Source organism: Macaca nemestrina, chromosome 5 (genome assembly GCF_043159975.1).
Source record: "Macaca nemestrina isolate mMacNem1 chromosome 5, mMacNem.hap1, whole genome shotgun sequence".
Classification (NCBI taxonomy): Eukaryota; Metazoa; Chordata; class Mammalia; order Primates; family Cercopithecidae; genus Macaca; species Macaca nemestrina.
The window spans coordinates 141,557,170-141,618,117 of NC_092129.1; the positions used below are offsets into that span (position 1 = coordinate 141,557,170).

The window sequence follows — 60,948 nt, forward strand, 5'->3', positions numbered from 1 at the left end:
CAGGGTTTTTGTCTGTTTAGGTCACTGCACAGGGCAAGTGTTCAATGCGTATTTGGTAAATGAAGGAGTGAATGAATGTCTCCTTCCCAGAGCTGTCTGGAGCCCACAACACCACGGTGTTCCAGGGCGTGGAGGGCCAGTCCCTACAGGTGTCCTGCCCCTATGACTCCATGAAGCACTGGGGGAGGCGCAAGGCCTGGTGCCGCCAGCTGGACGAGAAGGGCCCATGCCAGCGCGTGGTCAGCACGCACAACTTGTGGCTGCTGTCCTTCCTGAGGAGGCGGAATGGGAGCACAGCCATCACAGATGATACCCTGGGCGGCACTCTCACCATTACACTGCGGAATCTACAACCCCACGATGCGGGCTTCTACCAGTGCCAAAGCCTCCATGGCAGTGAGGCTGACACCCTCAGGAAGGTCCTGGTGGAGGTGCTGGCAGGTGAGTGGGCAGTGGCTGCCTCTCTGGCCTGCCCCTGTTCCAAGCCTCATGTTTTGGGCATCTGTGTGCAGAACCACCCACTGGGCTCTCAGGAATCCTGGGAAAACCCATCGTGTGGGTCTCATCTCCCTACTCAGGGCTACCAAGGATAGTTGTGCAGGTTGCTCACTGCACAAGAGGGCCAAAATCCACTCCCCAGCCCGGACTCCTTTTGCCAGACTGTGTTCCCTGGTGCAGAGCTGCATCACCTGCAAGAAGGGCACCTTTCTCTACTTTGCATTAAGGCACTCTGTGAACTAGCCTGGCCTTGGCCCTGCTTGCCCAAACAGCTTTATCCATCTCCATCCAGTTAGCATGTGAACATGATGGGAGGTCCTTAAGGAGGAGGAGGAGATTAATTTATTCCCTCACCAACCAACCAGTGGTCCTATCTACGTAAGTGAAGCACCAACCTGGTACAGAAAATCACCCCTAGAAAAGTACACTGCTTGTGCTGGGCAATGTGCTTCCCTTCTCTGGGCCTCCATTCTCTCATCTGTAAATGGAGAGGGTGGTGTCTGTCCTGCTGACCCCACAGGGTTCCGGTGAGTTTGTGTTGTGGGGGAGGGCAGTTGCGGGCAGGGTGTGACATGTGCTCCAAGCCTCCTGCTACTGAACTGTCTTGGGATCGCCATTCCAGGTGGGAGTAGGTGGGCCACGGTGTCTCTTTCCATCCCCGAGCTTTGCGCAGGGACCACCCTCCAAGAAGGCTTTCTGCTTGAGTCTTCAGAACACAACTGTGTCCCCAAAGGAGAACAAATCTGGGACTACAGAGGCCGTTTCTGACTCTCCTCTTTTCCAACCCCTTCTCCCAGTATGGCTCTTTAGCATGGAAATGAGGTCAGGAGTAGTATTTGCCTGATGTGGGGAGGTCAGGCGAGACTGCCAGTCCTAGACACAAACCCCACCTCCACCACTTTTCTAAGGATGGCAGGAGGCAGTGAACTCCCTTAGCCAACTCCCAAGAGGGAGACAGAAAAATGAAAGTAACCCATAGCTTGTGTAGATAGCTTGACAGTTTAGATAGGATTTTCAAGTACATCCATGATTGCATTCGCTCTTCTTAGCCCCTGTGCAGAAGGAGGGGGGAGTTGTAGTTACTGAGCTCCAATGAGGTGCTAGACACTGCCCAGAGGTGCCCTCATGGAATCCTGGTAACCCTGCTATTAAGGAAGTATTCCTAACTGCCCACTTTATAAGTGGGGAAATTGAGGCTTATGGAGTGTAATGACTTGATCCACATAGGACCAGTGCCCAGGGGACCTCACCCCACCCATAAAGGTTCCCCCCTGCCTCAAGGAGGAAGGGGCTGGAGGCTCATGGCTCTGCCTCCCATAGACCCCCTGGATCACCGGGATGCTGGAGATCTCTGGGTCCCCGGGGAGTCTGAGAGCTTCGAGGATGCCCATGTGGAGCACAGCATCTCCAGGTACAGCGATGGTTCTTTCCTAAAACCCGTGGGCAGACTTCCACCCTGCAGAGCCCCACAGGGGATGGGGGTTGGGCATCCTGAACTACAAATTACAAGGCAACTAGAGCCTGAAGGGTCCTGGATGTGTCTTATCTAAACACCCCTCCACCAGCTGCTACATGTTAGTTAGTTAGTGTGACTGTGTCAGTTGTTCATTTATTGGAAGACTTCTATAATGGTTTGTAAAGAGCAGCTGCTCTAAGACTCCTGAATGCCAGCTCCCGCCCCTCCACTGGCAGCCCCAGACATCCCCATAATTCAGTAACAATGAAAGTTTTAGTACTTTAGTACAAAGCTAAGACCCCCGATCTCTGCTTCTTTGGTAGGACCAGAACCAGTCTGACTGGTCCATGCCTGTGTACTGGTGTTTAAACGTTGCCCATATAACCACTGAGCACACATGTGTGTACACACACACCCCCATGGCATAGCACTGTATACAGAAGAAAACTGCTCAGTGAGGGAAGGTGGTGTGTTTAAGTGCACTCAGCAGGTTAGTGGCAGAGCATGCCTAGAACTCAAGTCTCTTGACTATGGCCTCTCAAAGCCCCAAAAAGACCCATCCCAGGGATGGTGCTGGGTGGGGAGGTGTGCTGAGGTCCTAGAAGCTCCTGGTTTCTCCCCATTCCCTGAGAGAAGATTCTAATCTGTAGGCCATCTCAAGGCTCCCATCTGCCCTCTTGTCTCTCCAAGGAGCCTCTTGGAAGGAGAAATCCCCTTCCCACCCACTTCCGTCCTTCTCCTCCTGGCCTGCATCTTTCTCATCAAGATTCTAGCAGCCAGCGCCCTCTGGGCTGCAGCCTGGCATGGACAGAAGCCAGGGACACATCCACCTAGTGAACCGGACTGTGGCCATGACCCAGGGCACCAGCTCCAAACTCTGCCAGGTGAGCTTGGAGAGCACAGCCAATCGAAGGTGGACTTGGCAGGGATGGGAGGTGGTGCTGAGAGGGGCCGCATGAGTCCTTGGACTATTGCAGGGCTGAGAGACACGTGAGGAAGACGATGGGAGGAAAAGCCCAGGAGAAGTCCCACCAGGGACCAGCCCAGCCTGCATACGTGCTACTTGGCCACCAGGACTCCTTGTTCTGCTCTGGCAAGAGACTGCTCTGCCTGGACACTGCTTCTCCTGGACTCTGGAAACAGGGAGTGTTTGAGGGAGCGGGGAGGTGGTAAGAACACCTGACAACTACTGAACACTGGACATTTTAAACACTCACAAATAAACCCAAGACTGTCCTATTTAACTGGATAGTTGTGGGCTTCATGAAAGTCTCATTTTCTTCCACAGGGGTAAGAAAATGAATCTGGATGAGAAAAAGATAAGAGATCTTGCTCCTTGAGGCCCAGGACCACAGGATACCACATCCCTCCATTCTCACAGGCTTCAATCGCCCAGTCAGTTTTTTTCTTCTCTCTCCTCCCTTCCCTAGATCTGATTGCCAAGTTCTGCCTCCTCCTCTGGGGTTTCTCTAGCATCCAGTCTTCCTCTGCTCTCCTCCCCCGCATTCACCCTCTCCATCAGCTTCCCCTGGATTATGGGACGTCCCTGCCTCAAGGCCCCCTCCAGCTGACTCTGTTCCTCCCCATCAAGGTCAGCTCCTGGCAGACTCATCCATTCATCTCCTTAGAACTCTGTTTTTATCATGTCACTTCGCCTTTGGAGAAATGACAAGGGCTTCATAATGTACAGCATATCAAACTGGGAACTGATGGTTCAAGCCCCTCATCATATAGAAGGGAAACTGAGGCTCAACAAGGGAAAGGAACTTATCCAAAATCCCCAGCCAAAATCCCCAGTAGAGCCTGGAAATCCAAATTTCACTTGGCATTCAAGGTGGTCTTTCCTCTAACTCACTCCTACTTATTTATTCAACAAGTATTAGTTTGAGCAACTAGTCTGTGGCGAGTGCTATTCTGAACACTGGAAATACAACAGTGGATGAAGCAGGCGAGAGTTGTGCCCGCACAGAGCTCACTTTAGTGGGAGGAGAGGAGACAGACAATGCACACAGTAAATAAGTCAATCTGATCACCTGTTAGAGGCAAAACGTGCTGAAGAAAAAAATTAAAATCAAGCAGGGTTAGGAGTATGGGTGTGCAGGAGGCACAGGGGATGATACTATCTTAAATGCAGCAACCAGAAGGTGAGGAACAGTTGAAGGAGGCCACGAAGTGAACCATGAGGACATCACAAGGAGGAGTATTCGGGGCGAGCGAACAGCCAGGGCAGCTCATGCAACCTCATCTCTCTCTTCAACACACACACCACCCTGGCCAAGACTCTGGGGGAAACTGGGAGGAGACTCCCCTGAGGGTGAGCTGCAGGGGAAAGAAGTGAGTCGGCCACATTCTTAGGCTCTCTGGACTGGGCCCAAGAGAAGTGGATGCCCAGGATCCCCTGTGGCCACCACTCACATGGCTGCTTTGCCACCTAACCTGGGCTTGGGCCCCTAAGGTTTAAATCACCAGGATGGAGCTCCCGGCATGGCCCTCATGTTCCAGCCTCACTTCAACATGTCACTCCCCTGGCTCCAGCTGTGCCCCAACCCTGCCTTGTCCACACCCAATGTAAGCTGCTCCATTGGCTCCCTGCCCTGGAGCCTTAGGATTCTGGTCCAGTCTGTGTTCCCATGGCCTGCCTGGCTCAGGGGCACATTAAACTTCCTTATTGTGTCCTGGGGCAGTGCCCCCTTCCTATAGATCCAGGGCACAGGTAGACACCAAGAATGAGCCGAGCCCAAATTGCACCTTCTCCACCTCCCTCCCACCCCAGTTGTGGGCACTAGTGCTGATGACATGGCCTGGGAGGCTCCCCGCAGCCTGCCTTGTGCTCGAGGGCAGTGGCTGCCATCAGCCCCAGCCCAGAATCAGGCTTTCCTCCTCATGGGAGCTTGGACTTTTCTCTTTCCTTCTCTGCCGTGTCAGAGACATTCCCCTCTGGATTGGAATCACCCAGGATCCCCTGCCTCAGACTCTCTGGGAGCGCTCTGGACTGAAGGGGAGTGAGGCCATTTGGCCTCAAATTTCAACTCTGCCTCCTATTAAGACACCTTAGGCAACCTCCTCAATCCCTCTAAACCTCAGTGCCCTCTCTTGTAGAAATAAACAAACAAAACAACCACTTCCCCTACTTTGCAAGGTTTTTGTGGGGTTGAAAGAAATAACATTTGTGGCCGGACATGGTGGCTCACGCCTGTAATCCCAGCACCTTGGGAGGCTGAGGGGGGTGGATTACTTGAGGCCAGGAATTCAAGACCAGCCTGGCCAACATGGCAAAAACACTGTCTGTACAAAAAAAAGGAAAGAAAAAAATTAGTCGGGCATGGTGGTGCGTGCCTGTAGTCCCAGCTATTTGGGAGGCTGAGGCAGAGAATCGCTTGAACCCAGGAGGCCAAGGTTGCAGTGAGCCAAGATTGTGCCACTGCACTCCAGCCTGGGTAACAGAGTGAGACTCTGTCTCAAAAGAAAAAAGAAAAAGAAAGAAATAATATTGTGAAGGTCCTTGGCCAGGTGACTGGCACATAGTAGGTCCTCAATAAACACTGGTTTCCTCCATCTAATGCCCAGCAACATGATGCCTCTGTGAAGGCCAGGAACTTGCCTGGTCACCTCTGTCCCAGCACCCAGCAGTGGACCATATTCAACACTTAGTCCAGCGTTGAATACAGTTCACCTCTTCATACAACATGCCCGGGTGGCTTGTTAGTATGAAAATAACTTCCCTATAAGGCAATCAGAGAAAGCCTGGTATGCATTGGCAAGACGGATGCAAGCACATCACCAACTAGGGTGACCCGTTCTGGTTTGTTCAGGACTTTTTCAGTTTTTGCACAGAAAGTCCCATGAAACCCCTCAGTCCCAAGCAAAAAGGGGAAGTTGGTCACCCAATCTTCCACTTCTACAAGGCCCAGTTTAACACATTAACTAGTTTTCTTAAGCTCCTGCTCCCAGTTTCCCATTCCTCACTCCCTTGTTCCCAAAGGAAGGAAGGAAAAAGAGGAAAAAAGGAGGTGAGAAGGGAGGAGATGGGAGTGAGGGAGAACGGCCTTTCCAGACCCTTTTCTAGGTCTTACCCTCCAGATTAGAGCAATACTCCCCTCTTAACCATCCCCAGCTGCTGTAGTCTCTTTGACCACTGGTGCTTCCCCTATGTCTGAGGTCAGATAGTTTATTAGGTTTATTACTCACACTTTGTCCCAGTTCCCTGAGCCCATTTCCACAGGGCAACATGAATGAGAGCCAGGAGTCTCCTGTGTAGGCAGTGAGCTTGGATCACAGGAGAGAAACCCCCAAATTATGAGACTTGGATTTTATATAGAGAATTTGGTGTATCTCCCTCTCTGGAAGAAAGAGAGAGAGAGAGAGAGAGGGAGAGAGAGAGAGAGAGAGAGAGAAACCTTTACTGTGGAATGTAAACAGATCTCTGGTGAAGAAGAGGAAGAATGCAAGCAAATCTCTGGATGTTGCACTCAAGGCGTGTTTGCTATTCAATCACCCGCCAACAAAACTTGGCCAGTACCCTTTGCACGGAAGGACTAGAATATGCAGCAATGTGAAAATATTCATGAAGAATTGTCTTCCAACAGAGAAGATAGAGCATTCATGAAACAAAAATAGTATGCCAGAATTTTAAAATGCTCAAAGAACGAGGAATATCTTGTCTTGTAAATTAAAAATATTTTAAAAAATAACATTTTAAAAGACAAAAATAGAAGGATGGAAGAAAAATGAGGACATCTCCTTGAAGGCAGAACAAAAGAGAGAAAAACATGGAAAATGAGAGAGAAAAGATATAAAAATGAAATGAACACACGACGTTCAATAACCAACTAGTTAAGGAGTTGCAGAAAAAGGGAGGGGGAGAAGAAAATGGATATGTAATTATGAAAGAAATAATTCGTTTCCTAGAACCGAAGAATGTGGATCCAGATGGAAGGGGTCTAGAGTGTCCAGGACAATAAATGAAGAAAGACCCAGTCCAGGGTACAGGATCAAGGTGAAACTTCCTGTTTGAGGTTGTACTGCATGCAAGGACAACCTCTTAAAAGCTTGGGTGGTGGGGCAGCACTCCCAAAGAATTGAGAGTGAGAATGGCATTGGGTGAGGTGCAGGGCACTCTACCTTCCTCCGTCACAGCTGTGCACCCTCAGATTCTGTATTAGGAAGATCCTGAAGATCATCTTTCCTCTTTCTCTCTTGTCCTCCAATTGTCACAATCCTCCCATCTCACCCCTTAGCTGGGCCCCAGCCACTGCAGGCTTCTAGCTTTCTTTGGGTCTTCTCATCCTTTCTTGCCCACCCTTACCCTCAGGGCAGTTCCTGAGCACTGAGCCAACCAGGGCTTGGAAGAACTCCCTTTCCCCACTCCTGGAGGTGCCCATCATTTCCTGTCTCCCACCCCATAGTCACTGAGAACCCCACATGACTGTCTGAGGCAGATGTTTCCTGCCCTCAGGGGAATGCTGTGTCAGTCCCCAGGCAAGCCCAGGAGTTGACATTTCTCTGCCCAGCCATGGGCCCCAACCTGCTCTTGCTGCTGCTCCTGGGACTAGAAGGTAAGGTTCAGGAGGAGCTGCAGCTCCGGGCCCCATATGCTCAGCCCCATGCCCAGGAGTAAAGTGTTATTGTGAACGCCACACCCATACCAGCAGCTGGGCTGGGAGGTGCTCCCAGCTCCTGCCCACAATTCCCACCTCCTTTTCTTCCCCAGGTCAGGGCATAGTTGGCAGCCTCCCCGAGGTGCTGCAGGCACCTGTGGGAAGCTCCATTCTGGTGCAGTGCCACTACAGGCTCCAGGATGTCAAGGCTCAGAAGGTGTGGTGCCGGTTCTCGCCGGAGGGGTGCCAGCCCCTGGTGTCCTCAGCTGTGGATCGCAGAGCTCCAGCGGGCAGGCGTACGTTTCTCACAGACCTGGGTGGGGGTCTGCTGCAGGTGGAAATGGTTACCCTGCAGGAGGAGGATGCTGGCGAGTATGGCTGCATGGTGGATGGGGCCAGGGGGCCCCAGATTTTGCATAGAGTCTCTCTGAACATACTGCCCCCAGGTGAGTTATCCTAGGCCAGCTACCACCCCTTGGACCTACCCTCCCCACCCCCACCTATTGCCAGGGCTCTTGGGTTCTTGAGGAGTGGGGGCCCCTGGGGAGGAGGATTCGGAGGAGATATCCTCTTGACAGCTCTGCAGGGAGCGGAAACCAAACTGGGTGGGAAGTCTGAGATAAATCAGCTGAAAACCATCCCCTTCCCCCTTCCACACTAGTGTGCTTCCCAACAGGAAGGCGTGTCCTTCCCACCCCAGGGACTTGGCCTCTTCTTCCAGTATTTTCAACATACTTGATGCTAATTTATTTTTTAGTTAGAAATATTTTAAACAATGTTGAATCTGAGTATATAAAACCAGAATTAATTTTTGTAGCTTTCAGTGTTTTATTCCTGTAATAGTGGGCTTGGCGGCTTAAGAATTATGGAATGCATACCTTATTTAATTTTATAAGTCTTCACAGGGCATCTAGTATGTCTCACCTACAAGTGGGTACATTCAGTACCTGAACTACTTCAACTCCTTTCGTTTTAAAAATGGAAAAAGTGTCATTCATATTTTAAGCCAATATTCTTGACCCTATTTTCGGTATTAAAGACACTGTTTTTGCAGGTTTCATTCCCACAGCCCATAACTTTTCTAGTATACAAGCATTTATTAAAAGAAAATTTTAAAATATTAAAAAGTTGGGTTTTTTTTAAAGAAAGATAGGATGTTCTAAAAATAAAGTTCTGGAGGGAAAATGGTCAGCTACCTCAAGCACAGACAGCCACTCCTTTTCTTTTATGGAACTGGCCATTTTTTCACCTTTAGGTCTTCCTTTTCTCAAGGATTTTATGCCCAATCCCCAAATAAAATTAAGTAGAGCATTTTCCCTTCCCTTGTTTTTTGTTTTGTTTCATTTTGTTTTGTTTGAGACAGGGTCTCACTCTGTTGCCCAGGCTGGACTGCAATGGCAGTATTGGCTCACTGCAACCTTGGACTCCCGGGTTCAAGTGATTCTTGTGTCTCAGCCTCCCGAGTAGCTGGGACTACAGGTGCCCGCCACCATGCCCAGCTAATTTTTGTATTTTTAGTGGAGACGGGGTTTTATCATGTTGGCCAGGCTGGTCTTGAACTCCTGACCTCAAGTGATCTGCCCGCCTTGGCCTCCCAAAGTGCTGGGATTACAGGCATGAGCCACCGCCCCAGCCCCTTCCCTTGTTTTTTTCCCTCTAAATAAGAGGGTAGACTATGTTGTCATTAGAATCCTTCTCATCTCAAGCCCGTGGTTATTGTCTTATATTATAAATATATTGTTAATCCTTGTCATTCTTTGCCCTCCTCATTCCTTGACACTTTGAGTTACTAAATTCAGGTTCTAACTCCCTAAAAGGCAAATTGTGACAAGAGGAGACTCCCTGGGAGGAGGGTCAGGGAGGCAGGGAGCTGGGCCCCCAACCTGCTGCTATGGGGCAGGTGCTGTGGAGAATGATGTTCAGGCAGGCAGGTGGCACATAGCATCCAGAGATGATGTGGCTTGCAGCTCAGGCGAGCATTTAGCTTCAGAGAAGGTGGTCAAAGGCAGCCTAATAGGCACCAGGAGGGCAGGACATGTGCCACAGCAGCCCCAGTTCCTGGTGTGGCATAAGAAGGGGAGTAGGAATGGTAAATCTCTCAAGAACAAGGCAAGGCCCCATTCCAGTCGGTCTGAAAGGACTGGCCACGTTCCTAAGACAAGTCTCCAGGCCCAGAGAAACCAACCCCAAGTCCTACAGCCAGAAGTCAAGCACATCCTATGGGTGACAGAAGCCTTGTCCTCAAACTGAGTCTCAGGATCCCAGCAAGCCTCTCAGCAAGGGTCAGTTGGTTAGTGTTGCATCACATGAGGACCCACCCAGATTTCCTTCAGTCCTGAGGGCAGAGCTTGGGCTGGGGTTGCAGGGTTGCAGGTATGTGAGGAGGCCCCATTTAAGACCCATGAGAGCCAGGAGCTATGTCACCCTGAGGATGAGAACTGGAGAAACCTATTCGGGTGGGAAGGAGAGGTGGGTACAGATCATCCAGTAGGTGTTTTTACACAGACTGAACAGCTTGATAAGGCCAGAAGGGTGAGGGGTAGAGCAAGTAAAAGGGAAGAAATGCAGCGGGAGGATGGGGGGAACTGGTGGTACAGGGAAAAGTGGGTGTAGTCACAACCAGGTAAAGACATAAAAAGCCAGTGCCATTTCCTGACCTGTGGAATGACAGGCCCCTAAAGAACATCCCATCCTCCCCTTTCTGTGTTTCTTCCTGGGGTCCTCTCCTTCCTTGGCTCCACTCCTCCAGTCCCTCATAACTCAACAGGATATTGAAGCCTGCCCACATGGGCATGCACTCATTAAATGTTTCCTTCTGACTCCGTTCCTGGCCTGACAGAGGATGAAGAAGAGATCCATAAGATTGGCAGTCTGGCTGAGAACGCATTCTCAGACCCTGCAGGCAGTGCCAACCCTTTGGAACCCAGCCAGGATGAGAAGAGGTACTGACAAGATTGGATTTGGGAGGCCAGGAAAAGGGTGGTAGTGGAGACAATGACTTGTTTAGAGCTCCCAACTAAATCGAAGGGGAAAACCTATGATTCTTCCCACCTCTGGGGAACTTCTGGACAGACGACAGACAGATACATACTTCTCTGTCCTGGTTCAGCAATGGTCCCTTCATGTTGGTGAATCTTCAGCCAGGACACCTTAATGAGTCCCTCTTCTGCCCTGCCTCAGTCAGCCCTCCTCATTCTATTCCATCTCCCTCTCCCAATCGAGAACGTAACCCTTCTGTCGCTGCTCCAGGGCTCCTGGCCAGCAGCTCCCCACAGGCTTCAGGTCTAAGCCTACCTATCCCTTTCTGTTCCTCAGCATCCCCTTGATCTGGGGTGCTGTGCTCCTGGTAGGCCTGCTGGTGGCAGCGGTGGTGCTGTTTGCTGTGATGGCCAAGAGGAAAAAAGGTAGGTGGCTATCTTCCTATCTCAGCCTGGCCCTACCATTCCTGTATCAACCAGTTGTGTAGATAAGGCCAGGAGTCTAGGTCCAATCCCCCTACAAATGGATTTACCTGGGCTTAAGTCTCAAGGCCCCCATATCCTAGAATTTCCAGGGCTGAGGAATGGAGGGGAGGGAAGGAGATTCAACGGGAGCAGCCTGCAGAAAGACAGGAATTAGAAACGGTGGGGCAATGCAATGGGAGGAAAGGCATTGGAGAAGGTGGGGAAAGGGTTTCGGGAGGTAGGCTGAGTGCTGAGGTGAGTTGAAGGGAGCTCTGGAAACCATAAGTGGGTGAGGAGATTTCCAGCAGGCTGGGGAGATGGAAGGGGTAAAGATTTGGTGGTGGGAGTGGGGAAGGTGAGTCTGCAGTAGTGAAGAGGTTTCAGAGGCTTCTGAAGGAAGGGAGTGAGGGAAGGGCTCTGAGCTAGCCCCGGAAGCAGACTATGCTGCTGTTGTCTGTTCTGCCAGGGAACAGGCTTGGTGTCAGTGGCCGATTCCTGAGCAGCAGAGTTTCAGGCATGGTAAGAAGCCTCTGCAGGCCCGCAGCCAAATTCCCCAGACTTTCTATTCATCACACTCACTGAGAGGTCCTAGGATGATGGGGTGGAGAAAGGACTGGGACCTAGCTGGGGTCGAAACCCTCTTCGTAAATGCTGTAAACTTGACACTAATGGTCTCCCTTGGCATCCCACCCTCCCAGACTTGGGGAGAAACTTGGGGCTGGAAAATCTTCACAATGAAGCCCTCTTGCCCACTGACATACTCAGGATTCAAGAGATAGATCTAGTGTGGTCCTGGGCTTCCCACCAAAGGGAGATCTGGGGCAGAGGGAGGCATTCCTGATTTGCCTGCTTTTGTTTCAGAATCCCTCCTCAGTGGTCCACCATGTCAGTGACTCTGGACTGGCTGCTGAATTGCCTTTGGATGTACCACACGTTAGACTTGACTCACCACCTTCATTTGACAATACTACCTACACCAGCCTACCTCTTGATCCCCCATCAGGAAAACCATCACTCCCAGCTCCATCCTCATTGCCCCCTCTACCTCCTAAGGTCCTGGTCTGCTCCAAGCCTGTGACATATGCCACAGTCATCTTCCCGGGAGGGAACAAGGGTGGAGGGGCCTCTTGTGGGCCAGCCCAGAATCCACCTAACAATCAGACTCCATCCAGCTAAACTCATCACACTGTAAACTCATGAGGACCATCCCTAGGGGTTCTATGCATCCATCCAGCCAGCTCATGCCCTAGGATCCTTAGGATATCTGAGCAACCAGGGACTTTAAGATCTAATCCAATGTCCTAACTTTACTGTCAGGGAAAGTGATGCTCAGATATGACTGAGATGTCTTGGGGAAGACCTCCCTGTACCCCACTCCCCCACTGGTTCTTCTGCCATTACACACTGGGCTAAATAAATCCTAATAATGATGTGCAAACTCTTAATGGCTGAATGGGAAAGGAAACTGCCCAAGTTTGACTAATTGCTTGGCCTGTGAACGGAAAAGACTCTGGTCTGAATTTTGTGCTGTATGATCTCCTGTCTCTCGTCAGTGGGGAAATGGTTTCCTTCCCTGGTCAGAACACTACAATGCAGTTTGATTCAAGGGATGCTGAAAAGTCTTCCTCAAAAGTATTTTTTGCTTCTCTCATGATGCCTCCAAGTACAGATTCATTTGCGTGAGTCAAGGAAGTTCTTCTCCTTTCTGCTCTGCACCTTGTGAATATGTGACATGATGCGACACCATATGATGGGGTGGGGGTGGTGATAGGTTAATGATAGTTAAAAGAGACCCAGGACAAATGGTGTATGAGAAATGGGACGGAAAGGAAACAGGAGCAAGGACAGAAATGGAAATAGACACCAAGTCTGTTCCTTGGCAGGACACAGGATTTTCAAGCACTAGAAGACTTTTACAGACATCAGTCTTACCAGAGCTGGCTGTCTCTTAACTAGGTGGTCATCTAGTAACACTGTTTCCCTTGGTCTAAACTCTGGAGCCTGGGAAGGGCCCCATGGAGAAATGAACTGAGGGGAGGGAAAAGGGAATGGTAAAGGAATGGCCATGGTCAAGTGTGAATGAAAGCTAGTTCAGGCTAGGGGTGAAAGAGCCTTTAAGGACTTGCCAGAATTTCTTCTGAAACTGTTCAATTTGAAAATATAGTCATCCCTCCATATCCATGGGTTCTGTATCCACAGATTTAAGTGTGGATCAAAAATACTGAAAAAAAAAATTAGATATTTCTTTAAATATTAGAAAAAAATGGTTATGTCTGTACTTAACATGTACAGACTTTTTCCTTGTCATTATTCCCTATACAATACAGTATAACAACTATTTACATAATATTTATATTGTATTAGGTATTTTAAGTAATCTAGAGATGATTTAAAGTATATGAGGAGATGTGTGGTTATATGCAAATACTACACCATTTTATATAAGGGACTTGAGCATCCACGGATTTTGGTATCTACAGGGGTCCTAGAACTAATCCCCCCCAGATACTGAGGGGTGTATGTATTTGCCCATATTGGGATGAAATGCTCAGTAACCCAGTCTTGTTACAATCACAAATAGCTAGGCATAAAGAGGTTTTTGCCATCTGGAGGGGCCCTAAGCTTGGCCTAAGCACCTCAGGAAGAAGGACAAGTGGTGTGCCCTGGGCTCCAATTTGCCCACCAATCAACTAATGACTAGGGACTGCCTGCTGGGGAGTGGACAGGTGGCAGAAAAAAGGGCAGAATAAAGACTAAAAAGAACCCTCTGGAAAAACTCACCATGGTCTGAATATATTTAGAACTTTTTAGAAGATGTCAGAAGTAAAAAGTGTATTTTTACTTTTGAGTATAAAGGAAAATACTAAGAAAAATAACAATCAATTGAGTGGTAAGGAAGAGGAAATATAAAAATTCCATCATTGATCATGATAGGAAGTCTATGAATACCAACCAAAGTCATAGTTATAAAAGTAACTTCTAAGATGAAAATACTGCCATGCTAAATTTTATAAGAAGAAACACATGCAATATAAAGCAAAGCAAATGCAGGCAACATGGTGAGATGACCTCCTCATATCAGAACCTTTGGAATTCAGTTAAAGAAGTACTCAGAGGAAAATTCACACTCTTAACAATTAAGCATCTTACTCAAAAAGTTAATTTTATCTTATTTATTTATTTATTTATTTATTTATTTATTTATTTATTTTTGACACGGAGTCTTGCTCTGTTGCCCAGGCTGGAGTGCAGTGGCCGGATCTCAGCTCACCGCAAGCTCCGCCTCCCGGGTTCACGCCATTCTCCTGCCTCAGCCTCCCGAGTAGCTGGGACTACAGGTGCCCACCACCTCGCCTGGCTCATTTTTTGTATATTTTTAGTGGAGACAGGGCTTCACCGTGTTAGCCAGGATGGTCTCGATCTCCTGACCTCGTGATCCGCCCATTTCGGCCGCCCAAAGTGCTGGGATTACAGGCTTAGGCCACCGAAGTTAATTTTAAAAGAGAAAAATGATATAACTAATACATAAAAGAACAGATTCTTTAAAATAAAATGAAAGAGACACTGTTAGGCAACTTAAGACTGAAATAAAAAATGACAAAGGAGAAATAACACAAAGACAATGAAAAATATAATGAGAGTATTTTGTGTCGAAGCTGGGAGTATTGATGGAATGGGAATGATGACAAAGGGACCTGAAATAACTTTTTTGGTTGAAATGTTCTCTATCATGATTGTGCTAGTGATTACATAGGTATATATATTTGTCAAAAACCTATCGCTAAAATGGGTACATTTTCCTAAATGTAAATACTATTTTGATAAAATTGGCCTAAAAAATAGTTGAAAGACTGTTGAGGAATAGTTAAAATAATTTTAGAGAGAAAAGAGCCCTTTCAAGAATGAACCAAACTCAGAAGCCATAAAAGAACTCATACATTAAAACTGATACATGCCAGAGTAAGAACCTGTGAAAACTCTCTCCTCCAAAAAGCAAGAAGAAGGCCGGGCGTGGTGGCTCATGCCTGTAATCCCAGCACGTTGGGAGGCTGGGACAGGTGGGTCACCTGAGGTCAGGAGCTTGAGACCAGCCTGGCCAATATGGTGAAACCCCATCTCTACTAAAAATACAAAGATTTGCCGGGTGTGGTGATACATGCCTGTAATTCCAGCTATTCAGGAGGCTGAGGCAGGAAAATTGCATGAACCTGGGCAGTGGAGGTTGCAGTGAGCTGAGATTGTGCCATTGCACTCCAGCCTGGGTGACAGAGCAAGACTCTGTCAAAAAAAACCAAAAAAACAAAAAAACAACAACAAAAAAAACAGCAACAAGAAACAAGAAAACTGGCAAATATATTCAGAATCAACTTTTTCAGAACTCTGGAAATTAACCAAAGACTTGCATCAATAGAGGGAATGTTTACTTAGGAAAAATGTCTTTCTCCCCATCTATTTGATTTAAAAGAGAACTTCATAGATTAACAATTATAAAGCTAAAGTTAAAATTATCTATTTAACACAACATTTAACACAACAGAAGGCAGTTGATGAAGAGAGGCAAAAAGACATAAGACAAATAGAAAACAAATAAAATGGCAGGCATAAATCTAACTTTATAGTAATTACATTAAATGTAAATGGATTAAACATTCTAAAAGGCAGAAATTGGCAGAATGCATTAAAAATACATGATCCAACTACATGCTGCCTATAGGAGAAAAACTTTAGATTAAAAAACACAAGCTGGTTGAAAGTGAAAGAATGTAAAAACATATACCATGAAAACTAGCTAAAGAGAGCTGGAATGATTATACAAATATCAGGCAAAATATAGAGTTAAGACTTAAAATTGTTACTAGAGATAAAAAGGACATCATAATGACAAGAAGGTCAATCCATCAAGAAGATACTACAATTATAAATATATATGCACCTAACTATAGGGTTTCAAAAAATGTGAGGCAAAAACTGACAATTAAAGGAAGAAATAGGAAAGTAAAGAGTAATAGTTGGAGACTTCAATATCTCACTTTAAAAAATGGATAGAACAAGTAGACAGAAAATCAGCAAGGAAACAGTAGACATGAACAACTCTATAAATCAACTAGACCTAACAGACAGTTATAAAACACTCTACCCAACAGCAGTAGAATACATATTCCTCTCAAGTGTACACGCAGCATTCTCTAGGATACACTATATATTAGACCATAAACAAGTATCCATAAATTTAAAAGGACTGAAATTAGACAAAGTATGTTCTCTTACCATAATGGAAAAAAATTAGAAATTAGTAACAGAGGTAAATTTTGAAAATGCATAAATACATAGAAATTAAACAACATACTTCTAAATGACAGCTGTGTTAAAGAAGAAATCACAAGGGAAATTAGAAACACTTTGAGATAAAAATATAAACACAATATACCAAAACTTATGGGATGTAGCAAAATCAGTGCTTAGAATGAAACTTATAGCTTTAATCACCTACATTAAAGAAGAAGATCTCAAAACAGCAACCTAATCTTTTACTTGAAGCAACTAGACTGAAGAGTAAGCTAAAATCAAAGCAAGCAGAAGGAAGAAAATAATAAAAATTAGAACAGAAATGAATGAAATGAAATAGAGAGCAGAAAAATAATAGAGAAAAATCAACACCACCAAGAGTTGGTTCTTTGAAAAGATCAACAAAATTGATAAACCTTTTTAAGCTACACTAGCCAAGAAAAAAAAAAAAGACTCAAATCACTAAAATACAGAATGAAATTGGAGGGACAACTACTGGCATTAAGATATGAAAAAGGATTATAAAGGAATACTATGAGCAATTGTATATCAACAAGTTAAGATAACCTAGGTGAAATGAACAAATTCCTAGGAAGACACAAATTACTGAAACTGACTCAAGAAGAAATAAAAAATTGAATAGATCTATAACAAGTAAAGAGGTTAAATTAGTAATAAAAAAAAAAAAAACTCACAACAAGAAGCCCAGGCCCAGATGGCTTCACTGGTGAATGCTACTAAATATTTAAAGAATTTAAAAACCTACCCTTTACAAATTATTCTAAAAAATAAATGAGAAGGGAATTCTTCCTAACTCATTCTATGAGGCCAGTATTACCTTAATCCAAAAAACAGAAAAAGAAATCACAAGAAAAAACAAAAACAAAAACACTACAGACCAACATCCTTTATCAATGGAGATGTAAAAATCTTCAACAAAATACTAGCAAATAGAATATAGTAACAGATAAAAAGCATTATACACCATGACAAAGTGGGATTTATCCCAGGAATGCAAAGTTGATTTCACATATAAAAATCAGTCAATGTGATATTATACCATATCAATAGAACAAAGGACAAAAACCACATGGTCACCTCAACAGATGCCAAAAAAACATTTGACAAAATCTGACACCATATCATGTCAAAAATACTCAACAAATAGGAATAGAAGGGAATTTCCTCAAGATGATAAAGGCCATCTATCAAAAGCATACAGCACACTTAAAGGTGAAAGACTGAAATCTTTCCCCCAAGATTGGGAACAAGACAGGAATATTCACTCTTTGCCACGTTTATTCAACATTGTACTAAAGGTTCTAAGAAAGAGAAATTAGAAAGGAAAAAGAAATAAAAGGATTCCAGACTAGAAAGAAAGAAAAGCATCTATTTTTAAATGACATGATCTTGCATATGTAAAATCCTAAGGAATCTAAAAAAAAAATTTAGAGCTAGTAAGTTCAGCAAAGTTCCAGGATGCAAAATCAATACACATTATCTAACTTGTCTGAGAAAAAAAGAAAACTATATATACACAAAAATCAGTTGTATTTCTATATATACTTGCAATGAACAATTCAAACATGAAATTTAGAAAACAATTCCATTTATAATAGTATCAAGAAGAATATGATATTTAGGCATAAATGTAACAAAAGAAGTCTAACATTTATACATTAAAATGACAAAATATTATTGAAATAAATTAAAGAAGACCTAAATATATGGAAAAGATATCCCAGTTTCATGGATCAGAGGACTTAGTATTGTTAAGATGGCAATTCTTCCCAAATTAATTATAGATTTGATGCAATCCCTATCAAAATTACAGTTGTCCTTTTGGCAGAAATCGATAAGCCAATCCTAAAATTCACATGTAAACACAAAGGACCCAGAATAGCCAAAACAATTTTGCAGAAGAAGAGTACAGTTGAAGGATTCACACTTCCTGATTGTAAAACTTACTATAAAGCTACAATAATCAAGACTGTATGGTACTAGCATAAGGATAGACATATAGACCAACAGAATAAATGGAGAGGCCAGAAATAAACCCATTCACTTAAGATCAACTGATTTTCAACAAGGGCGTCAAGACAATTAAATAAGTGAAAGAATATTTTGTTTAAAAACAAATGGTGCTAGGACAACTGGATAGCCACATGCAAAAGCATGATTTTGTAACATGACCTCACATGATATACAAAAAGTATCTCAAAATAAATTGAAGACCTACATGTAAAAGCCAAAATAAAAAGTCGATTTTTCTCTCCTGGAAGAAAACATGAGTAAATCTTTGTGACCTCAGATTAGTTGATAGTTTCTTAGATATGACACTTAAAGCACAAAGATCCAAACTAAAAAATAGATACATTGACTTCATCAAAATTAAAAACTTACATTTTGCAAAATGATTTCGTCATGAAAGTGGAAAGACAACTTACAGAATTGGAGAAAATATTTGCAAGTCAAACCCAATAAGGGTCCAGTATGCAGAATATATTTTTAAAACTTGTAATATGCAGCAATAAAAAGCAAAAACTCCAATTAAAAAATGGGCATATAATTTGAATAGACATTCTCCAAGAAGATATACTAGTGTCCAGTAAGCTCATGAAAAGATGCTCAACATCATTAGTTACTAAGGAAATATAAATCAACATCATAAGATACCACTTCATACCCACTAGGATAGCTATAATAAAAAAGACAAACAAAAGCAAGTGTTGGCTAGGCTATGGAAATTGCTGGTGAAAATGTAAAATGGTACAGAGGCTTTGGAGAACAGTTTGACAGTTCCTCAAAAAGTTAAACACAGAATTTCTGTATGACCTGGAAATTCCTGGAAATGCCAAGATAGGTATATACTCAAGAGAATTGAAAGCCTATGTTCACACGAAAACTTGTACATGAATGTTTACCATAGCATTATTTGTAACAATAGTTAAAAACTGGAAACAACCTAAGTGTCCACCAAATGATGAACAGATAAATAAAATGTGGCATCATGTGCCACAATGTGGTACAATGGAATGTTACCTGGCCATAAAGAGTAACCCTACACCATAAATAAACCATGAAAACATTATGCTAACTGAAAGAAAAAGCCATGTATAATAATTCCATTTATATGAAATGTCCAGAATAGGCCAATCTTTAAAGACAGAAAATATATTAGTGGTTACAAAGATTGGGGAAAGAGGAAATGTGGAGTGACTCCTAATGGGACCAGAGTTCCTTTCTGGGGTGATAAAAATGTTCTGGAATTAGATAGTGGTGATGATTGTACAGTCTTACAAATATACTATAAAGCACTGAATTGTATACCTTAAAAGGGTGAATTTTTTCTCAATAAAAAAAGTGCCAAAAGGGAATGCCAAAAAAAAAAAAAAAAAAAAAAGGATGAAGTACTGCAGGGTGTTATCACCTATCACCACCATTTGTGGGAAAGAAGGTTGCAGTAACTATATACTATTACTTACATGTGCATAGAATAATTTTGCTAGGGTACACAAGGAAGTGGTAACACTGATTATCTCTGGGGAGGGCAACTGGTGTCTGGAAGACATAGATGGGAAAGAGTTTTTCACTGTTATACACTTGTTTCTTTTGAATTTTCTACCACATAAATGTAACATCTACTTTTAAATATAAAAGCTGAACCAATAATAATAGCTACCAGTCACTGAGTGCTTACTATATGCCAGGTGCTTTATAATCATTTAATCTTCACATTGACAGTCTTTTGTCCTATTTTTAGGACAAGAGGATATTTTATCTCCATCTACAGAAAAGGAAACTGAGGCATATAGAAGGATAAATTATATGCCCAAATGAATGCAGCTAATAAGCAGCAGAGTTAGAATTTCAACCGAGCCTATCTGGTTCCAGAGTCCTCGTCTGGATTGCTACTCTGTATTACCTCCCAGAAATTTAAAGGAATGAGGGAGGAGGACAGAAAGTAGGTGAGAAGAAGAAAGGAAGGAGTAAGATGGGAGGAATGCAAGGGGGAAGATGAAGGGAATAGAGGGACAGGAAAAAGAAAGGTAGCAAGAGGGAGAAAAGTGGAAGGAGGAAATGTATAGATTAGATTGCATGATTTAAAGGGTAAGTGCAGGCCTCCCTTTCATAAACGTCTCCCTTCCTGTCCTTAAAGTTCTGATCTTGGCCATTTGAAGAGAATAGTAAAGACTGGGTACAGGAAAGCCTAGTTCCCATGAAAGCCTGCATAGCCTAGCATAATCTCTGGAATCAAATCTGAGTTAGAAGCTCAGCTCTATCATTTTGTGGCTATGTTTGTTGGGGTAAACTCTTTCTAGGCTTCCATTTCTTCATCTGTAATATGGGATAATAATAGTACTTGACTCACAGAATTGATATAGGATTTAAACAATGTATTTCAAGCACAAGTAAGTAAATAACGAATTGCAGCTATCATAACATTAGCAAATTCACTCTATGGACACTAGATGATTGAGTTACAAAGTGTAAGAAATCAATGGGAAGATCATACTCAGTGGAAGAAACACCATCAAATAGATAAAGGCCAAAGATGGCAACTCCAAAGAGAAGAAAAAGGGAGAAAGCTAAAGTTACACATACTTTTGGCAACTTCGCAGTTTTACCTGGGAATGGCCAAATCACACAGCACAAAGGAGAAATGGATTCCCACAACCCTTTGTACCTCTCAAAAGACTCCTTGACTTCTTAGGAGCCCATCACCAAATCTGTGCCAAAAGAGGGCAACACGAAGGCACTCGCACTACCAGCCCTCCTTAAGTAATGGCAATTTCTTTATTAGGGTCATAGTTTTTCATCTGCTAATGGATCTCACCTTACAAAAGATGGAATCAGTTCATCTTAAAGCCTTCCAGGCCTCCTGTCTACTCCTGGTTTTAACTTCTGGTAGAGTTGTGCTAATGACTTTTAAGAGTTAAAAAAAATCTAAGCGGCACGTTTTAGAAAAAAATAGTCTTTTATTTTGATAAACATATAGATAGCAGTAACTATAAAGGCGAGTATACTTAATATGTACACTATATATTTAAAAAGGAGAATCTGGGGCATTTCCTTGTGTTATATACAATAAGAGAATCATGGTCCCTTCAGCTTATTGTTCTTTTAACACATACATCTTGAGTTTCTTCTGCATCCTTGTTCTCCTTGACATCAGCCACTCTGTTAAATCCTGAAAGAAGGAACATAAAGAATGTGATAAATACAAAGAATGTCCTCAGCAATTACAAAGTTAATAGCGGCCCTGGGAAAGAAGGAGATTTGCAGGGCTCTGAGGAAAGGAACTATATTCTTTCCTCTCCTTTTCTTGCCTAATGTTATCATTCACCTTCACAGATATTACATTGTGACTTCTAAGACCTTTTTCTCTCCTTAGTGACCATCCAGTTATTCCAAGGAAACAACCCAATTGCTTTGGCTAAAAGCAAGGAAGAACTTTCTATGCCTAAGGGTTACCAATACTGAAACAAAGAGCTGAGAGAAGCTGAAGAAATTGCTGTTTAACAATAGAAGGGATTCCTATCTGTCCAGGCAGGGCCTAGCATTAGGAAGAGGATTATACTTACCTCTGGAGCAAGGACTAACTCCTTACATCTGTGTGTCCCTTTTTACCTCAGAAGTGCAGCCTTTGACTGCTCATGAGTAAGAATCTGAGACTGTCTTTATGTCTCTCACACAAGGGTTCCAGGAAGAAATGCTTACTCTGTATTCCTAAATTTCTTTTCTAAGAGTTATTTTCCTGCAGAAATTCTCCTTTTGTCCAAATCCTGGTCAAGCAAGTGTCAAAAGGTCTGATGCTGTTAGTCAGGGACATGAATTCTCTCTTTTCACATCTCATTACAGAGGCCTTAAGCTCAGATACCCACTGGTGATAGACAGGGCAGGTCACACATCGAGAGAAGAACTCCTTAAAGTACTGAAAGGAAAGGAAGGTCCATTAGCTCTGGGATTAGTGCATCATTCTCCTAACATGCCACTTCATCAGAACTTACAAAGGTCCTCATTCAGCATATTCACTCATGGCTGAGGGAACAGGGAGGAGTTACTGATGGCAAAATAGGCCTGGAAAACTGGTTTTGGGATACAGAGGAATTGCAATGTGTTTTAGACTCAGAAGGGCTGTAGGGAGATGTGTCAAATTACAGACTGAACCATAGAGTACAGGTCCACTGAGCAAGGCTAAATGTTAATATTTTAATGATACTGGGTAGTAGCTGGCAAAGGTGGAAAGAAACCCAGTCCAGAACTAGATACAATAATATCTGGCAGGATACATAAGGTAGGTGGAAACTTTCTAGGTGGAGAAACAAAGGATTCAAAGAGTAAAGGAAGATAGAACCAGTAAAAGGGAAAACACGGAAGAGATGCAGGTGGTAGAAAGAGCATCACAGGGTAGAACTAAGTGAATTAGGTGTTAGTTGAAGGACAGCTGAGAAACAGGTACCTCAAGGGTTTGGCTGCGAAGCTCTAGAGGAATATGCATGAAGATACCCTCTGGTATTTTCTGTAACATTAGCACATGGCACTCTAGGAATCGGACAAAGCCATGTGCACCAAATAGCGAAGCATTGGTTCTTTTCACCAACTGGCAAGCCTTGGAGAAATAGTGCTCAAACAGGCCCCACTGTGATTCCTGGGCAAACCTGGAGGAAAAGAGTAATAGCTCTCAGCAATATCTGCTGCTTACCAACCATGACTTTTGCTTAAAATCGTCACTTCTTTAAGGCTCTAAGACCTTCTGGACAGTCAGAATTGTGATGCTAGAAAGTGATCAAGGCTACTAACTCACATACAAGGAAACTTAAAAAGAGACCAATTATATTCAGCCTTCCTATGGGTTACTCTAGCAGTTAAGTGTAACCCTAATTGTAACCCTTGACCTACAGGCCAAAACCTGTTAAAGGACAAAAGCCCTTTTAATAAGATGGGAGGGTATGGGAGGTGAATGGTCTTTAAAAGTTGGTTAGAGATGTTCAACAGTCCTGTCAGGTGGGGAGAGACAGCTTAAATGACTTAAATGTCTATCCTTTTCCACAACCCTTGAGTAAGACATTACCACATGGCCAGGGAGGAGTGGACCCCCAGCATGACATTGCTCTGAGAGGTCAGAACACGGCTGTGCTCGTAGATTTGAACGAAACGCAGACACTCACTAAAGGGCCGAAACAGCAATCCTGTGGACAGAGACGGTAACCACGCTAGTATATACTATCAGTGTAGGAACCAGGGTATAGAAGATATGTGATACGGGGAAGGAAACAAGACCCCAAAGGCAGACACCCCTGAATCACAACATGGTTCCCAGACTTTAAGGAGCCAGAGGTCAGGGGCAGAGGCCATGCCTGAGGGACAGGTTCATGACTGCCTGTATTCCAAACCTAGAGCCCCATCTGAGGTCTGAATCCCTCAGGAGTAGCAGAGACCTGTGCAAGATTTACCTTTTCCGTAGAGCAGCAGATCTAAGCAAGCAGAGTAAAAGCAGGCCAGGCCAAGGACATCATAACCCTGAGAAATGAGCGCCCACTGACTCTCCAGTACATGGACACACAGGCCAAATCTGCCGAGAGACAGAGCCACTGGGACCAGCTAGGGAGTGAGGAGGATGGGTAGGAAAGGAAGGGGTCTTACACCTTCAAAGCAGCCTAACATCCTTTAGATCTCTTCATAGCTCTATTTATATAGAGAACATCTATGCCTGGGATCAGACCTATCTCTAGGCAAAGGAGGTGGGAGACTGCCTCTGAGGCAGTTTCCAGGGTCTTCAGCTGCTGCAATTCTCTATCTCCCTGCAGAGTTTTTTTTTTTTTTTTTTTGAATAAAGTTTGTCCATGAGCCCCCAAGTGCTGAGGAATATATAGTAGCTCTGACTCTGCATTTCCACTCCTGATTCTTCCACACTTAAGATAATGTGGCTGGAGTGGCCAAGGGAAGGATATCCCGGGGTGTGGAAATGGAATAGCATCTCCCTCTCCACTCCAAACTTCTCTGGGAAAATATACACACCCCTCTTAGGAAACAAATACAAATGACAGAAAATGATCTTAATACTTCTTCTTCAGAAATGCAGATCTGAAGAGAACTGAGAGAACCAGATTCTCCAGAGCTGGTTTCTTGAGGTGTCTGCATATCTCACGAGCTTGAAAACCTGAGGAGGTTCAAGAGCACCGTGTGAGGTCCAGCTGTGAACATGTACTCTCTAAAAGCCCTAGACCCACCATCCCTAAGTCCCTTTACCCAGCTTGATGGAGAAGTCAAGATGGCCAAGGCAGAGCTTGGTGTAGGCCAGGGCCTGCATGAGCTGAGCTGTGGCCAACAATCCCTCCCTGGAGAACCAACATAAACTGCTTTTCTGAATGGCCATCTGCTCACAGTGCAGCCACTTGTCCTTGATGCCCATGCTCTGGGAGAACTGAGAGAGCTCCACATAGGTAGAGACAACCTGCAGGGAAACAAACACAGGGCAAAATATTCCCATTGTACATTCATGTAACATTTCCATTTTGTTCCTTTCCTATGTAAGAGCCTATTATGATGCCTTGCTGCTCACTCAGTCTAAACTCCTGGTATCCCACAACTTGCCTCCAACCCAGCTAGAAAAATATGCTCCTTCTCACCCCTACACTTCTAACTGGATCATTCTCACTGCCTGTTCTTTAAACAAACCACTTTCTCTACATGCTCCTGCTTTTCCTCTCCAATCCATGACTTTCCCTTTCAAAACACTGATTAAACTACCTCTTCTTTGTTTTCTAATTTAAGACCTCTGATATTTGCTCCATAGAGCTCTTCAAGGCTGCTGCCTAGATCTCTATGTAACTATGTGCACATCTGAAATAGTGTTCTATATAACTATGTGTGCACTTGAAATAGTGTTCTCTTCTTGGAACACTGTCTTCCCTAGCTTTCCAGCATGCCAGGCTCTGTTGGTTTTCCTCCTGTCTCCCTGGCAACTTATTCTCAGTTTCTTTTGCTGGTTTCTCCTCACCACTCTGACCTTTTAACACTGGAGCTGTTAACAAAGTCCCTGGAACTTTTCTATACTAATTCCCTTGGTGTTCTCACACAGTCCTGTGACTTTAAACAGTATTTGCACACTAATGGTTCCCATATGTCTATTTCCAGCTCAGACCTCTCCCATGAATCCTAGACTTGAATATTCACCTGGACTCATATTCACCAGACTTGTCTCCACCTCGATGTCTAATGGGCATCTCAAATAAAATATGTCTAAAGCCTAGCTCCCAAATCTTCCCCCAAATCTGTTCTTCCTGCAGACTTCCCTATCCCAATTAAGAGCATCTCTGTCCCTCTAGAAGTTCGGGTCACAACTTTTTGGATTATCCTTGACTCTTCTTTCCCTCACATCCCAGAACTGATCCATGAGTGAATCCTATTGCCTCTAAACCCCCAACCTTTTTTCCCCACAATAATCAAAGCCATCACCATCTCTTGCTTAGATTACTGCATTAGCTTCCTAACTGGTGTCCCTGCTTCCTCCCTTGTCCCCTTCATGTTACTTTCAACACAGCAGACAGAATGATCTTATTAAAATATAAGTAGATACTGTCACCCCTCTTCTCAGAACCCATTAATGGCTTCCCATCTCTTTCAGAGTAAAAGCCAAAACTCCTACAGTGGCCTATCTAGGGTCTGCACCATTTGCCACCCCACCCCTTCCTGGTCCTTCTGACCTCATCTCTTGGTTCACCCTCCTCTTCCTCCCCTCCAGTCACACTGTCCTTCAAACACAGAGGATATGCCTTGAGCATTCACTGTGCCCTCTGCCTGGATACTCTACTCCCAGACAGTCTGACTTTCTCGCCTCTTTCAGATATTTACTCCAATGTCACCTGCTCAGCAAAGCTTTCTCTGACCACCTTGTTCAAAACTATACCCCACCCCTCACCTCACAGAACTCCATATCCCCTTGCCTCCACTTTATTTTGCTCCACTGCATTGATTATCACCTAACATACTGTATATTTTACTTATTATATTTCCCTGGAGTCAAGATCAGTGCCTGGCATATAATAGGTGTTCACCAAATGGTTCATTGTTGAATATGTGGATAAGACAGAGAGAAAGGTAAGACACTAAAATGAGGAAGACACATTTCCTTTTGTTTTTTCCCTAAATCAGCAGTTTTAAATCTTTTTTAGATCACAGGCTTCTTTGAGAATCTGATGAAAGCAATGACCCCTTTTCTTCCTCTTGCCAGCCCCCAAAGGTTCTTTTGAATATACACATAAAATTCTGCATTCAGTTCTGGGAGTTCACAGATAATCTCATACCTGGAAACCCATCTATAAACTGCAAACTGAGAAACCTCACTTGAACACATGATCAGCGTTGTCTGGGTTATTGGAGAACCATGCTAAACCAGGAACTTGGTTTCTGAGTGAGGTCCAAAGGTAAAGCAAGGACCTGCTTACCTGGGCTTCATTTGCAAACTCCTCGGCTGAATTCTTCTGCATAAGAGTAGCCAGGCAGGCAAACCTGTAGCTACTGGCTGTGGCCTCCAGGTTATAGAGCTGCCAGAGTAGGGACAGGCAATGCAACTGCTGCTGCAGAACTGCCAAATTCTTCTTACTGTTGCAAGGCACAGGGTGGTTAGCACACCCTTATTCTTTACTAATGCCCAAAGTTCCCTCCCTACAAGAGCTCCAAGTCTACTCATCATGGGGCCATCTACAGATGTCCAAATTCAGAAATAGTCCTTGGTTCCCACTACTCCTAACTGCATATGCCATTTTAATTAATCCTCCTTGATCAGGAAAAGTTCAGAGAGAGGTTTCAAAAAAAGATTCATTCTTTAAATCCCTATTTGCTACATGTAATTGGCTGGGGGAGTAAGGTGGAAGAGTTAGAACTGTATGTTATATACTTATTTGTTACATGCATATATATATATATCTTGTTATCTGCTTGTCTGTTAGATGCTTGAAGATTATTTGATAGAAAAAGAGTAGTTTTAGGTCAAAAAGGCAAAGCTCAGGCTAGTTAACTACAGTCTTAGGAAGCCTTCTCACTTCTCACTAGGGTTGTTTGGAGGTTGGCTCAGGGTACAGGGATGCCAATACTTTTCCAGGAATGTCTGGAAAAGGACACCAAACCAGGTCCAAGGGAAATTCCTTTTCAGCAGCCGAAGGGCTTTCCTAGCCAATTTTTTGGCTAAAGTGATGTGTCCCATGTTGAAACAGACCTGGAGATGGGAAAACAAGAAGAATTAATGTAAATACAAGGTTTTGGATATAACACACTGGCTCTTTCATTTTGAGATGTGTAGTTGGGGTTACTGAGGTGCTAAGAGTGAGCTGAGCTAGAGCATAGCCTGGTTAGCAGTCACCCTAACAAGCACCAGTATGGCCATAAGTGAGTAAAGGGTTGAGAAAGTAGGATTATGGAGAAAGTATCCTCCTTTCTCATCTCCCACACATTTGTCAGTGGGCAGTAGAGGAAGGCTGTGATTTAAAATGTGATGCTGCTAGACTGAGAAGGGATTGTCATTTGAGTGGAGACTCAGATGCTCTCACATGACATAGAAAGCATCTATAATATCACCAAATCCTTTATCTCTCTTCCAAAATAGGTTGACTCACAGTAGATGTGGGGTGGGAGCTGGGGAACTACCTTGAAGTTATCCTATATCTTCACATTCTAAGGCTGAATCCCTCAAGAAAGTGATAAAGTCTATGTGATTCTAGAACAAAGAACAATCTTGGGAGGACTGTACAATAACTCTCACTTATAAAGGGAAAGAATAATTATTTAACTTTGCTCTGAAGACCTCTTGGTTGAAGCATAAATAATGCAACAATGTGACAACTCTAATACTCCCTTTGGCCTTCAAGACATTATGTACCTTAAGTTTACTATCCTAACCAAATTATCTTAAGGTTTACATTAAAATTAGTTTACATATACTCCAATGAGCAAATTAGTTTATATCTACTTCAATGAACATGAATGGATAATTCACAAAAAAACACAAATGACCAATAAACCTAGAAGAATGATGTACCTTATTAATTAAGAGAAACACATTAAAACAATATAACTTTGTCTAGGAATTAGCAAGGTTAGAAAAGACTGGTAGTATCTGATGTTAGTAAGGATATGAGGAAATGGGAAAAACTTGAGTTGATACAATATTTTTGTTTGGCAATTTGGTGATGTATTTATGAATTTTAAAATTGTGTCTTAGCATTGCCACCTTTGGAAATTTCTCTTACAAAAACACTCTCACAAGGAGAGAAAGAGATACTTAAGAAGAATATTCACTGTAGCAATGTTTATAATAATCCCCAAAATAGAGATAACCTAAATGCACCTGAAGAAGGGAAGAGCTAAGCTATGATCTAGCCAATGGAGTACTTGGCAGTTGTAACTATGTGGTGGATCGGTATGCACACCAATATGTAAATAGGTTCTGTCTGTACTATTAAGAATAAAAGCAAACTGCAGGAACAAGAAAATATAGAATATGATCCTATTAAAAAATAATGGAAAACAATGATATGGCTGTGTGTGTACAGTTGGTGGAACATGCATACAATTATTAATTATGGTGGGGGGGTGTAGGATTAGTGGGAGCTCTTTCACTTTCTACCTATTATATATTTCTATATTTTAAATGTGAATAAACCTTTTATCACATTATCACATTTATAATCATACACAAAAAACAATGAAGAGATTTTAAAAGAAATAATAGGGTAACCCTCCAGGAGAAATAGCCAGCACTTCAAGGTCACCCCTGTCCTCACCTCTGACAGAAGACGGCAGAAAGTAGCCTCCTCAAACTGACAGATCTTCACTTTGTGTTTTTTCAAAAATGAAAATGCTGAGGGTTGGCCCAGAAGACTGCTTGCCTTCCTTAAATAAAAGAAGGCCTCCAAACAGGGCAAGGGATAAAGAAACCAGATTAGGATTAGGATGATGCTGGTGTGATTAGGGCAAAGGCTGGAGTAAGGTTATGATGAGGGTCAAGATCAGAATTTGAAACAGATTTGGACTTCAAGCTAGAAACAGGAGCTGGACTGCTTGTGCAAGAGTCAGGGGCAGTGCCAGCACGGGTTGGTGCTATTCCACTACCATATTCCCACTTCATGTTTTTTCCTAAATCCTTTCTAGCTCTTCTGTCTCTCCTACTTTCTTCCACTTTTCACTCATGGTTATGATTGTAAGAGATCTCAATCAAATTCTCAAAGTAAAAGGCTCAGCTGAAGGGCAGATTGCAGAGCCTGCTCACCATATAATTGTCTGACAGGTCCAAGGAGGCAGCCGCAGCCTCCAGCAGGTAATAAAATGCACAGGTCGTTTCTCCAATGACCAAGCAATGCTGGGTGAGGGGTGAGAGCACTAACTTCAGGATATCCTTACAGTGACAAGGCTTTGTGGTCAACAGGTCTTTCTCAGGGCTGGTCTGAGCCAGCTTCCTCTTCACTTGATCTAGGAACTCTTCCTCTGTTCTTTGTGGAAAGAAAATGAAAAACTGAGAGTGGCCACCTTTATTGGGGCATTACCAGGTCTCAAAGTCACTTTTTCCAGGAAGCTTTCCTGTATCATTCATTAATTATTTGTCTATCCTTCTCCTCAATTACTCCATAAAATTTTAAAAGTCAGGGACCAGAGCTGTAACTGCAAAGCTCTATTAGGAATTTTTAAAAGCTGAAAGCCAATCTAAATAGCTCAATCTAAATGGGGAAATACCACACTTGAATAGTTAAATAACAATCTAAATGTTAAATAAAACATAAAAAGGATACAAAGCAATAATAATACATTTTTTCTGATAGCATATTTGAATTTTCTAATACCATATTTTAATATTATTTTATATATCATCATCTAATCCTACAACTCTCTCATTCAGGCAGGCAAAAATTACCTCTTTTAGGTCACTGAGGCTCAAAGAAATTACATATAGCTTCGTACTGAGAAGTAGAACCAAAACTAGAGCTTACCACTTTGACTTCTAATCTAGTGTACTTTTCACAGGCACGCTGAGCTCAAAAGTCAGATCTCTCTAAGCTATAATGATCTAAAAAAGTGGAGACTGAGGAGGGCCTTGAAGGATGGTCAACATACTGATAGGTGGAGAGATGTGGAGGTCACTCAGCATTTAACAAGGGAGAATTGTGTGAGCAAAGACACACAGGTTAGTGTGTCTGTTTGTTTGAAAACAGTAAGAAATTTTTTTTGATTTTTTTTTGAAATTTTTGTTTCAAAACAGTTTTTTGTTTGAAAACAGTAAGAAATCAAGTTAGATAAGTGGGATGGGAAACTGTATATAGAGTGGCTGGTGCACTCCAGGTAGGGACATTGAAACTGAAAAGCATTAGAGATCCAGGAGGTACATGGTTAGGAAATGTATGTTCATTTTAATATCATCTGGGCTAAAATAATTAAGAAGACAAATCTATAGCTGGAAATAAAAATGCTACATATAAAATGCACTTAAAAGCTATTAAAAGGCTGGGTGTGGTGGTTCACGCCTGTAATCCCAGCACTTTGGGAGGCTGAAGCTGGTGGATCACCTGAGGTCAGGAGTTCAAGATCAGCCTGGCCAACATGGCGAAACGCCGTGTCTACTAAAAATACAAAAATTAGCCAGGCGTGGTGGCATGCACCTGTAACTCCAGCTACTTGGGAGGCTGAGGCAAGAGAATCGCTTGAACCTGGGAGGCAGAGGTTGCAGTGAGCCGAGATGGTGCCACTGCACTCCAGCCTAGGCGACAGAGACTCCATCTCAAAAAAAAAAAAAAAAGGAAAGAAAAAAGTGTTTTTAAAAAGTTTTTCTCAACCAGGCTTGGTGGATCATGCCCGTAATCCCAGCACTTTGGGAGGCTGAGGCGGGCAGATCATGAGGTCAGAAGATCGAGAGCATCCTGGCTAACATGGAGAAACCCCATCTCTACTAAAAATACAAAAATTACTAGGGTGTGGTGGCACACGCCTATAGTCTCAGCTACTCGGGAGGCTGAGGCAGGAATCACTTTGACCTGGGAGGCAGAGGTTGCAGTGAGCCAAGATCACGCCGTTGCATTCTAGCCTGGGTAACAGAGTGAGACTCTGTCTCAAAAAAAAAAACAAAAAACAAAAAACAAAAACAAAAGAAAAAGAAAAAAATAATAATTTCCCTATAGAGAATCAAAAATTGCCTTTCCAAATATTCTCTGTTAACCTTAATACTGGGCTTAGTACAAGAGTCACCACTCCTCAACTGCAAGTGACATAAGTGGCTTAGTTTAATGGTCATCTTTCTGTCACTTTTGGTCCCTCCATGTTCACCCTCAGCATTTCTGTCTACCTGCAGCATTCACTTGAGAAGGCCTCCTGAGTTCTGGATGGTTTCATCTGGAATGGAAAACTATCTGTAGGGAGAAAAAAAATATGATTAATTCTCCATGTTTGGATGAACTGAGGACATTTTAAATTCTTGACTACCTTTCTTCTGCAGTTTACAACACAAAATTAGGATGGTAGTTTGTAAATTCCTTCACAACTACTTGTGATTCAAATAGTAACTCTCATCATTCCCAAACCTTCAAACTAGTTCTGATTTTGAAGGAGGCACTCAGTATTTTCAAGATGAAGGAAAAATAAAGAATGTGTCCATCCTGGTTTGCTGGCTATTTCTAGTAGTGGAAATCCCTGAATACATATGGATCAGGGTCATGACCAGATCAGAGTGAACTGTAAAGGCTAAAACCAAGTGAAGAAAATTGTGATAGTATAAGATACCACAGTTCCCTAGTCAGTGACCAAGAGAGCTTTCCAGCTTTATGTAGCAGGCTTTAAATAGCCTTTATCCTACAGATTTGATTCTTCTTCTGAAGCTGCCTTCTAACAGATAACAGCAAATATTAGGAATGATGTTGAGATGTTACCCATTGCAACTCACAGCATGGATGGTGGGACTGATAAGGAGTCTAAGAGGACTGTTTTAGGGAGAACTTGGGTTAAGTAAAAGGACTGGCTTGCTGATGATAATGTTAAATCACAGCTAAGATAACTGAGGATATTGGCAGCTCTACTGCAGTACACAACTCCAAGAGGCACCCTCATATCATAGCCTCTGTAATAGTCCCCTCTGGAGTCAGGCAATGCCAGGTCTGCAATGGCAATGCACAAAGGCCTCGGGTCTGGGAAGCCTCCTCAGGGTTCTGCTGGGCTGAGAAGGTCTTGAGCCTTTTTCCTATGGATGGACCAGGCTGTCTAATCCAAAGCAAAAAAAAAAAAAAAAAACTGACCTTTTTATTTATTTATTTATTTATTTTTTGAGACAGAGTCTTGCTCTGTTGCCCAGGCTGGAGTGCAGTGGCTGGATCTCAGCTCACTGCAAACTCTGCCTCCCAGGTCCACGTCATTCTCCTGCCTCAGCCTCCTGAGTAGCTGGGACTATAGGTGCCCGCCACCAGGCCTGGCTACTTTTTTGTATTTTTAGTAGAGACAGGATTTCACTGTGTTAGCCAGGATGGTCTCGATCTCCTGACCTTGTGATCTGCCCACCTTGGCCTCCCAAAGTGCTGGGATTACAGGTGTGAGCCAACAGGCCGGGCCAAAACTGACCTCTTAAAAGCAAAAAAGTCACACAGGAAATATGAACAATAGCACAGTTTCTTCACAATACCAGACTTTGGAAAGCACAACAGGTACAAATGCACATAGAGCTCATCAACCAATGACTAATTGCTCCAAGTCATTGGTCCACCTTCACAGTCATGATGTTATACCTAGAAGAATTGTATCATACACCAAATCCCTCATTTTAGCCTTTTGCCGACAACTATCTACCATTTTCCACATACCATCACCCCAGCCCCAATACCAAACCAACTCCCTTTTATCAAAGTAGGGAAAGAGGATTTGGTTGGGTCTTGATAGCTATCTTCAAGTATGGAAGAGGGTATAACTATGAAAAATGGATGAAGCTACAAGGAGGCAGCTTACATCCTGATGAAATAAGAAACTTTCTGACAGCTGGAGACGATGAGTTGTTCTGTAAGGTAAGCTAACTGAAAAGGCTAAACAAAGAGGAATGACCTCATATGTTTAACAGGCTATGGTGAGTATCTATTAACCAATAAAACCTTCTTCAGGTAGCTAACTCCTACTTATCCCTCAAGACGCAATTCTGACATTATCTACTTCAAAGGAAAATCTTCACTGACATATTTCCCCAGCTGAGTTAATGGCCCCGTCTCATTTTCATTGCTTTTACCATGCCATACTAGAATTCTCTATCTATATGTGTGTAGTAACCCCCAAAACAGATAGCTTCAGAAGTGCAAAGAGCAAGGCTTATTCACACCATATTCCTTGGTATAGAATCTGACACACATAAGGACTCAATATGTGTGTACTGAGCTGAAAAATAATAGTAATAATCAAAACAATAGCTAAAGGGTATTGAGCAATCACCATATGTCTGGCACTGTTCAGAGCACACTACATATTTTAACTAATTTAATCCCCACAATGTCCCAGTAAAGTTGATATTATTATTAATTAATTAATTTATTTATTTTGAGACAGAGTCTTACTCTGTTGCCCAGGCTGGAGTGCAGTGGCATAATCTCGGCTCACTGCAACCTCCGGCTCCCGGGTTCAAGCGATTCTCCTGCCTCAGCCCCGCGAGTATCTGGGATTATAGGGGCCCACCACCATACCTGGCTAATTTTTGTATTTGTAGTAGAGAGGGGGTTTCACCATGTTGGCCAGGCTGGTCTTGATCTCCTGACCTCAAGTGATCCGCCCGCTTCAGCCTCTCAAAATGCTGGGATTACAGGTGTAAGCCACCGCACCCGGCCCGTGAAGTTGGTATTGTTACTGTCCCCAATTGATTGAGGTTAAGTAACTTGCCCAAGATTGCCAATCAGAACAAATATGATCTCTAAGGTAGTCTTTAACTCTGAGATTACATTTTTTTAAATCTCTAGTACTTAAAAAATAAATAAGTGGTTCTTTCTACCTACTTTTCTCCTTTAATCTGATTTCAACTTTTTGATGAAGAATTCCAAGTACATGAATACCCATATATCCTCTTTCTGTCTCCTGGGTTTACCTTGGGGAGAAGGCAGCTGCAATTTTTCTGTGATCACTTGTGTTAGCACTGAGCCAGTATCTCTGTAAGGACAGAATCGAGAGGTCCCCTTGGAATTCTTAGTAGAACAAACTGCAAAACGGTGAAAGGGGACAAAGTCTCCTCCATGGCAGCTCCCACAGCGGCAGGCCAAAACTTGGAGAAAGCAGGCACATTCAAGGTGTAAAGCTATCTGTTGTTCCTTGGGCCAGAGCTCCCAAGCAGCTGCCCGTAGTAGAGGCACTCCAAATTCCAACACCTCAGTTTGAGGTAGGGATAATTCTTCTTTTAGCCTGAGAAGACAGGCTGAACCACCATCTGAAATTTAGGAAAATCTAAGTGAGATTTTCCCTTATAATCCTTTGTGCTTCAATATGGCAAACTCTCAAGCACATGGCTGCTAGTGTGCAAGAAAATTCTATTTACAACCCTAGGCTAATATTACTGCCTCCTTTGTATAAAAAATTTTGTACCATTCTGAGAGTGATACTGACCATATCTTGTATAAAGTACAACAGAGAAGAAATGATCAGTGGTACAAAAAAATCCTGTACTTCTATACCACTGATTTCTTAATTGTTTCTCCTAAATTGAGATTTTACTTCAAATTATTATAAATGTCAAATCATAGGAAATGCTCTGTTCAAATATAGGGCCCAAACATATTTCAAAGTCAAAGGGAAAGTATTTGTGAATTATATGTGCTTTGGGTAGTCCATGTTACAATCTTATTCTTTCATATGGAGAATTTGAGATTGCAAACTATTTATATCTTGCTTTGTTCATGTCTGTTTCAATTCCACATGTGTTTGTCTTCCTTGTGAGTTTCTAAAATTGGGGATGGTTTATTCTTTTATCTCATTCTTTGTACCTAGAAGCCAATAAAAGATTATGTCAATATTTTCTGAACCAAAAATCAAAACACAAATACTAACACCTGGGTTAAAAAGGAGCTAGAATTCCTGAAATGAAGACAAGTCTGAAAAATACAGGATATTTTTTCACTACATCCATGTCTCCTTCATGGTTTAAATGATAATTTTCTTTCTGTTTCTTAGCCATAGGCTTTGAGAGAGAGACCCTCAAACTGGGTGTGGTGGTATGCACCCATTGAGCTCAGGAGTTACAGCCTGGGCAACATAACAAAACTCCATCTTTAAACAAACGAATGAGAGAACCCCTTGATATATGATATTGATGGTCTTTCTGAACACAGATACCCCCACAGGGACTCTTTGTTCAGACCTGAGTAAAAGGGAACAGCCCTTTCTTACCTAACTTTGTTTTCTTCTCTTTGGTTTCATCAATTATGTTGATAGAGGAAGGCACTAATATGGGTTCAGCAGGAAGCTCTTGGCTCTTGTCGGGCCAGCAGAGCACATGTATATCCACAAGAGCTCTCAACACCTGAAGTAGCTTATTTTTATCCCAGCCAGGCAGGAGGTGCTGCAGCAAATCTATATGGAAGGAGTGCCCAATGATTGCAGCACACTTGACCAGCAACTGTTCCTCTGGGCTCAGTTGATCCAGTTGGCTTACTGCTATTTCTGCCAAAATCAATCAGTCAATCAGTCAAGCAGCAGTGAACAAGATTTCTACAAATCTAGAATATATCATGTTGAAAGTATGTACAGTTTTTTTAAAAACAAAGATGTGCTTTTCATCTACCCATGTCTACTGCCCCCACCTCAATCCTCCCTACTCTACTTAGCCAAACTTCTTTGCTTATGCTAAGAATAACCTCTGCTTGGGAAATTGAATTTGGACTGGTAAAACTGAATGAACTGGTGGTAAGCCACAGATTTGGGCTTCCTTGGGTATAATCATTCTTGTAAAAGGTCATGCCTCTTGCAGAGCCTGAAAGCGATGCCTGTTTGGGCCATTATAAGAGATACGGCCTTTAGTGGGTCCATGAGGCCTCTAAGCACCCATGAGTCATAGTTTCATTCCCCACAGCTGAGCTATTACTTGAGGCTCCAGAGAATAGCCCCTGGAGTGCTATGTAAACTCCTGTGAAAACTCTCACTGAAGAAGAGTACCTGCTGCTGTCCTGTTAGCATCCTGTATTTCCTTCTGAGTAAGAAAAGCCATTGCTAAGCATGGTCTATCACAGCTGTATCAGTGTAAACTGTCTAGTTGAACCTGAAACCTCCAGAGTAAAGAGCTTATAATATAATAGCTAACACTCATGGAATATTTATTATGTGCCATAATTTATTTAATTTAATCCTCAACTAGCCCCATGAGGCAGGGACTATTATTGTCCTCATTTGACTGATGAGAAGTTGACTAACTTATTCAAAGTTCCATAGCCAGTAAGTGCAGGAGTCCATGGTGCCCAGGGTTTTCTGACTCTAGAGCCCTGGCCCTTAACTACCATGGTGTCCTGAACTGCTGCTTCATGTGTGTGTCTTATTTTCTCAACAAGACCACACTGTACTTGAAGGTATGCTTGTTCATCACAATATTCCTCAAGAGGGCTTAGTATTAGTACCTTGCCCACCAAACACTTGAATAAAATATTAAAATAAGAAAAATTCATTTCTAAGAAGAACATCCCCTCTCCAACTATGCCTACCCAATTCTGATAGCTTCGTTATTCTTTATGGCATCAGTCATTCTACTTTGCACTCTTCCTTTTTATTAAACTCTTGCTATGTGCATAACACTGTATCTTCACTAACACCATGGATTTTCTTAAATCTTAGCAACATCATCTCCTTTGCTTACTGTCTACTCTGGAACAAGAATATGCACAAAGGGAAACTCTGGACCTATTTTGTATTAAATAATTGGAAAACTTTTCTGGGTCATCAGTTAGCCCCAAAGAGAACAATAAGCTCATTTAAGTAAAACTTTACTCAAGTAGCCCTACAAGTCTTCAAAGAGCTCTTCAGGCAATGCCAGAACTTATTTCTAGAAGGTAGATTTCTTTTTTAGAAGAAATGAAGCCAGAATGATAATGAGAGACCTACACTCAACTACTCACCAAATTACTAATTGCAATGATATCTGTAATTGGTTCACTTGAGGTCTTCAAGGGACTTACCTTTCAGAAAGGGTGGGAGAAGTACTGTATCCAAGTTCACATCATCCTTGACTGTGCAGACATAAAGTTCCTGGCCTTCTTCAGAGTTGGCAGGAAACATACTATACATTATGGATTTCATGGCATTGGCTATAAAGAAAACAGGCTATGACTGAGGAAAGCACCATTCTCAGTGACTGCAGTTCCAAAGGCACAAAAATATAATAATTTAGTCAAAAAAAAAAAATCTAAAGGATGAAGATGACTGGAGTGTACCATGGTTTAAAGTGTTTTACCCCACCTGTCTGCCTGTTCTCTAATTTTCTCTTATAAACTAACAACATTCTCTGTACCAATCAGTATCTTACAACTAATCACTATTCCTGTTCACCTTATAACAGCTCTTGCTTCTATTACATCACAGCTCTGGGATGCCTTTCTGCTTTTATACATACTTCTACCCTTTATTCCTCTCCTAATTTCCTCCCTTCTCCCATCCCCCATCCAAATCCTCAAGTCAGCCTTCTCATCAATAGTGTACAATTCTTTTTTCTGGACTTTCATGTTTATAAATCCTAATTTCCTAGTCCCACCTCTTGGGCTGCTTATAAAATGAACTATTGTAGATTGATTGGATTAAGTTATCCAAAGCAAGTCTTGAGTATTTTCACCCTAATTGTATAAGATTTGTACAGTGTGCTTATCTGGGAAGGCCTAGTGTGGCCCACAATGTTAGCAAGGAAAAGGTATGTACCTCGTAAAGGCCAAGTGATGTCATGCTGGAGAATGAACTTCAGCAGCTGGACCAGCGTAGAACTCTGGGAAGCTAAGCTTACCTGAGAGGGTTTCCCACTTGCTGTTTTCCTCTTCCTCCTTTTGTAGGTCATGAAAGAGCAACATGTCCTTAGAGAGAAGGTCCTGGCATAGGACCTCGCAATAAAGGGGATTTCCAAAGCACCTGTGAAGGTAGCTGCAGGGAGGTAAGTAAGGGATTGCACATTAGAGATGACCACTTTAGGGGAGCCAAACGTAACGGTACTTCACTCTGAGGAATCTTCTTTTGTTAAAGTCAGCTCTTCATGACGTACACTAACAGAGGGGGACAGAGGCACAGAAATAGAAAAAAGTAATTTCTGATTGGCCTTGAAATGCATTTCGGCAATAATTTTTCTTTCTCAACTATTTTTCTTTAATTGATGTTGAAAGGAACTAACATTCCCTTGCTAAAGGGTCCGGCAGAAAGGGGCCTTATCACATATAACTGACACATAAAGCAAGCCACCCAAGTCCTAATTGTCTTGTGAAAACCTGGGTGGATAGCCCAGGGAGGCAGCCCCTTACTTGATTACAAGAAGACTGTCTCCCTTAAATCTAGTCTTGGGGCCTCATCATGGTTACTAATGCTATTCTCTCCCCCAACTCCAGTAAGACCTGTGCCTTCTCATTTATATTATGGCACTGGTTCCTCCCTTAATGAAGTGCTCAGTTAGTCCTAGCCACTCACATCTGCAGCTCTTGGGGGATGCTCACCACCCCTAGCTCCCAACATGCCATTCTCAACAGCGAGGTTGTTGCCAACTTCGTAATAGGCATAAGGATAGCTTGAGGGCTCTGCAGGAAATGCTGGGCCCAGCCACACAGGGTGAAGATAGGGGTCAACGTCATCACCATGATGATGGGCATACTGGAGAGCAATGTTTCCAAAAACTCCCAGGAAGCTGCATCCATATACTGGGCCTCATCAATGAGGAAAATCAGTGGTGTTTCCCTCGCTGCCTGGAAAGAACAGCAAAGAAACAATAACCTCTGATTAGAAATGAAGTCACCTGGTTTTCAAATCTACCATAAATTTCCCATCAATAATTTAAATAAAATGTTAACACAGGCTAGAGTTTTCGGAGTAAAATATATTCTAAATCCAGGTAATATTTTCCTTTATAAATATAAAATCTAGTTCCTAAAAAAAGTACTGGGTTTCTGGCCGGGCGCGGTGGCTCAAGCCTGTAATCCCAGCACTTTGGGAGGCCGAGACGGGCGGATCACGAGGTCAGGAGATCGAGACCATCCTGGCTAACACGGTGAAACCCCGTCTCTACTAAAAAATACAAAAAACTAGCCGGGCGAGGTGGCGGGCGCCTGTAGTCCCAGCTACTCGGGAGGCTGAGGCAGGAGAATGGTCTAAACCCGGGAGGCGGAGCTTGCAGTGAGCTGAGATCCGGCCACTGCACCCCAGCCTGGGCGACAGAGCAAGACTCTGTCTCAAAAAAAAAAAAAAAAAAAAAAAAAAGTACTGGGTTTCTGTGGACAAGAAAATATTCTACCTGAAACATGAAATACGCATCAAAATATTCTCCAAATCAAACTTGAAGCTTTCAAATATTTCATTCTGGCAAAAGCTTCATTTGTGTGGGAACTCATAATACCTTAAAACAGCAATTTCCAAATCAGGCTATGCACTGGAATCACCTGGGAGTGCTTGCCAGCACTCCCAATCACCAGGCCCCACTCAAACAGACTTTAAAGATCTATTTACTTTTAATCACATTTGGAACTCCCACTCCACTCTCCGCTACCTCAAGTGACCATTCTAATGTGTTCATTGCATAGTTCTTTGTTTCTATGGTGTTCTTATAAAACATGCATTGTTGTTTTGTCAAGTAATTGTTTTTAATGTAAATGCAACTGTATTACAGATCTCATTATTTCTCTCTCTCTTTCTAACCAGGACTGTGTTTTTAAGATCATTTCATATCACTATGTTTTTATATATTCTCCTGTTTCTAAATTCTGCATTTTATTCCATCATGTTCATGCATGCATTCATGCCGATACCTCCCTGGCCTCCACACTGTTAAGAACATACTTGTTGAGATATATACCCAGGAGTAGAATTGCTGGGTCTAGAGGATACATGTTATTAAAATTTGACTAGTTGCTTTTAGATTGCTTTCCAGAATGGTTATATCAGTTTCTACTCATACAGATTTTTGATTCCATAATCCTAGGTTAGAACATGAGTATCTGCATTTTTAACAAATACTAGATAAAATAGCTATATAATTGCATTTAGAAACTACTATTTTAAATTAAACTACTAAAATTTTATTTAGAAACAGGATCTGGAAGAGCAAAGATCTTTTCTTGTATGCCATGCTGTGTTGTAGGATGAATCTAAGCTTAAAAGTAGAAAATAACAATGAAGATATTGGCAAATAGGCAGGCCAAGAAATGCCTGAATCAAAGTGTGATGTGGACAGATTAAACATAAACTATCTCCACATATTAAGAGTTAGTGACATGTAGTGAAAGTACCCACCTCCTGAAGTACTTTAATAAAACATGCTTTAACCTTCTTTTGTCTGGTCACGTCATCCATGTGCGAAACTTTGAAGGACAAAGGAAACTGACCAGGAAAATTATTACATGTTAGCATTTAAAATGAAAATCCAATAAAAACATGCAGGTTCTCCAAAGGGAACACAAGACAATTCTATTTTGACTGAGAATGGGTTTCTGCAAGTTTGAACACAGAGTTACAAGGGCCAATCCAACATTAATATATAGTTCAAAGGATGAGACAGAAAGTTCATGAAGGGTTAGAGACAGATATCTATCTCCTTTCCATACCAGACTCTAGTAAAACCCTTAAAGGGTTATGACTAAGGAGTAAATGACAGGTTGAACTTAGCAATGCCATTTTGGGCAGCTCCAGTATCCCAGTTATTCCAAGTATACCAGGATGAAATCTGTACATGAGACTTGTCAGAATAAGATGCAACAGACATCACGTAACATTGTTTCCTGTGCTAGGCTGAGGCACATGAACTACCAGGAACCTGAGAGCCAAAGTGAGATGACTGCTAATCTACGTAGGCAAGGGTTTAGAGACCCAAGCAAGGCCTGTCTTAAGAGAGCGATATGTTGAGGGATTAGACAGATCTTAGGGTTCCATTCCAAAATACTCTGCAGGGTGGGTAGATTAGGAGAAGTGATAGAGGATAAATAAAACAAATTGTGGACCAGTGAATTTTTAGCTTGTTCACTACTGGATACCCCATAAATCCTAGACCTCTGAAAGCTTTTGAGATCCAGATGCTGGTTTCAAATGATATATTCTGTGGTAAGGGAACAGGAAGGTAGGGTTAAAAAATAAAGAAATTGTAACCAACTCAAGAACACATGGATATAATTCCTGGGGATATGCCACTGGTGAGGGCCACCTTAATGTATTTAGCACTTTAAAATATACAATGCAATCTCTTAGATACCATCTCCTTTAAAATTCACATAAAAACATACAGTACTATAATTGTTATTTCACAGATGAAAAAGCTATGACTCAGAGAGGCTAAGTGATTTGCTCTAGGACATACAACTACCAAGTGTCAGGTTCAATACTAGAATTCACTCTCTTCAAAAGGAGAAAGCCTGAGTTTTGGTGTCAAAGGAATTCCAAATCTTGGCTCTACCATATATATAAAATATGTATATCCTCAGGTTACTAGATTAGAAAACAATCCTAGGTCTGACTTTCCACAAAATATAACAGTAACCCAATTCAGAAAGCCACTGCCTTCATTACCTTCACAAATAAGAGGTCATTAAAAAGGCAGTGAAGTTGTTCTTCCACTATCCCACGAAGGTGTCTTTGTAGGCACTCTTGCCGGTAATAGGCTGGGCATGTATCAATTTCAAAGAAGATGGCCATGAGGGTCTGGATGGCATAGAAGCACTGCTTGGAATCTGCTTCCTTCAGCATCAATGGCAATACCCTGGTGAATATTACTATGGTCATCAAGAGTCCCCTGTATGACACGTAGGTTACTCACTTCACCAGTCCAAGAATGCTGAATCTAATGACATAAGAGTCTCGCTAACAAGGGAAAGAGGCCTCAAGAGAAGTAGGTTCTGACTAAGAAAACAGGAGTCTTTACCTATGCCCTTCCTTCTGTGTCAGGAAGTTTATTTCAGCCAACAGCTGGCTTTTTCCATAGCCTTTTCCACCTTCATACAGAACTGCTTGTCCCTTCTTCTGGTGCAAACACCTCTGCTGTGCCATTTGGAAGGCTTCCAATTCTTTCTCCCGGTCTGTAGAGAGACAGGGAGCACCTAACACTCCTGGATATCAATAATCAACATTATTGATTGTTGCAGGCTTTTTGGTAGATACTCTATTGATTTGAATCAATTTGCAAAGCTAACTCTCAGAATGGCTTTTTTTCTCCAGAATTCCTGGAAGAATCTCATTCATTGATGGGGCTTCATATCTCCTTCCAGAAAATCAATTCTGAGTTAATATATGCTGGTCTTGAGGGCTTATTCCAGAGCCTAAGTAGTAACATTCAGAAAAATTAGGCACCTTGTGGACACAGGTGTTTCTTAATTTTTTGTAAAAATTTTCTTAGTAACAATTTAGTCTTCAAAATTTGTCACTACTATGTAAAAATAATGGACTAATAAGTATAGACTAAATACAAAGATAGGGGATATACAGTGTGGGTGACAACAGTCTTGGTGCTATTTTCATTATTCTAAGGATGATGAATTTTTCTCTAAAGATGATCCACAATAAGCTGTCTGATCTTAATAACTAAACTCTAACTTACAAAGATTAAATATTACTAAATGTTGGTGTTTCTCAGGCAGTTATAGGACTTCACCTGAAATTTGAATACTTGACATGGAAAAGAAATAGTAAATCCTCTTCAAAATGAATATAATTTCACTAAGAAAGTTGCTCTCTATTTTTTAATAAAGCTTAAAAGCATTTAGTCTTACACTGTTTTGTTTTTTTAAATCACATTTAGCTGTCTATAGCTGAAACAAATATGATTTAAGTTACAAAAGAAAACATACCTAACAAAGGGCGATTTTTGTTTCTCTTTCTTGCCAAATGTCTTTTTCCAAACATTCTGGGAAAAAGAACAAAGTGAAATGTATCTGTTAAAAATAGATTAGGAACAACTATCTTCATAAACAAATACTTTCAGATAATTAAGAAAGTACAGAGTTCTGAATAAAAAGGTTTTTAAAAACTAAAAATCTGGGGGGAGAGGGAGTAAAGAGGGAATATTATTGATTGTTCCAGGCTCAGGGAAGTAAATGAATGGTGAAGTACACAAAGAAAAAAAGAACAAAGATCTGGGTTAGTGACCTATTGCTATTCTCTTCCTGTTGGAGAACAGGATATTCACTGAAGAACTAGCTAAGAGCTAAACATAAAAGCTAAATCTCTCAGACACTAAACCCTCCTTTTGTGTGTCTTATTTTAGCATGCTAGTACTAGCAGCATCTTTTTTTCCAATTTCATGTAATCAAAAACTTACTGTTCTGTAAGAGATGAGAATGAACCTATCACACAATGATACTCACATACATCTTCTGTGGCCAAGATATTCATATATCTTCCCTGGGTTGGAGATGTTTTTCATCATTTTCTCTGGTAGTTTCTTGAAGTTGTAAGCAGGTAGCATGGATCTTAGATATGTTATCTCATCACAGGACACCAAACCTGGATAAGCAGTTATCATTCTGGCCGCAAGACTCACTTTTGGACCAATAACTGTGTCAGAAAGACAGGTGGAGAATTTTTGGACCATGTCTTCCACCTTCCTCCCTTAACTCACAAAGATAACAGTCCAATGTCCTATTCTACCTGTATATTCGTGTCTTGCTACTGCTCCAACCACGCCACAGAATACTGGTCCATTGGTGATACTGATGGAAACAAGTCTAGGGATCAGAAAAGCAATAATGGATAAACATACAGTCAGAAGCCTCCAAGTCAGGCACTAGATCTGCCGCTCCCTAGATCCAGAAGTCTAGTTTTAGAGCTTAGAGCTTAGAATGGAAAATGCCAGAGGTTGCTGTTAGTCTATATAACATGAGGGGTACAAAGTACTGAATATTACGGAGAGAACCAAAAGAAACAGAATGGTTCCCCTAATTCAGGGGTTTTAGTTTTAGTTGGGGGTTATAATTAGTAAAATATTTTTTCTTTTTTTGACGGGGTCTTGCTCTATCACCCAGGCTGGAGCGCACTGGTGCAATCTCAGTTCACTGCAACCTCCGTTTCCTGGGCTCAAGTGATCCTCCCACCTCAGCGTCCCAAGTAGCTGAGACTACAGGCACACACCTCCACATCCAACTAAATTTTTTTTTAATTTTTGGGAGAGATGGGGTTTCATTAGTTGTCCAGGCTGGTCTCAAACTACTGGGCTCAGGCAATACACCCGTCTTGGTCTCCCAAAGCACTGGGATTACAGGTGTGAGCCACCACACCTGGCCAGTAAAAAAATTTAAAAAATTTTACATCTGGGCCAGGCGCAGTGGCTCATGCCTGTAATCCCAGCACTTTGGGAGGCCGAGGGAGGTGGATCACAAGGTCAGGAGATCGAGACCATCCTGGCTAACACCGTGAAACCCCGTCTCTACTAAAAATACAAAAAATTATCCGGGCGTGGTGGCAGATGCCTGTAGTCCCAGCTACGCAGGAGGATGGCATGAACCCAGGAGGCGGAGCTTGCAGTGAGTGGAGATCATGCCACTGCACTCCAGCCTGGGTGACAGAGCGAGACTCCATCTAAAAAAAAAAAAAAAAAAAAAAAAAATTTACATCTGTGGTAAGGCAAATATTTAAATACCATTTGAGAAAAAAAAATTGAAGGGGTTAACTTTCCCAGAGTTATATAGCAAAAGCCAACAGTAGAGTCAGAATGAGAATCCAGGCCTCTTGCCTCTTAGACTAATATTATTTTTACTATACCATGTTGCCTCAGATAAAACTGAAAAATGAAAGTAGATCAAGAGATATCAATACAGGGTTAATGGATCAAATAATGCTAGAATGTCATAGTTAAGGAATAATCAGAATGTCAGGACTGCAGACAGAAGGCTTTCTGAAGTAAATTTACATTTGGAACAAAATTTTTCTAATAAGTAATATTTTAAAAATTCATTCATGCATACATACATTCATTTCATTCACTAAGCACTGAGAAGTGTGCAAAGTACTGAGTATTTGGCTGGATGTTTAAAATATCCTGCCCTAGAGAAGTTAAGTTTGGGAAGGAGGGTGGTAGGTTTGAGGGAGGTAAAGAGATACTTATATATTACCAAGACAAATGCTCCATATTAGAGACTGATATAGCACATTAGCAGAGCAAACAGAACAGATGCACTAATTCACACTGAAGAGTAGATACAGTATTCATAAAGGAGAGGACATTTGGTTAGACCTTGAAAGTTGAAAAAACTGATAAAGTGGGGGAATGGTACTATCTGGTGGGAAAAGGTAAAGGCTTTGAGATGCCTTGTATGGTCATGCAAAACTAAGTGCTTCAAGATGGCTACAGCACAGACATGAACAGAGGTGTTTGGCGTAGAGAGAGGTAATGGGAGAAGTAGTCTTACCTCTGTAGGGACGAAAGAGTATTAGATAAATGAATTATTTTAAAAGAGGGCATATACTGTTCTAGGTGAGGCAAAAGCCCAAAGGTGGCAAGGAGTAATTCATACATAACAAAATAAGTAGATTTACTCACTGACATGAAAATTTCATGTGACAGGTAACAAGATATGCAGGTGGAGAAAGATATGCAATGACGCATAGTCTCATATTAAATCTATAAACAATTTTCAGTGGTTCAGAGAGAACATGAAAAGTAGCAATCATGTTAACACTATTATCTCCTAAGCCATCAAAATTATTTGTCTTCCTCAAAAGACAGGATTAAGGGCTCTTGGCTGGGTGCTGTGGTTCATGCCTGTAATCCTAGCACTTTGGGAGGCCAAGGTGGGCGGATCACTTGAGGTCAGAAGTTCGAGAGTCCAGTCTGGCCAACATGGTGAAACCCCATCTATACTAAAAATATAAAAATTAGTGGGCGTGGTGGTGTGTGCCTGTAATCCCAGTTGAGGGATTCTGAGGCAGGAGAATCGCTTGAACCCAGGAGGCAGAAGTTGCAGTGAGCCGAGATTGCACCACTGCACTCTAGCCTGGGCAACAGAGTGAGACTATGTCTCAAAAAAAAAAAAAAGTATCTTACCATTCATTCACTCAGCTCACTGCCCCCAAGGTGAAAAAAAGAGACACTTAAGAAGACCATGCTGTCAGTTCTGCTGCCATATGAAGAGCAAGACTAAAAATTTTTTAGTATTTCATGATGCTTCCTCTGCCTAAATACCCTTTCCCATCTTCTCCATTTGCTGAACTACTTTTCTTCTCAACCTGTCTCAAAAGTCATCTTTATAGTCAAGATTTCTTTGGTGCCTCTGGGGAGAATTAACCATTTCTTCCCATAGCACATTGTTGTAACTCCTATAGCATTTTATTTCTGCACTTCAATTTCATTGTATTAAAGTTAGTTGTTTACTTAGCTGAACTGGTAAAATCTTACTTCTCTTTATGTCCATAGCACTAACACAGTGCCTGGCTCATAACTGTGTCCAAGGAATGCTTGTTGAATGAATGCATTTATGCATGCCAGAAATTCAGCTATTAACAAGTCAATCATGAACAAATAATACTTTTATCATTTAGTTATTTCTTATTTCTTTCTATTATACTTTATAATTCCTCCTTGCTTTTCTCAGCAATCCATATTCCTTCTTTCCTTTAAAACCTTTCTGCATTGATAAAGAATGTATTCTTTATTTGATACATGTAATTGTATATAAAGTATTTCTGGTACTGAAAAACCATAATAATGACATTCTGAGACTGCACTCCCTATGTCTCAAAAATATCCTGAAGAAATACTCAGGGAATCATCTTTCCTCTAAGTGAGCTAAAAGCTGAAGCTATTTCTCAGATTAGAAAGAGGAACTCAGAGGATGTCTCAAGGTGAACAGGGTCTTTGAAAAAGAAGACATGGAAAGTAGTTTTGGGTCTGAGAGCTGATGTGATGCAGAGAGAAATGAGCAATGGTATCTGCTACCGAGGCCATGTAGGAACCTCTGAAGCTTTAGCATCTGCTCAGCATTTCCAAAATTATCTTCCTTAGAACATTAGCTCCTCTGGATGTTTATAGGTCTTTCTGGAGAAAAGTGTTTGATGACCAAGTAAATTTGGGAAATGCTGACTAAAACTAAATGTAACACATTTCTTTCCCATAACACTACTCAGAACCTTTGGTATGTTAATGTTCATTGTGAACCTTGAAGAAGGAAATATAATTTGCGACACTTCCCAGACATATTTGGTCATGAAAATCTTTTCTTTTTTCATGAGCATATTAAGGGATTAATAACATTCTAACAAACACACTTTGGGAGATACTGAATTAGTAATTATCTTCAAGGAAAAAAATCACTGACCTTGAAACTTAGCTTTGAGGCTTTGACATCTGTTTGACTTAGCAGCATAACCTTTCTGGATCTTAGTTTCTTTAAAGAGGTCAAATTTGATGAACTCTAATACCCCGTCTAGTTCTTAACATCTATTATATTCTAAACTAAATAAGATGGAAATGACCAAGTTACAGCCTAAGAGTGACAGAAGACATTCTTTTTTTTTTTTTTTTTTTTTTTGAGACGGAGTCTTGCTGTGTCACCCAGGCTGGAGTGCAATGGCCAGATCTCGGCTCACTGCAAGCGCCGCCTCCCGGGTTCACGCCATTCTCCTGCCCCAGCCTCCCGAGTAGCTGGGACTACAGGCACCCGCCACCTCGCCCGGCTAGTTTTTTTTGTATTTTTTATTAGAGATGGGGTTTCACCGTGTTAGCCAGGATGGTCTCGATCTCCTGACCTCGTGATCCGCCCGTCTCGGCCTCCCAAAGTGCTGGGATTACAGGCTTGAGCCACCGTGCCCGGCCGACAGAAGACATTCTTAAGGGCATTGTAAGACAGTCTCTAAAGGCCAAAGAAATGACTCTTTTAAGAGTAAGGGCCAAGGGTGGGACCCTTGAAGGCCACAGGGCAATACAAACTTCAAGAACAGAACAGACCAGCACTGGAGGGGATGGCCCATGTGATGGTTAATACTGAGTGTCAACTTGATTGAAGGATTGAAAGTATTAATCCTGCATGTTTGGGTGAGGGTGTTGCCAAAAGAGATTAACATTTGAGTCAGTGGGCTGGGGAAGGCAGATCCACCTTTAATCTGGTGGGCACAATCTAATCAGCTGCCAACGAATATAAAGCAGGCAGAAAAATGTGAAATGAGGGAGACAGGCCTAGCCTTCCAGCCTACATCTTTCTCCCATGCTGGATGCTTCCTGCCCTCAAACATCGACCTCCAAGTTCTTCAGTTTTGGCATTTGGACTGGCTCTCCTTGCTCCTCAGCTTACAGACAGCCTATTGTGGGGCTTTGTGGTCGTGTAAGTTAATACTTAATAAACTCCCCTTTTTAAATATATATATATGTTCTATATAATATATAACATAATTATATGTAACTATATATATATATATATGTATTAGTTCTGTCCCTCTAAGAGAACCCTGACTAATACTGCCCAGCATATCCACACTAGAGACAAGACTGGGAGGTAGGATGTAGGAGTATCTGCAGATCCCACCAAACCTGAAAGAAGTGTTAACAGTGTTAACATGTATTTGCCTTGGGCAAAGAGTCTGAGCATCTATTAAGCAACTGTAGCATCTTTCTTATTTCTAAAATACGGCTTGGATCAGATCATCTCTAAATTCCTTTCCAATATTAACATTCTATGAGTGTGTATCTATAATTATATCACATTAATAGCATATTTGATTCTTTTGGGGAACATTTGCATTTTATAAGAGGCAGCTGGGGGATAAGTAATGAAACAACACAGGATTTGAAGACTGAAGATCTGGGTTTCATTAAAAGCTCTGCTATACGCTAGTAACTTCTCTTCTGTGACCTTAATTTCCTTAATGTATAAAAGAGGGGCATCACACCTATAGTCCCAGCACTTTGGGAGGCTGAGGTGGGAGATCACTTGCACTCAGGAGTTTGAAACCAGCCTGGGCAACATAGCAAGACCTTGTCTCTACTAAAAAAAAATAAAATAAAATAGCCCAGTGTGGGGCGTGTGCCTGTAGTCTGAGCTACTTGGAAGGATGAGGTTGAGGATGCAGTGAGCCGTGATTGTGCCACGGAACTTTAGCCTGGGAAACAGAGCAAGACTCTGTCTCTAAAAAACAGCAAAAAATAAAGAGGGATACAAATTTTCACATTGGTAGCATATACTAAAGTATTCTATAAATGTTAAAGCACTATTTACATGTTTGATACAATTTTTATCCATTTTGAATTAAGTTATGGCAAGCAAACCAATCTGATTCAATGTTAACACTGGAAGTAACTATTTTAAAAATTCATTCATGTACACACTTTCTCCATAGCTTTCTATTTTAAAAAGTCAATCGAAAACTTCCAACCAACTTTATCATAATGCAACTAGTGGGAAAATAGATTTTTCTATACCTTCATCTGGGTTAGGTTTTGTGAAAGGTGGTTCGGTGAGGGGTGGATGTGGAAGAGGGAGATCAGTTCAGTTTAAGGGCCAGAAAAGGCAATAAGATCTGTGAAAGACCCAGAATGAAAGCCAAGACAGCGCTAATCAGCTATGGTTCCTTACTATCTAGGTAATTTCTCCACAACTTCTCTCATACTCTCTCTTGTAGACAGGCAGCCTTTATTCTGTATCCTCTCCACAGGGATGTTATTTGCATCATATTAATTTACACATTTGCTTGTTCCTTTGCAGTGTTCTTGAATCTTGGTATGTTTGTTCTGTTTCTCTCCTTTTCCTGACCCGCTGAATGGGAATGTATCTTTATTTCCCCTGGGTATTCAGTACAGAGATCTGTATCTGGTGATTTCTTAATAGATCTTGTTTGCTCACTTTCCTTAGCATGTTCCCTTCACATTAGGCAAATTCTGGACTACTTGAATCCCTGCCACTTGTTACTGCCTCCTACCCTGCCTGAAGAGCCCCTGGGGCCTGAGAAGCTCCTCTCTGCCCCACCTTCCTCCTTACTTGGTCTTAGCAGGATTCTCCCAGCAGAAGCTAAAGATGCTGAAGGAGCTCTCCAGGGCATGTGCACACTCGTCTGGCTTCTTATCACCAGGAAGGCCGAAAACACAGAGGAACATGCAGCCCTGGGATAGATGACAAACAAAGAAATGAGACACTTACCTGGGAAAGGAATATGGTTTGCCTAAACTAAACCAGCTCCCCTGAATGAACCCAGACCCTATCCTTGAACACTCTCCTGTTGGAAATATAGGATTCTACATGATTCATAAAATGGAAACTCTGGGCCACAGCAACATAGACTTTTTTTTTTTTTTTCTTTTTGAGATGGAGTCTCGCTCTGTAGCCCAGGTTGGAGTGTAGTGGTGCGATCTCGGCTCACTGCAAGCTCCGCCTCCTGGGTTCATGCCATTCTCCTGCCTTAGTCTCCCAAGTAGCTGGGACTACAGGCACCCGCCACCATGCCTGGCTAATTTTTTTGTATTTTTAGTAGAGACAGGGTTTCACCGTGTTAGCCAGGATGGTCTTGATCTCCTGACCTCGTGATCTGCCTGCCTTGGCCTCCCAAAGTGCTGGGATTACAGGCGTGAGCCACCGCACCTGGCCAGCAATGTAGACATTTAAAAAATCTTGATTTCACTATTCAAAGAGCTGAAATTTAAAACACAAGAAAAACTGCTATCAAGAACTTTTCAAAAATTTAATTTCTAGTATATACCTTGAGCTAAGTCTATCTGCCCACATTTTCATCACTTATAATGTCAAGTATTAAGATTCTGCTTTTTTTCAAGATCCTTAATTATCTGAGAAAGACCTGATTACATTTACTTTACTAATAGAACCAGAAAAACATTCTTTATGCTTCACAAGGATTCTTCAACAAGAATTCAATAAAAAATGACATGGAGAGTAACCCTCAGTAACCCTGAAAATTAAACTAACAAGAACATCCCATTTCTTAATTAGCATTAGTTGAAGTTTTAATGTAATATAGCTTGTTACAAAATAAGTAGCAGGGAATTTGACTTACACTTGTGTTATGTGGGAGGACATCACTCCTCACTCACCTTTAATGCTGATGGGTCAAGTTCCCTTGTACTTACTTTCTCAAACATAAAGATCCGACTCAGCTGGCCACCCCCTTTCTCAATGACTGTGGAGATGTATAAGGCAGACTCCTGGATAAGATGACACAAATGCAACATCCACGCTGTCTTGTGGAACTCCAGGCTGACCAAAACCAGAGTCACCGTACGGAATTCAGATACATACTCTACAGGCTGGCCTTCATCAATCTGCAAAGACACATTGAATTACCTACCTGTATTTTCAACTATCAGCATCATGTTCAGGCATTTTCATTATGTATTTCATGGTATATATGAGAAAATAACTTAAGGGTCTCAGCAAAAACTTAAAAGAAATTTCAGTATAGAAGATATACAACCCAATGCACTTGGAACTAAAACTGACTAGGCAGAATTCACTGATGAAATCTGTCAAGATTTACTCTCTAAGAGTTAATTTGACACATCCATTAGTCATTACACTCTTACTAAGGAATTCACATATATGCATATATATATACAATCAGTCAACTTATATTTACCAAACATACACACTATACCCTTCTTACAGTGTACTAAATTGTTGAAGAACAAATTAAAAAACAAATATGGTTTCTACTTTCTAGGATTGAGAAATCTAGCTAAAGGTTTAAGACATGTTCATCACCGTATTATGTTGGCACAGATGGGTAAATCTGCTGGAATTACAATGGGGTGCTGGAGATTAACTGAGTAATACAAAAAAGTTGTCACTTACAATTGTACACCTGTTTATATGCACGCGTGCACACACACACACACACACAGACTATACGAGGATTCAAGAACTAGGAAATAACCTTCTTCAAAAGGTTTTTCATTATGTGTTTCCGCAGCTTTTGGTCAAGATCAGAGTGTGGATCCAATTCCAGTGCAGTTCTTAGAGTCTCTGAGAAAAGAAAAATAAAAGGTCCCTGGCCATGTGGAAAATTAATGTTTAAAATTTGGGGCTTAGGTAGAAAGGACAAAGTAACTTACCAGCACTTGTACGGTAATGTGGTAGATAATCGAGGCACTTGTCAAAATGCTCATCAAAATCAAATGGGTCAATGATCCGCATATCTCTTAACTACAGAAAGGAAACTGCTTAATTCTGTGCCCCCACACAAGAAAGGCTGAGGATTCTATTACCCTTGTTTGCCTTTTATCTCCTCAGCCTCACTGTTCTACCTCATCCATCTTCATAGGAGAATATTCCCAGCCTCCCTCCTAAATTGAGTTCCAATGGTCGTTGGTTTGGCCAGGCAATATGTGAACACTATCAGAGCATTGCCCTGTGTAATAGGAAGGCCTTTTCAGGATGTGAATAGATGAAGCTAGCCTCCTACCTTCACAGCTTCATCCTCCCTCATGATTTCCACTTCAAACATATACTGCTCGCAGAGCATCCAGCAGTTCCAGGATAGGACAATCTCATTTGCCTGAGCCAAACGCTGAGCTAACCGGACATCATCTACATCCCGCCCAATCACCAAGAGGTATTGCTGTCGCTCATCTCCAACAATAACCTGGGAAATCCGACCCGCAGACAGACCTATCCAGAAAAAATGAGATAAATGGAGAATAGTCAAACTCAATTGGGAAACTATGCAACAGGAGGGGTCTGGAATCCCCACATGGCTCTATGCATCATGCCAATCTTGTTATTGCCCTCAGCTGCAGAAGTCTTAGGTGAGCTAACCTTTAAAAATAATACCTTACGGGACAAAAAACCAAACACTGCATGTTCTCACTCATAGGTGGGAATTGAACAATGAGAACACTTGGACACAAGAAGGGGAACATTACACACTGGAGCCTGTTGTGGGGTGGGGGGAGGGGGAGGGGGAGGGATAGCATTATGAGATATACCTAATGTAAATGACGAGTTAATGGGTGCAGCACACCAACTTGGCACATGTACACATATGTAACAAATCTGCATGTTGTGCACATGTGTCCTAGAACTTAAAGTATATATATATATATAAAAAAAAAGAATGGAAAAACAAAAAACAAACAAAAAAATAACAATACCTTACGACCAGGTGCGGTGGCTCATGCCTGTAATCCCAGCACTTGGGGAGGCCGAGGCAGGCAGATGACCCGAGGTTGGGAGTTCGAGACCAGCCTGACCAACATGGTGAAACCCCGTCTCTACCAAAAATACAAAAAAAAATTAGCCAGGCATGGTGGTGCGTGCCTATAATCCCAGTTACTCAGGAGGCTGAGGCAGAAGAATCGCTTGAACCCTGGAGGCAGATGTTGCAGTGAGCTGAGATCGCGCCACTGCGTGCCAGTCTAGGTGACAGAGCGAGACTCCATCTCAAAAAAAAAAAAAAAAAATTCTTCCCCCAGATTTCCTTCTCTTATGTAATACACCTGGAGATGGACATTTTGTCTGTCTGAAGATGGTGAAGGAGAGTAGTGGAAGAAGAATGTACAAAGGGGCACAAGGAGACTTTTTGAGTGATAAGTATGTTCACTATCTTTATTGTGGTGATGGTTTCAAAAGTGTATAAATATGCCAATGTATAGTATCAATTATCCTTAATAAGACAAAAACCAAAAGAAATGAAAGATGGCAGGACAAAAGAGATGCCATATAAAACAGAATATAATTCTTTACCACTGCTCCTCAAAACATAAAACAACAGCTGGAGCCAACTTTTGCCCTTAAAGAGGTTTCTGAACCCTTGTGAAGGAGCTTTGTGTATTGAACTTCCCCTCCAATCCTGACTCTGCCCTTGGTGAAACTTTGGCCTCTGTATATAGCTTTCTTTTATTATATTGTGTTATATTTTTGATTCTGTCAAGCACTAACATAGTTCAAAAACTAAACTATAAAGAATATATATTTTAAAATCTTGCTTTACCTACATGCCCATCTTTACTATTTTCCTGATATTAGTAATTTTATTAGTTTCTTGTATATTTTTCCAGTGTTTCTATTTTCCTCCTTACACAGATGGTAGCATACTAAACATGCTGTTTTGTATCTTACTTTTTTTCACTTAACTATATCTTGGAGATACTGCCATGTCAAGACATCTTATTTTTTTTAAAGTTGCAGATAATCTTATTGAGTATACATATTATTTACTTAACCAGTCTCCTATAAATAAGTTGTTTTCAATGTTTTAAAATTACAAACCATATTACAATCAATAACCTTGCACGCACAACATTTCATATGTGTGTAGGCATACCTATAGGATAAATGTCCAGAAGGATTGTGAGGTTAAGGAATAAATGTACTTGTAAGAGTAAATAGTATAGATGGTATGTAAGTGAAAACAAGACTTTTTAATATATATTTTTATATGGTTTAGTTTTTCTTGACATAAAAAGTACAATAAAGACAATAAAAATAAATATAATAAAGATTGCCAAGTCACCCTTATACCATTGTTCACTCACAGTAAGAAAAAGCTCATTCCTCAGACTCACCAGAGTACATTGTCCAGCATCTGAAGTTTTGCCTATCTATAGGTAAGAAAGGTAGTCAGTGTACTTCCAATTGGCATTTTTCTTATTAAGAATGTTGATCATCTTTTGACGTGTTAAAAGACATGAGTTTCCTTGTCTATATACAATTTACTCATGGCCTTTGTCCATTTTTCTCTTAAGAGTATTATTCTTGATTTCTAAGTGCTCTTTCCCTAGTAGAGCAATTCACCCTTTGTCTATATGAATTGCAAATATTTTTTTTCCCAGTTTATCATTTATCTTGAGGTTTTTATAGTGGGTTCCCCCCCGCCCAGTTGGATCACTCTTTTAGGAGGTACTACCTATCTTTAACTGCAGGTCCTGGCCTTCTCTGGTGTGATAGATCCCAAATTTCTCCTGTATCTCCAGACTGCATTTTGCCACCAAGGTAATGATGTCACTCAGTTGATTTTGTTCTACTCTCCAGAGTGCCAGGAGCATGTTCCCTGCAGAGACACAGGATAGGCTGACGGGGACCAAATATCTAGTCTTACTTGGTCCAGGGCAAAGTCCCAGTAACGTAGAAGATCAACTTGACCCAGTGTGGATATTATGTAAGTTATCAGGCAAGGTTTCTTGGTTATATACATTATGCTAGGTTAAAATACTGCTTCAGATCCTCAAAATCATCCAGTACATAAAAACATAACTAGGTAGAAGTTTAAATGATCCTAAGGATATTTTTGGTAATCTTCCTTCCACCAGTATACTAACAGAGGAGGAGAGGTACTAGCAAAAGGTTCATAAAAAGTGGGTTCAAGTTCATATCTAATTTGATGGCTGGTTTTATTATGTTTAAATAAGGAGACAGGCCAACTCCGGGGCATACAGCTGTTAGTGATCTTGAGTTCTCCAGATAGGACATGCTTGACTCCTCCCCATCTCATGCTTAGCTTCTGCTATTAATGACCAAGTTTCTCATTAGTTTTCTCAAGAATGCTTTATTGGCACTTATTTTGCTGTCCTTCAATCTAAACAAAAATGCAAAGCATGTGAGAGTTTAATTTGGGCAAAGCTTTTCCATTAGACTGGGGGATCTTTTGAGGCACAGACTATGTCTTCCTCATCTTGGTATCCAGTACCTTTTAATCAAACAATGCTGAATAAACCAATATGCTGAATTCCACCTAAATATAGTCCTCCTCACTCACAGTCTTTTATGTATTTAGAAAAACTGAAAAAATACCTGTGATATTTAGGATATCCCCTCCAAAACAGAGAACATCTGAAATCAAGTAAGAAAGAGAGAGGAAAATGAGTCAAAATCAGATATAAACCAGATCAGGGCAGAATCATATATGGTCAAAAGAATGGCCTACTGAGTTTATCCTCATGTCATTCTTGTCCATTTGCTCACTCCAAGACTCAGGTTCCTTCTTCCTTCTAGTCATTTTCTCCCCAAATCTATCTGCACCTACATACATCTTTTCTAAAATGGAAGTATTCCTGCTCTCTTCAAAGCCACCCCATTTGTGATAGGAATCTTATCCCCTTTTACCTTCTTGAGAACTTCACACTGTTCCTAATCTCTCTACTGAAACATTCTCATCAATAGCAAAAAACAAAACCAAAACACACAAAAATAACCCACATATTCTTGGCTCTACCTTCTCTTCTGCCTATTAGCTCCATTTTTTTTTCCTGCTATATTCACAACAAACAAAACCCCAAATCTCAAAAAGTTGGCTACATATATTTTCCTCATAAATGTTTTCTCTGCCATTCTTTTTCTCAGCTTACTCCAATCTGACTTCCATCTCCACTACTTCAAATTATCAAGGTCATCAACAGCATTAATCTTGCTAAATTCAATACTTCTCTGACCTCACTGTACTTGACAGCTGTCATTTTCAACCCAGCTAGCTGCAGCTTTCTTCTAGAGACACTACCTCTCCTTTGGCTTCAGGAACACCACAATATCCTACCTCACTGGCTGTTTGTAGTCTCTTTTTCAGGTTCTTTCTCCCTTATCATAATCCTTCCCTGGAGTTCCTCAAGCCTCAGCCAAAGGCTCTTTCTCTTTATTTACGCTCTTCCAACATGAACTCAATCGGTTCTTAAGTCCCACTTTATGCCATCAACTCACATTTTCATCTCTAACAGGGATCTCTTCTCTGAGCTCCAGGCTCAATCATAGCTGGATTCTCCAATTGAATGGAGTCATTCCCCACTTGAAAGACTTACTGGCATCTCAAACTCAACATATTCAAAACAGAACTCTTGATTTTCTTTCTCAATGTCCAGTCTTTCCTGTCTTGGTAAATGACATGATCAATTCATTTATGAAAGCCAAAAAACTGAGTCCTTTTTCTCACCAGTTCCCACTGAAATTTAATGTATTAGCAACTCCTGTCTGTTGAACCTGCAAAATATATTTCAGGTTAATCTACCCCACGCAGCTCCCCTGCCATACCTCTACACCAACAATCTTCAGTCTTGACTGCACATTGGAATTGCCTATGAAACTTTAAAAGATCTTATTCCTGGGCCAACCTCAAGAAATTCTGATTTAAATGGCCTGGGGTGAAGCTTAGGCATTAAGATTTTTAGTTAGACAAGGTGGTACGGTACCTGTAGTCCCAGCTATTTGAGAGGTTGAGGCAGAAGAACCTTTTAAGCTCTAGAGTTCAAGACAAACTTGGCAACATACTGAGACCCCAGTCTCTTCCAAAAAAAAAAAAAAAACAAAATATAGAAAAAAGAATAAAACAATCAAAAAGCTCCTCAGGCAACCACAGCTGAGGTTGAGAACCACTGCTCTAGACCAAATCTCCATCATCTTTCCAGGACAATTGTCTCTTCCAGCTTCTATTCTTAAATTCACTCTCCACCAGCATTCAATCTCCACACAGTAGCCAAAATCAGTTTTAAAGTGTTAATCAGATCATATTACTCCCCTGCTAGACCTTTCCAGTTTTCCTTTATACAGAAATATATAATTCCAACTCTTTACTATGGACTACAGAGCTTGGTGATCTCATAGCTACCAACCCCCAACCTTGCCTCAAACCACTCTTCACCCTGCAAGCTACGTTTTGGCCTGCACTGGCCTTCTGTTAGCTCCTGGAGTGTGCTGAGCTTTCTCCTGTCTCAGGACCTTTGCACTTGGTATTCTGTCGGAAATGCTTTACCCCTAGTTCTTCACAAGCTGTTCCCCTCATCCTTCATGTGTCAGCTTAAATAATACCTCCTCAGAGGAGACTTCTATGACCACCCTGTCTCATACATTCCCCTATCCTAAAATTATTTTGTTTTTTTAATACCACTATACTATGTTTATTTCCTTAATAGAATGTAGAAGCTACAATTATTGTTTACTTATTGTCTGTCCCACTAAAATGGAAACTAAATGAAGGTACTCTGTCTTACTTTGCCCTGTATTTCTAGTACCCAGCAGTTGCTGGTATTAGAGTACATACACGATACAGAATTTTTATCTTCCCCTTCATCCAAACCTATGAGAAAAAGCAAACACCCTTCCATATGTATTCCTTAAGGATAAGAGGTAAGTCAAATAATCAAATTCTTAATGGAGATGCCACAAAGTAATTATTCTGGTGAATCTCAGAATGATGGATAGAAACATATAGCGAGCTGTCAGTAAAGGATGAGAATGTTACCTAAGTACTAAAAGGTATAAGGTCAGAGTAATTTCTGTTGGGTAGGCCTAACCAAAAAGTCCAAGAGTGGGTTCTTGCCCCGCCTACACCTATTACAGTCCATGTCACAGAGTAGGTACTCAAAACATGGGTACTGCACAAATGAGTTTTCTTCCAGATACTGGAAATTTGGCAAATATCTAAAAGCTTAATACATGGCAGAAAATAAGAAAACATCCTATTCCTTCCTCACAGGATCAAAATATAATAATAGAACAAAAAGATGTTTTATAAATTTGGTCTAAATACACACTTGAGATACATTATTGTTAGAACACTTTATTTTGAAATAAAATACAAATGTGCAAAGTAAATTAGCTCCTCCTGCCCCACCTTTGAACAATGAGTCAATAGAATGTAAGACTGGGTAGAATGGCAGATAACAGGCAAAGGTCTAGCTTTTCAGTGGCAACTTGAAAAAACCAAAGATGAATGATGCTAAAGGAATGACCCTTTAGTACCTGTTTTAAAGTACTTCTGGTCACCTTCTTTTATAAACCCTCAGGAGCCCAGCACCACACCTTGTTACCCTACAATGATCACTCACGCTCCACGATGTCACTAATGTAGTAACTGAAGATGTGGGCCAGTTTGTCCATGTCACGTTCCGACTTGCAGGTCAGGCTGAACCTGTCCATTAATGCTGTAAACCCTGACCAACAAAGCAGAAATTACCATGTTAACTCCAAATCCTAACTTTTTGGCCCCTTTCTCCCCACACATCAGCCTGGTGTAAAGGAAACAGATCTCTTCAAGCTGAGTAATTCCTTTATCCATTAACATGGTGTAACTTAGAAACTACTAAGGGCCAGGTTGGTTGCCGCTGCCACTGGGAATCCAGAGGACCACCCTCTCTGCTTCCAGGAGCTGGAGATGGTGCCCTTTTCATCTGGAGCCAGCTCTTTCCCCCACCCTCTTAGGCAGCTGCCTGGCTATGGGAAACAACAGGATCCCTCCTCACGTCTGGCCAGAGAATCACTCACATGGTGAGGACAGGCACCTGGTATTACCCATCTTCATATCCCTGACACAGAATAAATATTTGTTAAATGAACAACTCTAGGAGTGGCTGCTAGATAGCTACGGCCAGAACAATGGCAAGCACATACTTAACGACGCCAAGAATGAATTAATTGAAAGAATAAAATAACTGAAACAGAACGCTTAATAGAAATTGCTCGGGGTTGGGAGACACGGGTTCACAGCCCGCTGCGTGGTCCTGTAAAAATCCTTTCCTCTGAGTTTCAATTTCATCATCTTTGAGGTGAGCTCAAGGGCTGAGCTGGTTCATCCCAAAAGATGTCTTCCCACGCTAAAACGAAGACCCTCAAAGTTTCCTGCGGAAGCCGCGGGACAAAGTTAAACTGTGCCTTAGCTCGCGGGAGGCTAGGTCTGTAACCGTCGCAGCCTCCAGGGGCTTAGACCCAACGGCCGCTTCTCCCGCAGGCCAGGAGGCTGAAGTGCCGGCCATCGCCCTCACCCGTCACATGGACGCCTAGGAGGACTCCCTGGGCCGTGGCGAGCTCGGGTTCCGATCCCCTGGGCTTCCGAAAGACCAGTAGGTCGGGAAGCAGTGCCGCCAAGCGGGCCTCCACCGGCCACACAGGCAGCTTCGCATCCCGCCTGCCAGTCACCATAACTGCCCGCCCAGGTACCGGAAACAGGGTCCAGCAGCGTAGCAGCCAATCCTCATGGCAGGCTCTGTTGGGGGTCCTGCCGCCAACCAATCCGCGCAGGCTTCCTTGGGGCAACGCCAATCGGAAGCGGCTGCAGTCCCCGCCCCACCACCTTCCCACAACCATCGCGGGCCGAGTTCCGCGGGGAGAAGGGGCTGCAGGTGCTGCAGTCCGCGCTTTCAAAGGAGCAAAGCTGTCTTTTCTACAGGAAACGGGAGAGGTGTAGACGCTCCTGCGGTAAAGCCGTTGATGTGAGATAAATATCGAGAGGTCTTTCCCCCATACCACAGAGTAGAATCTTGGGTCATCTCTGAATTTGTTAAGGACAGGTTCTACTGGCATAAATCTAAGCCAAACCTCAAGCACAGTTTGACTAAATCTATCGAATACTGTCAGTCCTTTTCCTTCATTGTTGTGGTGAGTTTCTCCTTTTATCTGCCAGGGCAGGTCTCCTGCTCTCATCACGAATGCTACCCGGGGCTGTTTGTCTCTCGTGTGTGACAATGGCATATCGGAGGCTTCTAGTCTTTTGTTGCTTAGATTACCAGTGACCCTAAGGTAAAACAGTAACAAGGTGAGCATGCTGTGGATTTTTAACCATCAGAAAAGTACTTTTGTTTTGGTGTTCTGCCAAAACAAAATCTAACAAAATGTAAAAA

General features: G+C 41.9%; 3 protein-coding genes across 43 annotated transcripts in view; 2 read left to right on the top strand and 1 right to left on the bottom strand.

The window, feature by feature from the left end:
• Positions 1-3,203, top strand: part of LOC105489639 (triggering receptor expressed on myeloid cells 2) — a 33,334-nt gene extending 30,131 nt beyond the window's left edge. The window contains exons 4-7 of the mRNA XM_011754607.2: positions 91-441; positions 1,819-1,909; positions 2,645-2,838; positions 2,932-3,203. Coding sequence (XP_011752909.2) covers positions 91-441; positions 1,819-1,909; positions 2,645-2,838; positions 2,932-2,948 — 653 coding nt within the window. The 3' untranslated portion in view covers positions 2,949-3,203. The remainder of the gene's footprint in view (positions 1-90; positions 442-1,818; positions 1,910-2,644; positions 2,839-2,931) is intronic.
• A 4,223-nt stretch (positions 3,204-7,426) lies between these two features.
• Positions 7,427-12,511, top strand: LOC105489640 (triggering receptor expressed on myeloid cells like 1). 3 transcript variants are annotated; one of them, XM_011754610.2, is made up of 6 exons: positions 7,427-7,509; positions 7,665-7,997; positions 10,391-10,493; positions 10,867-10,955; positions 11,461-11,513; positions 11,856-12,511. In XM_011754610.2, the coding sequence occupies exons 1-6, from the start codon at positions 7,467-7,469 to the stop codon at positions 12,168-12,170; spliced, it is 936 nt and encodes a 311-aa protein (XP_011752912.2). In that variant the 5' UTR covers positions 7,427-7,466; the 3' UTR covers positions 12,171-12,511. The 3 variants fall into 3 exon arrangements, with proteins under 3 accessions (XP_011752912.2, XP_011752913.2, XP_011752914.1); XM_011754611.2 differs by having other exon boundaries at positions 7,665-7,847; XM_011754612.2 differs by lacking the exon at positions 11,461-11,513.
• Positions 12,512-21,238: 8,727 nt separating this feature from the next.
• LOC105489643 (adenylate cyclase type 10-like) lies at positions 21,239-60,424 on the bottom strand. Of its 39 annotated transcripts, none has more exons than XR_011623729.1 (32): positions 60,094-60,260; positions 59,161-59,265; positions 56,141-56,179; positions 55,257-55,400; positions 52,815-53,020; positions 52,465-52,555; positions 52,287-52,375; positions 51,484-51,675; positions 50,384-50,505; positions 44,070-44,146; positions 43,787-43,976; positions 43,271-43,326; positions 42,349-42,532; positions 41,997-42,186; positions 40,731-40,817; positions 38,919-39,190; positions 38,251-38,384; positions 37,436-37,564; positions 35,661-35,933; positions 34,369-34,704; positions 31,612-31,675; positions 29,551-29,770; positions 29,066-29,191; positions 27,329-27,501; positions 26,732-26,888; positions 24,534-24,738; positions 24,348-24,444; positions 23,738-23,856; positions 23,356-23,473; positions 22,744-22,942; positions 21,866-22,215; positions 21,239-21,471 (listed from the first exon to the last, which is right to left on the bottom strand). XR_011623729.1 is itself a non-coding variant. In XM_011754623.3 (32 exons), exons 1-31 carry the CDS (start codon positions 60,248-60,250, stop codon positions 22,024-22,026), a joined length of 4,743 nt encoding a protein of 1,580 aa, XP_011752925.2. In that variant the 5' UTR covers positions 60,251-60,260; the 3' UTR covers positions 21,240-21,471; positions 22,002-22,023. The 39 variants fall into 39 exon arrangements, 26 of the variants coding, with proteins under 26 accessions (XP_011752929.2, XP_011752926.2, XP_011752924.2 ...); XM_011754623.3 differs by having other exon boundaries at positions 21,240-21,471; positions 22,002-22,215; XM_011754627.3 differs by lacking the exon at positions 60,094-60,260 and adding an exon at positions 60,269-60,424 and having other exon boundaries at positions 21,239-22,215.
• Between the last annotated feature and the right edge of the window lie 524 nt (positions 60,425-60,948).

What these genes read in the sequence shown, in the direction of transcription:
- LOC105489640 (XM_011754610.2), top strand. Translation starts at nt 7,467, where the DNA reads ATGGGCCCCAACCTGCTCTTGCTGCTGCTCCTGGGACTAGAAG. An exon ending in GATGGCCAAGAGGAAAAAAG is followed by an intron (nt 10,956 to 11,460) that starts GTAGGTGGCTAT and finishes CTGTTCTGCCAG; the next exon opens with GGAACAGGCTTGGTGTCAGT. An exon ending in GCAGCAGAGTTTCAGGCATG is followed by an intron (nt 11,514 to 11,855) that starts GTAAGAAGCCTC and finishes CTTTTGTTTCAG; the next exon opens with AATCCCTCCTCAGTGGTCCA.
- LOC105489643 (XM_011754622.3), bottom strand. Translation starts at nt 60,250, where the DNA reads ATGGTGACTGGCAGGCGGGATGCGAAGCTGCCTGTGTGGCCGGTGGAG. An exon ending in AGTTTGCAAATGAAGCCCAG is followed by an intron (nt 24,739 to 26,731) that starts GTAAGCAGGTCC and finishes GTTTCCCTGCAG; the next exon opens with GTTGTCTCTACCTATGTGGA. An exon ending in TGACTTCTCCATCAAGCTGG is followed by an intron (nt 24,445 to 24,533) that starts GTAAAGGGACTT and finishes GAACCTCCTCAG; the next exon opens with GTTTTCAAGCTCGTGAGATA.